At 39.0% G+C, this 72,089-nt stretch overlaps 4 protein-coding genes across 6 annotated transcripts in view; 1 reads left to right on the plus strand and 3 right to left on the minus strand.

The window, feature by feature from the left end:
• Positions 1 to 15,010: 15,010 nt before the first annotated feature.
• apip (APAF1 interacting protein) lies at positions 15,011 to 28,904 on the minus strand. 3 transcript variants are annotated; one of them, XM_084359220.1, is made up of 8 exons: positions 28,798 to 28,904; positions 23,038 to 23,106; positions 21,672 to 21,772; positions 19,403 to 19,451; positions 19,172 to 19,289; positions 18,419 to 18,554; positions 15,662 to 15,829; positions 15,011 to 15,502 (listed from the first exon to the last, which is right to left on the minus strand). In XM_084359220.1, the coding sequence occupies exons 2-8, from the start codon at positions 23,101 to 23,103 to the stop codon at positions 15,403 to 15,405; spliced, it is 738 nt and encodes a 245-aa protein (XP_084215346.1). In that variant the 5' UTR covers positions 23,104 to 23,106; positions 28,798 to 28,904; the 3' UTR covers positions 15,011 to 15,402. The 3 variants fall into 3 exon arrangements, with proteins under 3 accessions (XP_084215346.1, XP_084215347.1, XP_084215348.1); XM_084359221.1 differs by having other exon boundaries at positions 23,038 to 23,120; positions 28,798 to 28,896; XM_084359222.1 differs by lacking the exon at positions 23,038 to 23,106 and having other exon boundaries at positions 28,798 to 28,898.
• A 9,319-nt stretch (positions 28,905 to 38,223) lies between these two features.
• On the plus strand, positions 38,224 to 42,626 carry cd44a (CD44 molecule (IN blood group) a). The gene is made up of 5 exons (XM_084347794.1): positions 38,224 to 38,395; positions 40,163 to 40,882; positions 40,982 to 41,026; positions 41,128 to 41,206; positions 41,292 to 42,626. Exons 1-5 carry the CDS (start codon positions 38,329 to 38,331, stop codon positions 41,467 to 41,469), a joined length of 1,089 nt encoding a protein of 362 aa, XP_084203920.1. The 5' UTR covers positions 38,224 to 38,328; the 3' UTR covers positions 41,470 to 42,626.
• A 1,900-nt stretch (positions 42,627 to 44,526) lies between these two features.
• Positions 44,527 to 52,922, minus strand: slc1a2a (solute carrier family 1 member 2a; the record flags this gene model as incomplete). Its single annotated transcript, XM_084352662.1, has 9 exons — positions 44,527 to 44,598; positions 45,711 to 45,921; positions 46,943 to 47,077; positions 47,582 to 47,776; positions 48,513 to 48,746; positions 48,914 to 49,040; positions 49,712 to 50,167; positions 51,734 to 51,886; positions 52,793 to 52,922. 9 exons carry the CDS (start codon positions 52,920 to 52,922, stop codon positions 44,527 to 44,529), a joined length of 1,713 nt encoding a protein of 570 aa, XP_084208788.1.
• A 14,598-nt stretch (positions 52,923 to 67,520) lies between these two features.
• pamr1a (peptidase domain containing associated with muscle regeneration 1a) overlaps positions 67,521 to 72,089 on the minus strand; it is an 11,353-nt gene continuing 6,784 nt past the window's right edge. The window contains exons 7-11 of the mRNA XM_084352631.1: positions 72,014 to 72,089; positions 71,515 to 71,581; positions 71,143 to 71,399; positions 69,022 to 69,362; positions 67,521 to 68,398 (exon numbers count right to left, since the gene is read on the minus strand). The exon at positions 72,014 to 72,089 is cut by the window's right edge and continues 119 nt beyond it. Coding sequence (XP_084208757.1) covers positions 67,826 to 68,398; positions 69,022 to 69,362; positions 71,143 to 71,399; positions 71,515 to 71,581; positions 72,014 to 72,089 — 1,314 coding nt within the window. The 3' untranslated portion in view covers positions 67,521 to 67,825. The remainder of the gene's footprint in view (positions 68,399 to 69,021; positions 69,363 to 71,142; positions 71,400 to 71,514; positions 71,582 to 72,013) is intronic.

Below are 72,089 nucleotides of genomic sequence, written 5' to 3' on the forward strand. Positions count from 1 at the left end.
GACATTTTCTTTTGAGCAGAAATTACACAAATACAATGTGTCGACAAGATTTGCATATATTTGCAAATAGAATAGCACCAAGGAGTCATTGTTATAGCAAGTGCAGCTTCCCTGCAGTCCCTTGGCACATTTGTGGTTTTGCAAGCTACAAACAATCTCAAAACACATTTGCAAAACTGCAAATGTCAGCCATAATCTGTGGGTGACAGTGTTTTGATTGTGGATGTCGAACCTTTAAGTAAGTGAGTCATTTCTAATACTGGACATAAACAGGTTGTTTCACACGAAGAGACGGAGAAGATGTGAAAAAATTATATATTCTAAGAGACCTGTGAATCTGTGAAAACTTCAATGTGTAAGAAATAGAGCCTTCACTTTTACTGTTTTATTAAAGGTGTAATGGAGAGATGTCCATCGCCCCCGCACTATTTTGCACTGGACCTATGCTCTGCCTGGCTGTCTTAGTCATCCCTATTGTGGAAATCTAATGTGTTTTCATTAATTACCCACAAACAGGTCCAGACGAGATAATGAAGATACAGCACTGAAAATGTCTCTGTTGTTGCACAGCTTTTGTCCGCAAGCCAGATTTTTCCCCCCAACAATTATCACCCCATTTGCCAAAATAAATGTAAGCCAAGTACAAAATGTATGTTTCTTTTTGTTTGTTTAGGTTCAATTTTCAGTTTCTTTCTTGTCATAACTCTGTGCTTATGTTTGCTTAGGTTTAGGCACAAACACCACTTGGTTAGGGTTAGGGAAACGTCATGGGTCGTCCTAAAATACCTGGTTTGGTCGCCACAAAAATGTCGGGAGATGGTCCAATGTCCCATGAAAAATAGCCAGCTTGGTCGCCACTAAAACCACTTTAAATGTCCCCACAGACTCGAGTTGCGGTCGCCCGTTTGGCAGACTCGCTGGCTTGTAACAACACCACCTCCTTCCCCACCAAGTCTGCTGATAAGCATATAATGCAAACGCTACATGCCACGTCTGGTACAAATGTCAACCTCGGATGGATCTGGTTTCCAGAAACGTTAACTGCCAACATTATATCCCGGTGACTGGGCTGTAATTACTAAAGGGACCCTCCGTCATTTATTTTCAGAATTCCACTTTGTGATTCAAATCAGTCTAACACACACATTCCTCCATCCCTTTGAACTCTGGGATGTTTCACAAAATGCACTTGTCTCTTTTCCCAAACCAAATAATCTCAATGAGCCATTCATTACAAATAGTTGTTACACTCGGACCTGAAGAAGATCCATAGTGAGACTGCAATGAACCACTGCTTCAACCAGTCAGCAAATTGTGTAAAATGCCCATCACGTTCTCTTTGCGCCCAATGTAACATCTTTAAATCGTTTATTTTGTCCTACAAACAGTTAAAAGCCTAAAACTGTTCAATTTAAAATAGTACTAGTAGAAAAGCAGTAAATCCTCACATCTGAGAGGCCGCAACTAGCAGAAGTTTTGTTTACAAATGATTAAAAGCAGCATCAGTTAACTGTAAACACACTGACAACTAATAAGGTTGGTGAATGTGTTTGCAAGCAGTTGCCTGGTCACACATCCAGCAGGCATGAAGAAAAACACATTTCTGCCTCTTTAGCAGCTGAATGATCCACGGTGTTCTCCGGTTAGCTTCTACCTTTGAATGTTTTTGTTTGGTGCTCGGCAGGAAGCTTACAATTACTTTGTCAGAGCTTTTTCCACTGACAGTAGCTGCCTGCTGCTGGTGGAAATGGGGTTTATAAAAGTGGTGAAACAAAACATTAAAGCAAAACAACAAGTTTACTACAGCTTTGAACAACAGTGATCGGGAAAACCATTGGCAAATCTGTCGACCAATTGGCTGATCAACTACTCTGTTCAGCACTTCAACTGGGTATCAATGAAAAGCTGTGGGATGTGCTTAACAGTGTCCACCATAAACAAAAAACATCTGTTACCATGGTTACTGGTGTATGTCTCGTTTGCCCAGCTGTTGTGTCATATTGTGTACAGCGTCTCTGTAAATGCATAACATCAACAAACCGAAAGGGATGTCACGTTCTGTTCCAGTCCCCACTTACAGGTTTGATAAATCCTCATTGCAAAACAAACGCTGAACAGCAGCGCTCACTTCCAAAAAACAGAGGATCGTCAGAATAAATACTCAAACCTCAATATATTTGGGATTTTCTGGATTCTGATGAAGACAGAAAAGAAAACAGAGTTTTATCTCTGACAATTTATGTAAATCAAGTATAAAATGATTCTCTGATAATGATGAGGTTTGATAATACCAAAGGATTGAAGGCTCACTTTTGCCTAATTTGCCTCACGATGCCTCTCTGCTGAGGCAGCAGCTCTATGGCAACCGCACTGTGGAGTTTAGTTCCAGCTTAGTTATGAGTGCTCAAAAAAACAGAAAAGATTCATTATAAAAGAACCTAAAAACATTTTTTTTCTTCTATTTATCACTGAAATGTTGTGATAATATTCTTATGTCTCTTTTAGGGCTGTTTTCCCAGTTTTCCAGTGTATTTACATTTGCTCATGAAAACAAGCAACCAGTTTTAATAGACATATCCATTATGATTGAAAGATGAGGATATCTCTGATTTAAAGACTTCCACTTATGTTCTCCATTATTTTTTAAAATCCAATTTAATCGCTTGACTGAGTGGAAAGACTAAGTGTCATAGTAAATCAGTATTAATAACACTTCAGAAGCATCAATTAGCAACAACAAGGCACCAGCAGAGGGCATCAAAAAGTCATCATGTTCCCAGCCAACTATTTATAGGGCACCTCCAACAGCTACATTTAACAAGAATACAAAGGATGCAGTGGAGACTATCAGAAAAAAGTGGCGAGCTGTGGGGCAGCCACATGCTCATGGGCTCTAAATGTGACAGCTAAGCTGGACTAACATATTGCTGTCATGTTGTGCTGCAGAACAGTAGTAAAGCTGTCGGCTTGCTCAAACCTAGAAGTATACCAGCTGGACAGTGCTGGCTGTCTCGAAAGGTCTGACTTCAGACGCAATTACAGTCTGCTTTCCATAAACTGAGATGAGGAGTACTGAGCTCTAGGATTGCATCCAGGATGAGCCATTTTACCTTTGAGGTTTAAAGTAAGGTATAATGTAATAATGTAGTCATCCAGTCATTTCACCAGAGAAAAAAACAACCTCTGTTTCTCAGAGGTTTGATAAACATGGTTCTGCTTCGCTAATAAAATATCTGTAAAACAATGTATCAGCCGACATCTACTTGGCACTCAGTTCATTTAATCCAGATGTGGAAGTAACTAGATTAGAGACGAGTGTGCCAGATCTCCACTGGATGTATCCAATCATGTTATGTATGAAATGCACCGAAGGAATAAGAAATATTTCAAGTATGATAGCAGAGACGTTCAGCGGCAGCTGTACAGGCACTCTGTCTTGTGGCTCTTCTTGAAGCAGGGACGTGTGCCAAGAAGGAACTAAGTCCCTTGCAAATCCATTCACTGGGAATGGTTGTCATCCCTCCAATCCATTCAAATTTGATTTGGCAAAAAGTAGTTTGCATGACAGAACCTTGTGCTCCAATTGGGGGAGGTGATGAGGGGGAGGTGAATGACGCACATGCCCGGGAAGCTAAATGAGTCAGGGGGAGGAATCCCAGGGCTCATACAATACACTCGGTTAATAAATCTAATACCTCATTTTGAAATGGCAGTTTATGCAGCTAAGATATATCCAAATAGATTTACTCTACAGTAGATGCATCGCTGGTGCCTCAAAGAAAGACAGCTCAGGGCTCAAACTCTTCAGTTTGTATATTTTCCCAGTAGTGAAATTTATTTAATTACTCGTTTATATGCCTATTATTTTACCAATAAATTGATTTTGTCACAATGAATGTCACCATTTTCAAGGTGAAGTCTTCAAATTGTTGTTTGCTTTCCAACAAAGAGTCTAAAAGTCCAAAATATATTTAATTTACAATGACAAAATGAGAAAAGCAGCTGATTTGTACAATTAACAACATGGAACAAGCAAAGTTCGGATTTCTTTCTGAATAAATCACTTCATTTTCTATCCACCAACTACTCAACTAAACACTTTACAGCACTTTAAAGCTGCTTTCATCAAAATTCTTTTTAAATATGGACCAAATGACTGTGTTTGTGACAAACCCACACAGGATTATCACCAACCTCTCCTCTGCTCAACAGACTTTCATTCCTTTTATTTTAGCTTTCAAGTTCAACACATCCTCATACCTAAACGACTGAATAGTTTGATTGCCAGTGTCTCCCAAAACGGCATATATCACCATTCCCAAAACAACGTGACCAGCAACAAGCAAAGCGGACCATCGTCTTATGCTCGCAGTTTGGTTAGGTTTAGGAAAACATTGTGGTCTGGCTTAAATAAGTCGTTCATATGTAACTTAATTAGTAAGTTCAAACAACTCACTGCTGGCTTTGGGTTTCACACTGTACACAAACAGCAGCCTCGTAGGCAAAAGTCCTGTGCATGTTTGACCCAACCATCCATTCCCGAACCTCCTCCCTGTTTGCACATTCTCACTCTTTATACTGCTTTGCCTGACTTCCTCCTTTGCAGCCGTAATAAGTACTACAACCACTAGAGGTCACAACCTAACCAGAAACACAAATATGGGTCTTAACAAGCTGCTCTCAAAGTCGACCTATATAGTTTGTCTGATGAGGACAGGCTGGTAAATCTTCTGTTTCGGTTCTTTCTCACTAGGGCTGTCACTTTTTCAAAAAATCAAGTTCGAACAAATTTAAAATGACACGCAATTTATTCGAATGTATTCGAATACCTACCACCTCCCGACAACACCACACGGCATTATTTTCATTATTTTATTCAGTCAGACGAGGTTGTACACTTGACGTCGCTCCGGCAGCTCCGCTCGTCTGGGGTGCCTCGGTCTCCGCTGGCGCAAGCTAGCAGGTAGCAGATTTGTTGTTGTTGTAGAGAACGACAGCTGCTTTGTACAAAGTCGACAGACAGCTTTATCTTTGTTAGTTACTTTTCCATCTACGGTGTACAACCCAAAATACTCCCATACACTACTTCTCAGATGCTTTGGTGTTGCTTGCTAGTATCGTAGCAAACAACATAATATTACTAGCTGAATTGATTGGTCGAGGGTCAATAGGGCGTGCAATATGTCAAGCTGATAGCCCATATTCCTCACTGCTCTCATCAGTGTCAATTTCAGATGCAACAGGCAGCTGCTGTCAGTTAAATAGCTGCAAAAAAGTTTACACTTCCTGCCCCATAACATGGACTCCACCAACGGCCGTCCGCCTTCATCACCACAGGATCACAACAAACAACACAGAGAGGCTGATAAGAGGCCAGGTGGATAATTGATGTGGTAACTAAATGGCTAATTTGCATTGGAAATGAACTGCACTAGAGGGCAAAGTTATTGACTCGATGGTGAACATAGTGGAGCACTTAGCAGATGATGAGCCAGATATCTTTCTCTGGAGTTGGTGGACACCAAAACAGAGTTAAAAAGAGTCTCAATATTGGACTTACATTCATTTTTTGGCCACGAAACATGACTCCAAATGGTTGATAATGTTCTGTATCTGCTTTATGTGCAGAAAAGCAACTGCTACCTAACAAGTTCATCAAATAATCTTCTCAGTTATATGTCAGCGTTTAGTTTCAGTTTGTTTCTGCTGCTCCCAAATGCCTAAAACTCAGAAAATGCCAGTTTAAATGAAGTATGCTTTATTGCTTGGTGGATCAGAACCTTTTATCTTACCTTTTCTTTGTATTTTTGTAGCTGTGCATACTCAGTCATAGATACTGCAGTTGAATCTCGGGGCAACACTTGTAAATTGGTCAGAATTTATTGCTTTTTGATGCTAACAAGGACAGCAGAGAGGAACACTGTGATTGCGTTACTTGAAACCCCAAGTGCCTGCCATCCATATAATGTGATTATATGTACAAACATACTGTAACACACACACCCCCACACACACATATACAAAGTGACTCTTGAGTGTACTGAAGCCATATTACATAATATTCCAGTCTGGAGGCTCTAACATACTTTCTCTTTCAAATCAATACCAATTAATCAACACCGACCACAACATTCTCTTTTTGTTTTCCAACGAAACATAAAAAAGGCTCAGAAAAATCAAAGTATTTGGTCTCTTGTTTGACTTGGAAAACAAGACAGGAGTCGAAAGGAGTATTTGAATAATGCATCACTTGTCTTTTACTGTGCAATGCAATGTGTATTTACTGAGCATGCTGATGAGCACATCAGTAGTGAGATAGGCTATCTACAGTCAGGCTCCCATGTGGTTTTAAATGTGAATGAAGCCAGGAATACAAATTAGTGTTTTAATTTCAAGTTTAATGTAGAATGTCTTAGTTAAAGTTTGATAAAAGAAATCTCATGTTTTATGTATCGTTGGATAAATTATAGTGGCTGGTTATTATGGGGTGTTAGCAGTGGTTACATAGGACATACCGCAATGTTGAAGACTACTGATCTCCCGTACTTCACTCTTAAACAAATAAAATTAATTGAACAATCATTGGTAGATTACTACATGATCAATATGTAATTACTGCCGCTAGGAGTGTCTTAGTCAAAACAAAACAAAACAAAACGAAACAAAACACACAAGGAGCATGGGATCATGGGCGTTGTTGTCTTCATTGTCAATCAACCATCACCTCTGATGAAAATCAAATGTGACACACGCAGAACTGTTCATGAATGTTAAATTAAAAACTTGTTTTAATGTTATGCTTAGTTATGTGCGCCAACTTCCTTCCTCACCTGCTGACTCTCTGTTGGAAGTTATGGCATACCTTGTGCAATATTACAGTACATTACAGTACATATTCTTCTGGGTTTGAACACTGTTGGAAATGTTCAGGATAATAACAAAGGTTTAATTCTCTTTGGACATTTTAATGCAGAAATGTTACAAAGTACTGTATCTTTAAATGAACATATAAGGAAATGATACACGATTAAAGTTTTATTTGCATTTAATGTCATGGCCATTAGCATACATGGTCAGGGGGGAGGAAGCGATGTTTTACATGGCTTTTGATTGATAAGTATACCTCATAATCCTTAATTTGCAGAATCTATCAACAGTTTGGGATGATTAAGGTTAACTACTATCGAAAACATCTCCCACCTTGAATTGTATTGTTTGGTTTCAAATTGGTTTGCCACAGTTTATTGAAATAGACCTATTTCAGGACTAAAAAGATTTTGCATGTACCATAATTCAACCTAATACCATCTAAATGTCAGAAGGGTTACAGACGTTATTAGCACATTTATGACTGCAGTCCTGACTGCACTTACATGGAACATGAAGGATGTGAGTGGATGCATTACATGAATTTATGATCATAATCCATTTAATCTTTGTCAGGTTTGGCGTATTTTTCACTGTGTCTCAGCGCTTTCAAGGACAATTCAACATCATAACTTTGCCTATAGGACTCTTGATAAAGTGACTGAAACAGGCCTACACAATATATGGGCCTGTCAGATTATATTCAGCACCAGCTAATTTAATCCAGGCTTTTACCTAACATCAACATTTTATGAGATAAACACATTTCTTCACTGACATGCTTCTGGAGAACAGTGTCTGGCAGCATCATTATTTAGTGGCGATGAGTATTGCAAACTTGTCTTTCAGCCTGCAGATTGGAGATTCAGCATGAAAATCATTTCCTGTTCTGAAGTCTGCAGGATCAACATAATTTATGACTTTGGGTCATCTAGGGCCTGGTTGTCACTTGGAACTTAGACTTTGGAGGAATTATTATCAATCAATGATAAGTCTGGCTCATAATCTGTGTCACATGTCCTCTCTCCTGTATGTTGTGAGTTCTGATTTTGCTCTTAAATAAAGAAGAGATATCTTACATGTAATTAAAATTAAAAGAGGCATGTATGGCTATACATTTGCACATAAAAGTTAATATAAAATGGGGATTTTTATTGATGATCTTTCTTGTCCAATCCATCCGTTTGAGGATCTCTTCAGAGCCCTGGGGAAAAAGGCCTCTGCTGAGAAGAAAACCAAAGCTAGCGTCAAAGCTGTGTTCTCAAAGCCAAAGTTATAATGAACTCCACATGTTTGAAGTCAGTCACATCTCCTCAAAGATAACTAAACTCAAATATAAAACGCTACTGTATAAATGCAACCAATGAAGTATTCATAAATAGGTTATGTATTGTTCATTGATCATCACACCGATTTTACTGAAGCTTTATTTTTGAGCTTCTCTCCAAGTATACTGTATGAAAAATTCATGGGACTCCACTAATGCTAGATTTATGACAGGACATCTTATATCCACTCAGACTCTACTACCTGATGCATTGCAGACTTGCTGAAATTCTGGAAGTGTATCATACCTTCTTCTCCCGCATGACTAAATATCCCAAAACAACTGAATTTCCATTAAATTGTTGTGGATAATGATGAACCCCAGAGGAGAAATCTCAACATTTTTGATGCATTTTCCTTGCAAATACATCAAGTGTGCATGCAAGGTTCCCTTCTAACCTAATTGTAGATTTCATGGCAGGTTGCCATAGAATTTGCTGCAAACATTTATTATGTCAAGAGGATAAATGCTTTTCATAATAATGATACATGCTCTTTCATCTAAATAATACTAAGTGCATCATTGGCCGACTCTCTTTTGAGCAAAAACACTCCATTGTGTAAAATAGATGTAGCAGGACTCAAGGACTCAATCATTATTTTGTTTATGAAACACTTGTTTAAAAAATTATGATACATTCTCCTTGTACCTTGTAAAACCAAGTCGCCAGAATAAATGTTTGCTAGTACGTTTCCTCACAGATAACACTGCGTTCTGTTATAACTTTCTGTTTATTTAGGTACAATTTTCTATTTCTGTCTTGTCACAACACTGTGCTTATGCTCTGCTTACAACACAACTTGGTTAGGTTTAGGAAAACTTCACGGGTTTGGCTTAAAATACCCGTTTTGGTCGCCACACACTCAAGTTTCTTGAAGACGTTAGAACTGAACAAGCCTCTTGGATGAGAGGTGAAACGTCTTCAAGAAACTGAAACAAGTCCAGCTGCCTACGATACAGCACTTAAAACAATTAGTTATTATGGAATGAAACCTACCTGGACGGTTGATTCAGCAGGAAAAATGCACTGGAATGTATTTGATTTACTGTTAACTGTGCATTTCAATTAACATATTTATTAATTTATTTATTGGCCATGCTTGTGGCATAGCTCTAGGGATGGCAGTATCAGCTAGTCGGTGAGTGAAAAATCTTGGAAAACTCTTTAAATCTGCAATTTAATTTGGTACATTTACTAATTAATGAAACATACCATAAAATCCAGTTTATAAAGTGTCCACAAAAATGAAAACCGAGGACTTAAGCTTGATATTCTGCACAATTGTACAATAAAAGACTTACAACTTTGAGAGAAAAATACTTTTTGTTTGATATTGATGCAGTTTAAAACTTCGAGTCGTTTTTGACCGCTGACTTGAAACTGCATACTATATCTACAGTTTACACAGAAAAAAAATGTATTTGTTGGTGCAGACAGAGGTTTTCTAGAGAAGTGGATTGAGGTCCTTTTACATCTCTATCAGCAAAGTCAGAGCAGGCAAGAAAACAAAGTGGGGCCTGGGTGAAAGGATTAAGGGAAGAAGAGGGCCCAGAGCAAAGAGCTGCTGCTGGTCTGATAAGTTTGCTGAGGAGGCTGATTCATATTGGAATTTGGCAGACCTCAAACCATTATTGCTTGCAGAGGACATGAGAAAAAGTAAGTAGATGATCCTTTTTTAAAACTGTGGCTAGAAACCTGTAGAAGCTGTGGTAAGAACCCTTTAGTTTGTGTAACTCACATCAGCTGCAGCCATTTGATTAATATGTCTTACTAAGCTTATTTAGCCAGCTATCTACATTAGATTACGTGGCATGCAGCTCAGTTAATTAAACCTGAGAGAGAGGCTAAAGTCAACTTCGATCAGCATCAGCTCTTTAACTAAGGGCCTCATTTTGTTTTGATTTGTTACCTGGTGGCATAATCCACCTTAAGTCCCTCCACAGAAAACATTTCTTTGTCAGTAGTACAATTGGAAATTAATAAGTGCTTGATGTGTGCTAAATTACAATGAATGTTTCTTAGACCGCACAACCATGATGATTAATTAATATCTGCTGTGCAAATTGTTATGTTTGATCAATATTTACAGGTAAATGAAGTGGGTTTTATCAATGTCATGTCAAAGTTAATTCATAACGTGGACTGGACGTGTTTCCATGCTCCTCCAAGAGAACTGTTCAGTTAAAAAACATGCAGAAAATTCTCAGAATTTGGCGTGGCTATCGGATAACATATACAAATTCACTGAATCACTTTAAAGGTTTCAGCTCTGTGATGAACTGGTGACTTAGCCAGGCTGTACCCCGCTGTCGCCCTGAAAAGAATGAGCGGTTTCAGAAAATGGATGGATGGACTTTAAAGTTGCAATATGTAAGAATTGGCCACCTTTCGAATTTTTAATACAAAATAAATAGGGGACAACATATGAAGAGAGTAACTGCTAAATGTAGCTGCTTGTTAGTTAGTTAGCTCAGCTAGCCATGCAAGTAGCGATCCAAAATGTAAGCTGGGCGCAACTGGGCTGGGCGCTAACACCGCTAGCATGGTAGCTTTGGACCTGGACAGATTGGGACAAGCTGGTTAGCATGCTAACTTCAATAGTCTCAGTAGTCTCTTCGATATAATACTTAGACCCCATAACTTCATTACTGTTATTTCTTCTCATTCTGTAGATAATTTTAATTAATTTTTGGATGTTTTCAACTAAAATTCTTATATATGGCATCTTTTAATAGAGCTGCAACAATTAATCGATTAGTTGATTGAAAAAAATGAATTGCAGACTATTTAATGATTGATCATTTCAGACTCAATCACTCAAACTGCATCCAGCTTCTTAATGTAAGCAATTGCTGCTTTTCTTTGTCATTATAACAGTAAATGACAAGTTAAAGAGGTCGCTTTGGGCTCTGGGAAATTGTGATGAAGCCCTACACTCTAAAACAAAGTTAAATCTAGATTGCTCTGAAGAGTAACCTGTGTTCTTAACATATTTATCTTAACTACCTACCTATACTCTATCTAGTGCTTTCAACACGTGGGGGAACGACAGACGTCAACACAAACTAAAAAAAAACATATTGTATCTCTAAGGGAATCACACTGAAGTCATGTTTTTAGTTACCCTACAAATGTATTTCCAATACAATACTACAACAAGTTTTGGTTCACTAGGTGATAGTTTCCCGTTTGCTGCTTTCAGTTAAGCACTAAGTGAGAACTTGGCTTGTCAGAGCATGCCTGATCGAAACTCAATGCTCGTGGTTTAATAAGAGGGGTTATGATGGTTTAAATGGTGAAAGAAAAGCCATGGTGTGAAAGTGGTTCCTTCCAGTGTACTGGCTCTATTTTTCAACAGGCATGAAGACAACTGAACTGACAACTTGCATGTAATTAAACTGATGAGTGAAAACCCATTTCCTCTCTTTTTTCGACCAGATCAGAGGTGACTGTGGAAAGACAAAACCAAGTCTGTTTGGGTGAGTTTAATTTCTTTTCTGTCCATTTTGAATTAAGTGTTTTTTGTTTTTTTAATGATGAGTTAACGAGGCAGTTAAGCCCTGTGCTTTGTTAGTTTATTTTGTTTACTTATAAGACCAAGTTGGGAACACGCTACTCTGTCATGTCCCAGCTGAAACAACTGTCACCTCTTGTGGAACGAAGTGGTACTAGGAGACAGGATGGGCCAGGGCTAGCGGGTTAGCAATGCTAACCTCAGTACATAGAAGTCTTTGACATATTGCAAATACTGTTGTTTCTTCACACTCATTTTAATGTATACATTATCTAAATGTATGTACATATCTAAAAGATTGGCCCTTTAAAGTGACTATTTCAAGGGGCCAACAATGAAATCGTACGTCCCCTGGTGACTCAGTGAGTTAAAGAACATGTAACTATGTTCTGGTTTCAATTCCACCACCTTTATCAAGCTGGCTCCTCTCTTTCCATATTTTCTGTCACTCTCTTGCTGGATCTATCTAATGAAGGCAAAATGCCAAAAAAGAACACAATGTCAGAAAGGAGAGGTATAAGAATGTCAAAATGTAAAAGTGGTCTTTTAAATGTCAACCCTGAGATACACAAGTGAGCCTCAAGGCTTTTTTTGGTTGGATGTGTGACTGTGAGCTGAGTGGCTGACACACATAAACTTGCACTACTTCAGTCTGAATGTCAATAATATTAATATATATCACCATTTGGCCTGTCACAGGGCTTTTACTGAAGCTAAAAATCATAAACACATTTACACTTTAATCAATATCATAAAAAATATGGCACAGCAATGAGTGTTCCCTTTCTCCTGAGACATGGGTGCCAAACACATTAATACAACTTGAAGATAATTTATGGGTTGAGGGGCGCCACTACAGCATTTGAACGGTTATACATCCCTCAACTGACTGAAAAGGCTGGGGAAAATAAAATTTTCTGCAATGCTTATAATGAGATGCCCTGCACAGCAACTGATAATGTGTTCCAAAAACACTGCTAATGGCTGCAGTGATGAAGGAAAAGAGGATCAAAAACAGTGATGTGATTTCTTGTCTTATCCAGGCAACATGCTGCGAGTACCATTTAAAGTTTTATGAACAAACACATTAAAATAAGCTTTTTGACGGAGTTCAAACAGAAATGCAAAAAGAGCAGAAGATGAGGAGAGGTATCCCAGAGCTTCTGTCACGGAAGCAAGGGTTTGCACTTACATTTATAACAAGGGATTATGTGCATGGGTTCTACAACCACTACAGATAGAAGAGCATGAGGAAATAAGTGCTAGTTTAACTTTTTGGGCTAGGTGCTTGATACTGATATGGTTTTAAACATGATTCCTTTTCCACTGACTTAGGTATAATACAGGAGTATTGGCTTAACCACACATTATTTTACTTTACAGGAGGCCTTCTGTTGTCTACCCCAGAAATTCTTAGTCTTCATCAAGACCTCCAGAAAAAGGTTGGTGTTCACCAGTGGTGAAAATAAAGAGGGCACCACGTGTATGTGGAAGGGGCATCAGCGCACAGAAAGTCATTATATATCTATAGTGAAAAAAGGGCACGACACCATGTTTTCTCCCCTGGAAGGGCACCCTAGAGGGCACTTTCACTGTGTTTATTCCAACATGGGGGCACATCACCGTCCCCCCTAACCTCTGGGGCTTTTAACTTAGAAAATACTGAAAGGGCTAAAATGAAAAAAAGATGCCTTTTTTTGGTGTGTGTACATTCAGAACTCAAGTGCACACACACTTTCTCACTCCCTTACAAACACACGCAATAAAAATAAATTATATCACCAGTACAGGCAATGTTGTGTAAAAACTATTCCCCAGTCTAAAATATGTTGTTTTATTTTTTTCTCCGCAATCTGGCAACCCCTGGAAATTAATTTGTAATTCTTGGGCGTCTCGACCCTTAGCCAATGGTCTGCATGGCCTTCAGTGGAGGATAAGGCTTTATATAAATGTGTCACCCCTAGCTGCACTGCAATGCGATGCTAACGAGCTAATGACAGCTACAGATAGCGGTGCCTTTAGCAACAAGTAGAGCTATCAACAAGGACATTTTGTAAATCAGGAGCTGTAGCTGTCATATTTCACAGGACTCCTTTGAACTTTCCTGTGTTTTTTCAAAGTGACCAACTGTACATTGTACTTTTGAGCTCTTTCATTCAGCCACTATGTATTTTTTTGGAAAGGTGTCTGTGCTCCTATTCCAGTGTGGACGATCCACTACAGCGCCCCCGAGCCCTCATATCATGCGAGCCTTCTTTGTCTTCATATTCCATTCTTAATGTGTCTGTCGCTGAACTTTGCTGGCTGACAGCCTATAAATATTAATATAAATCCATAATGGCATGAATATTGGAATATATAATATACATAATATTTGGTTTCAGCTGCCAGGGCATAATCTGACTTAGACAATGCTGAATACTTTAGGAATGGTTTTTCTTTTTTCGTCATTTTGCAGCTTTTTACGCATCATTGCTCAGACAAACACTGAAAGGCATCACTTCAATAACAACTAGACAAAGATCCAAGATGCCTTTGTGGACAATGAGACTCTGGCATTGTGAGCATCACAGTGTCATTTTTATGTTATGGTGGTGCTGCTGTTCAATTTCTTTTGCAAAAGAGTTTATGAGTATTCCTCATTAATCATAAGTTGGGGAAACTTGGCAGTGTTAGCACAGTACAAAAGAATATTTCTTTGTTGTTGTTTGTTTTGGTTTTTTTATTATTTCTTGCATCTTTTTTTTCTTTTTCAAATAAGCCTGCAGCATATTTGACAGTGCTCTGTTTTGAGCAAGTACAGTGGTGGAAGCAATGGGATGGTGGCAGCAGAGGGAGCTTGTTAAAAGAACAACAACTCTGGCTTTCATGAGAAATGAGTATGCAGAGAAGTCATGCTGTGCAAGGATCTACGAGCTTTGTGCAATGCCCGCACCAAATGCACTCGTCTGGTGCTGGAGTGGGGGGATTGAGATGGAAGATGTCCACGGACACAGCGAGGGTTCCTTTTACGCAACACAGGGTTATTTTCACTGACAGGTGTTTGACAAGATGACCACAGTCATTTATGTGTGTGCCATTTCACATGTGTATAATATTTGTAGTCTGAGGCCAAAATATGGCTCCAAAAGTTCAGAAATGATTTGTCACTTACACAGAACATCTGACATCAGTCTCTGTGCCTCGTATTAAAAAAAAAAGAGCATAAGAAAGAAATCGTTTTCAAAATGGAGACTGGTTTACATCTCGAAACTTTGTTTTTAGTTATGGAAAAAAAATCATTTCAAACCATTTCTGTGACTCACGGTTTATATTCCATCCATTTTATTGACCAAAGTAAAGGCAGTTAGTCACCGATTACAGACCAATTTAAACGCATAGCATGATCTGGTGTACAATAAAACCTTGATTCCAGTGCAGTCCAGCTTGAATAGGAAAGCTTTTGAACCTGTGGACTATGATCTGAAAGCTGCTCATTCATGAGCTGTCCCACAGTGCTTTGCAGCGTACCTCCGGGTGCTTCCGGATCACAGGCATTCAATCTCCTTCAACCCTGAATCTGCCCTCACCATCAAATTTCATCAAATTTGAAGCAGGCCAGCGTGAAAGGCAAATGATTACAATCTGCTCTCCTGATTGAACTCCACTGACCTCTCTGCAACAAATGGCTCTTTTAAAAAGCACCAGTGAATGTCAAACTATTCCTTTTTCTTCCATTGGGAGGGCTGAAGGGTCCAGTCCACTCTGCTTCATCTGGACAGCGATGTCGAACAGGTAGTCATAGCATTCACACCTACAAAATGCAGCAGGATTTTAAGTGTTGGAGGAGTAAAACAAAGTATAAATAATCTAAATCCTTTTTTCCATATGCCTGCAATACAAATATACGAATATATTCTTGGTCATAAACAAGATCAAAGAGGTTAATAATGCCAGGAGGTAAATAACTCACATGGTCTTTGCCTTTTCCCAGGTCTCCCCCCAGACGTAGACACCATGTCGGCGGACGAGGACCGCACACGAATCAGGGTATTCCTCCATTGCCCTCGCCATCCGGTCTTTCAAGTCCTTCTCCTCTGGTGTGTTTTCAATAATAGGCACAACCAGCGTGTCATCATACCTGGGTATATGCAGGGAACAATACAACAGATTACACCCAGGCTATTAAAGGCTGAATATGTGACACTTTGTACATTAATATAGCAGCAAACAACTATTTGCCTTGTAAAGCATCTATGTTATTGTGCCAACTGGGCCACGCTAGTGCATGTGAGCAATTTGGGGAAAGACAGTTGGGTTGATGCCCAAACCATCGATATTTGACCACCCACTCAACAATCAACTGTCTTTTTCAGAAATCGCTTACTGCAGGTTTAACTATTTGGGGCTTGTACTTTTGCCATCAGACCTCTGTCAGATGGAGGCTGGGTAGACAGAAACATGCCTGTTCCCAAAACTTGACACCACCGTTTGCAGTACAGTCACTCTGATTGTGAGGCAATCAAATCAAAGCAACACAATGACTGAATGAGGCATGTGGCTCAGGAGGTAGCTCAGGTCGGTCACTGATCGCAGGGCTGGTGGTTTGATCTTCATCTTCTCCAGAAAACCCAAAATTGCTCCTGATGGTCAGGCCAGCACCCTTCCTGGTAGCTCGCTGCCATCAGTGAGTCTGTGCTCGAATGAATGTGTGACTAAAATGTGTTAGTCACTCTGGATAAAATCACTAAAAGAATCTCAAATGCGAGGATTTGCTCTTTTTCTCGGTTGTATATCATTACAAGTTGAATGTCTTGAGGTTTTGAACAGTTTGAAAGCAATTTGAAGCTGTCACCTCAGAGCCTTTTCGACATTTTTTGGACATTTACAGAGTGAATGATCAATCAAAAACATGAATAATGAAAATAACCATTTTGTACTGCCGTAATCTAACAGACTCCTGACTGCCTCCTTCCAATTCTAACCAGAGAGAAAGGACCTAGACCTCTGCCAACATTTTCTCCTTTTTTCTGCTGCCTGTATGGGTAATGACTAACGAGCACACTGTCAAATCTTTGAACTGTTAAAGTGTTACTCCCATCTGGCTTTCCCATCAATGCTAGAATGTGAAGTGGATCCTCTAAAAGAAATGAGGCAATTTTAAATGACTTAATGTATTATTTTACACAGTACCTGATTTTATGTAGTAAAACGTGATGAAATTAAGTAAAACCTATCGAAAGTCTTTTTAGACAATCGGGAGTAGTAACAAAAAAAAAAAAAAGAGCCTATGACTGTGTTGTACGGAGGAATTTCTTGATAATGACTAACATGTTTCAGCCTGTGATTTGCATCCGGCTTATTGGGAATATTGGGACATGACAGAGCACATTCATGTAGGAAGAGAGCATGGCCAAGAGAGAGCAGTACATATTGTCATGTGGTTTATGTACAAATGGCTGCAGACTAAGATGAAACTGTACTCTTCATGTGGTTGATTTGATGCTTTTCTTAACCCTGGTGAAGACAATGAGCCTAACATGTTTGTTTCCACAGCCAAGTTGGCGCCTGCAATGGACGATGCTGGAAATTTCAACTGTTGGATTGAGTGTGATGAACTTGTGACAATCTCCACCTTGATTAATGATCCTTGATAGGCAAGTTTCCTTCATTTTAACAGTCCGTGGAAGATGAGCAACACGTTGGCATGAATCAGCATTTTTGCATGAGATTCATGGCGATGTGATTTGTTGGTGTCTGTAGCAGAATCCTGTTTTCTCTCATCTGGAGAACACGATTTGTCGGCACTACAGCACTACAGTTCTTTATTATCACAGTGTTTTCTCACATTTTGCTTTATCAAAAAATTGCAGCTTCTGCGATTTGAATATTACACTTGGACATATTGCAATTTCAATAAAATTGAGTTACTGGCCAGCCCTACTGGTGAGTGAAATATACTGAAATATTCGGAACATTTCTAACGTGTGTGTCATCCTGTACTATTGTACTCAGGTGTTTATTCTTAGGGTTGCTAACTCCAGTGAGATGAAAAAGGTAAGGATTCTGACAGTAAGGTCAAACTTCGATTTGCGATGCACTGCTGTCAGCGCGTTGCTGCTGCAGCTGAGTCACACAAAACTGAAGTAGTTATAGAAGAACTACACACTATATTTTTGTTTCACTGTACACAGATTCTTGTTGGTACATGATGTTGATCGAGGTGAAAAGTAACTGCCTTTTCTGCTCAAAATTAACTTGTACTGTATGCGTTTGGATTTGAAGATTAGGTTCAGCCAGATAATTGCCTGTGCCATTACCCTGCCGGAAAGGGCAAGACTCTGAGGTCTATTACACATGTCGTGGGTTTGCATTTTTTTTAAGCATTCAGGAAGAGGGGTTCTAGCAGACTTTGAGAGTGTAGTTACTCTTTACTGTAGCTCTGTTAAACTGCAATATTTCAAGTTACAGCAACCGAAACCAGTTTTATTTCAAACACGAGGTCGAGCAGGGTTGAGCCTTTTCTGAAGTGAGTCTGCCCGGGTGGAGGCGTACACCTTTTGGATCTTCCATATTTGTCATTCGAGTCAGTGAGTTTGCAGCTTCAGTCTCTACTATGACTGGCAAGACACTTTTATAACCAAGACTTTACAAACCTCGACTTGACTGAGAAATGCAAATGCTTGGAAACTCTTTGGACCTCACTAATCCTTGCTGCTTGATTACATACCGATAGTTGGTGCCTGAGGTGCCCTTACGAATCCCCTTGATCATCTCCTGATGTGTTATCCTGAACTCTTTGCCAGGATACAGCAGTGTTGCCATGACAGCAGCCTTGGAGTGGGTGTGTATAACTGCCTGTGCCCCTGTATTTTAGCAAAGGAAGAGCAGATTATGATTTTTGAGAGTCATCTACTGGTATTGTGTTTCTCAAGCTATAATTTTTTTTAAAAAGCAAGAAAACGTTTGCCACCTCCCCACAGGTGATGATCACACATCAAGGTTGACTAGGTTGTGAAATTCTTTTGTAAAATTTTAGTTTTGTTTGTAATGGTTTTGAGTTTCAGAGGCAAACTGAAAACTTTCAAGTGGCTTTCCAGGATGGAGGGGATGAGTATTTGATACACAAACTTTTGAAGAGAGGTATTTCATTAAAATGTTACCTTTAATTTGACCTTTAATGCTTTTATTCAATAAAAAAATTGGATTTAGGAAAGTCTAGAAGAGCCACACAATTAAATTATTTTATCTCAATTCAAGTTAGCCGGGCACTAAACTGGAAGTTAGCTGGCTCGGCAGAAGTGCACACGCTCTATTTCACTCGCTTCAAAAACAAATGCACACGCTATCAAGATCTAGATCTTTAGAAACACTAAATACATGACTGCATTTGCCCACAGGGGCCAAGTTCTTTTTGGCTGCTTAAAATAAAAAAATAAAAAATTGTTGGTGCGTGTATGAACTATGGATACATGTATCTCACCTCTCATAGTATAGGCATTCATAAAAAGGGGTGTACACTGGCTCTTCTTCAACTTCTTCCAGGCAGGTGGACAGCTGATGTCTCTCTCCTCCACGTCACACACGAACATGTCTTCTGGCTGAGTAACACAGACAATAAAAACACTGATACTTATCTGAATACTGCTCCATCACAACTCTGATTATTTAGACCATAGAACGATATTTCACACCGTGGTAAGAACCTGCTCACCTGTATTCTCTCTTTCTGGACACCTGATGGTGCGATGTAGATCTGCTCTCTATGAATCACACAACACACAAGTATGTATGTATTAACATCAGGGAGAAGAATGAGGACAGTAATGTAGTTCCTGAAGTAGCGATTCACAGAGTTTGTTTTTCATATCATAATAGGGCATCATGGCTTTGTGCAGCATACAAATAGATGGCCTTATTTTTTCTTAATTTGTCATTAATTTATTAATGTACTAAGTTCAAGTGTTTTTGCTAAAACAAAATCTTAAAGAACCACTCACTACAGCTTTTTTTAGCTATCCATGAAGGACCCAATCTCCAAGGCAGTTATTCAAAGTAATTCTTTATACTTATGCAACAGTTTTCTACAGACTTTTCTGCAGTTATTATGAAAGACCAACTCAACCAGTTTTACACAATAAAGTATGTTTACCAGTCTAGTGCTACTGCATTTATGGATAAAAGTAGTATAAAGCCTTTTTGTGGGTCCAGAGGAAGCTGCATGCAGTAGCTAAGTTGCATTGTGGGTAATGTAAGCACCAGGTTTTGAGAAGAAGAAAGAATGTGTGGATTGAAGAGGGCGATATCTCTGGTTCTGCTGTGTCTATTTTTATCACTTGTTTTTGAATTGTATATAATGAGTCCAACAGTGTTATAGGAGTGCAATGCTAGACCAGTTGACTGCTTTTGCATCTTAGCCCCAAATGAGTGACAGGCAAGTTATCAGATTATGTGCAGCTTCCTCTCGAGCCACAAAAGACTTCAAAACTACTTTTTTCATAAATGTTAATCATTTTTTAATCTAAAACTTTTTGTGTCTTAATCTTCATTGTTCCATGTACTTGCAGTTCACTTTGAACTGCAGACATGCATTGTAAATAATGTTGCTATGACACTCTGTTTCATTTCCCTAACCAAAGAAATTAGTCACTGTTTTTGAAAACTTGACTAAACTTGATTAAAAGATCTAATAATAAAAAAAAGGCCTGAGATTAAAATCAACCGGTTTTTAGTGTTATACACACAGCGTCTCCTTAAAGTCTTTGCAGTGATCACAATTTTGCGTACATTTTCGGAGCCTTGCTTCCCGATAGAACGTACAGGATGAAGCCATTGTAAGCTTCTTTATCGAACAACAAACACAGGAGATAAAGGAGTAGCCTATTGATTTTTTTTGTGCAATGTTTGTCGAGACCGCCTCAGGCTCTGAGTCATTTCTGAGTCAAACCACAGCTACGATGAAAGAAATAAAAAAACAGGCCTCAAAACTTAAAATGCAGACCTGCACTCCTGGAAAGTAAAAATACACTCATTAGGATTTTGGTGTGGAGCTGTGTAGTGTCTGACAACACTACTGTCTATTCAGATTGCTGTATGTGTTACATAAAAACCTGCTCTCTTTTATCTGGAGTTTTAGAGTAGTAAGTCTTGGAGGCTGAGCTGAACAATTTAAGCAGCAATTTATAACCAGCTACAATATGGAAAAATCTGAATGGCTCTCATTTAGGAGACTATGTAGAGGATGATTGGGGCTTCAAATATCTTGTGATTTTAAACATATTTTTAACTACAAAATAGTCATTACTCCATCAAAAACGCAGTCGTTTTGAGGAGTAATACTCTGAAAAGCTGAGATATTGCAGCGGAGCTTGGAACTACTTATTTTCTATCTGAATCTAAAGTATAATAATTTAACAAGATGAAAGCAAATTCTCCTGTGAATCATTTGAAAAGTTACAATTTCTTTCCATCTGAATCAAATACCAACACACACGGAGCGGCTGTCAGTAAATCTTACTTGGTTTCATCTGAGGTTTCATCAACTTACCCTGTTCGCTTAAATAAATGTCTGCCATTCCCCATTTGAAAAACGGATTTGCTAATGGGTGGTGCTTTTTCTGTAGCTGTCCTCCAAAACAACACAGTTCAAAGATGTTAGTAATAACCTGTCAAAGCCTTCAGTTTGAATTCTGTTTTATTTTGGCAAAACTGTGGCCTTCTGTCTTCACCCCAGATTTGCACACATTGCCAAAACTGATATAACTGACCTCACGTCAGTCTCCCTGCTTTTGTCAGCATACAAATGCTCAAAACAATCTTCACAACAGAAATACATTTTTGGCATGACTGTCGAAGATCAAGGTGAATTTGTGAATTCAGTTATAGTAGCCCTTAAGCTGTAGTAGTCACGGTTAAGCAATCATTTGAAAATAACCATTTCTGTTCCTTCACAATATTCCGCAAAAATTCATCGACATACGAACCCTCGTCTCAGACTGATTCCTCCGCCTGTCCCTGTCACCCATCCCAGCTGGTAGAAGAGTCGGCATAGCTCAGGGATGAGTACACGAGGATGCTCCTTCTCCTGTACGAACACAAAATTGTTAACCGATTAACATCAAGTTTAATACTCTTTACATAAATAGTTGTGGAGTAAAGTCATTAAGCTTTAATCGCACATGCTTAAAAGTAGGTGTTGGGTAGTGCTGCACCAGTAGTCACTGTAATAAAAACAGCAAAATATTCAAGATAAGAAATGCAGCATTTTCAATGCTTTGGAGGCAAAACTGTGAGTCAAAGGAAAAGTTTTGTTTTGTATCATGTTTGTTTCTTATTGCAACAAATGGACATGAACAGATCACAACCAACAATAAACCGATCCTACACACAGGTACAGCGTGTAAAGCTAAATTCAGATTATTCCTCTGTGTCAAAGAGCGCCATTGTGTCCCAAAACTATTAAAACACATCAGTTTTGACTTGTTCCTTAATTACTATAAACACCCACTGGCTCGATACCACACCAATCAGCCACAAGATTAGTACCACTGACAGATGAAAAGAAAAACAGTGATCATTTCATTAACATGCAATGCGCTTCTTGGAAACCATGGGTCTGGCATTCGTGTGGATGCCGATTGATGCAAATCACCCATCGAAGAACCCTTACAGGCAAGGTCCACCCCCTCATGGCAACTGAGAAGTTAAAAAAGTAAATTCCGGCACACACTTTTCAATCGATTTTTTTTTAAAAAAGGCTGACGTCTTTCTCGAGACTTCTTGAGAAGGGTTTCCCAGGACAAAATTTGATGGAAATCAACATGATCAATTTTATTCACTTCACCTGTTATTTGTTTTAAAGTTGTGTACACCAGTGTGCACCACCCTTCTGCTTTAAACACTCACAAAAGCAACAATGTGCATCAGTCCAAATCTGAAAATGCCTCCTAACAAAACCCGTTATTACATTTGCCAAAAGAAATGACTGAGCCTTTAAAAAAACAAAAAAAAAGTCAATATTCATTTAGTTTTGAGAGATGAACTAACACTGTTGGTTTTGGTCTTTTCATGGGATTTGTTGGCAATAATTAAATTGTGTGCATTCACTTATCTTTCCCCAGTTATGTTTTGAGTTATGCTGCACCATGACAGTGTCACAGCAAACATATTAATATACCATGTCACAAATTCATAGATCATAACTGCTTTGAAGAAGGAGTTAATGCTTCCGTAAAGACCATAAAATATCCATTCTCACTTTGGCAGTAACCCGTCAAGCTCAGGTGTTGTTCTATCGTGTCATTTCATAAAAATGCAGTTCAAAGTGTTTATCGGTCATGTCATGCTTGCCTGTTTGTCTGTGGCCTCTTGACCTGCATCTTGAAAGCCGTTGCTGGTGCCACACACAGATGACATATCCTGTGAGAAAACCACTGACAACATTTAGAGACGACACAATGCCAAGAGAAGATGTCTGGGAGAAGGTTGCAATAACATTGATTTTCATGTCATATGAGACGTGCTTAGTGCTCTTATGTCACTTCATTCAACTGAATGAAACTGCATACTGTCATCATTTTAGTTCCTTATTTTGATTTATTCCCTGTTGAAACTGGATATTGTTGAGATAACCCTCGGGGAAGAATAACAAAGAACTTATCAACCGTTCCCATAAAATTCCTCTTCTTCCTTCTCCTCCTACGTGCCAGAGAGGAAGAAAACATGGTTTCCTAAGAAAGAAAGGCAGATATGCAGCGCTACTCAAGAATCTCTGATGTCACTATCGGCTTAAATTCCTATTTATTCCAATGGTTACATAATGGAAAAAACATTAAAGATATGAATTTTTAAGGAAGTGAATGTAAGTAAAAATGGTGCACCTATTTGGAATTGATTGTTAAAAAGATAGTTAAAAGTGGAAAAAGAGGTGGAGTTGTTTTTCATTTGTCATAGGATTGGACAAATGAATCTGTATAAGATTGAAAATGGCTACACGAAAACAAATCAAACAAAGACGTTAAGTGGAAAACAATATACATCGTTATATGTATATTCTATATTTGTAAGAGGTGTCACAATTCTCTGCATCCACGATTGGATTTGACTATTGATTTTAAGGTCACGATTCAATTTGATTTAAGCTGCAGGTTACTGGTAAGTTAGCTGTGATGTGTCGTCTTTAAGGTTGTTTTCAGGACATGCACTGAACACACGCATGAAGGCATGGGTGGAGTGGGAAAAAAAAATACAGGGGGAATCGCTGATCCTGCTTTTGATGTCAATGATCAAAATTAAATCTCATTTGGATCAATTATAAAAAAGAATATTAAAATTGTGCCACCCCAATTATTTATTTAGTGCTCTCATTTTCCTCTACAATCCAATTTGTTTTTAATATTCAAATTATGTTTGAATTTTTAATACTCAATTTTTGTCCTTTTTTTATATTAACTATGAGCATTTTGAATAAGTAACGTGTGATAGCTAAGGCTAATTAAGCTTTGGCACTGGTAAACTCTGTGATGAGGAGGTGGGCATTGCTTTTAGATTTTGTCAGGTTAGAGGTTAACATTAGCACATTGAATGTGACATTTTGAAAACTCATTTTGAAACTGTCAGAACCCTAACAGAGACAGAAAAGCCCATTTGTGGCAGCTGATAGGCAAGATACTGAATATTGCTAGCGAGTGGTGTGACTTTATCACCCTATGCTTTTGTAAGCTGTTTGTGGGGCTAGCTGTGTAGTCAACCCCATCTTAAAACAGTGTTAAGTATGTCACCTAGCTAATGTCAATCAAAACCCATGTCCAGCATATTTTTCTCTTACACTACCAGTGCTTTACCCCAGTGCTCTCCAGCACCCTGCTAACACGTTTCTGCCACAAAAAAAAAAAAAAACTATATGGAGATGCGGCTCAAGGTGAGAAGGGCGAGATTAGTTCATGTTAGCCAACATATTTACAAACAAAAACAAAACGCACATTAAAGTTGTATTATTTGTAGCATTTGAATTATATTCAATTCCAGAAATTAACCGTTATGCAAAGCACTGTCAATAGTTTTCATGAGGACACGTAGGGTAGCTTTTTCTTTTTTGAAATGGAGACACATTGTCAATGCCAGAAAGAAAAACAATCAACTTTCACAGCTGATAATCAACCATATGATTATCACCGCTGACACGAGCTGATGGCAGCCATGACAGATAGCCATTTCCATCAAAAAGTTTTCTGAGGGCTAAATGGCTGCAAGGACACTTGCAGTAATTCACATTAATAATAATAATAATAATAATAATAATACATAGGTGTTCTACAGCACTTTTCAGGGTACCCAAAGACGCTTTACAAATACAAACAAACAGACAATACATACATACACATACAGGGACTAAAACTAAACTACATGTGTGACTTATTGTCTGCGAGAGAAGGATTGTGCTGCAGGACACTGTACAACCAAACACTTAGAGGGATCATCTTGGCATATTTCTCAGTAAGTGTTGACAGCTAATTAGTGTCCGTTAGCTTGTGTTAGCTTACAGTGAACACTTAGTGTTTTAATGGTGGGGGATAAGCTAATGTTGATAGATGTTTCAAGTTAGACAGCTAGAATTACCAGGAGGGCTAAATGTGACGCAACAGGGTGGACAAAATTTGCAAATATTACTACAACTGATAGTCAACTGTCAATTTTGTTCAAAACAAAGAGCAATTGTAAATCTCAGTGCTCCATGGTAAAGTGTGCGTAGGCAATGTGACAATGCATGCATGTTTAACATTACAGTAGTCCAGTACAGACATAAAGGTGGCAGCAACAAGTCTCCTTATGGTCTCCAAGGAAAATCAAGACCTGTTACTTAAATAAAAAACTCAAATATTTTAATATGAATACTGTGTTCACCTGAATATATGCCAAAAAGTATTTGCATTTCTTTGCAGCTGCTGTGATTTTTTTGCCATTGGAGGTTGTACTGTACATGTCGACACACACACTCTGTAACTGATCACAAGATGCCGCATTCAGTTCACTCAACAGGTGGCATTGCCGAAACTTTATTGTTTGTTGACTTTATTCCTTTGCAACATGCTACACAGGGCAAAAAAAACAGCGGCAATGAGCAAAACTGTTTTAGATTTACACGAACAAAGCTAAACTTACAGATGTGTATCTTGCAACCAATGAAACTCAGGCCGCACAATTGATCAACATATTATTGGAATCGCAGTATGGCCAAGTGCAATATCCTAACTGCAGAAGCTGCAATTGTTTGTTTTAGATATATTGTGTGACAAAACAGCATTATAATGATGTACTGCTGCAGAGATGCCCTGGCCTACAAATCTTGTTCTCTAGATGCAAGTAGGGCCGCACGATATGGTTGAAATGTTGGATATTGCTCTTGGTCATGTAATACTTTCAATAATATTTCAATTAATTGTGCAGCCTTTATCATAATAAAGTACTGTAGTGCTGCAGAAATGCCCTAGCCTATAAATCTTGTTCTCTACTTAGATTTAAAAACTTGTTTGTATGGTACAGACCCCAACAAATGTCACATCACCATGATTTAAATTGGATATTTTTCAGTGAAAGTGAAAAATTATGATTCAAGAATAACCATAACCAGTCATGTTAATCGTGAACCATATCGCAATGTGTCAAAATAGTCGCAATATGATTTATCTTAACCATCAAATCAAGACCTGTTACTTAAATAGAAACTCAAATATTTTAATATGAATACTGTGTTCACTTGAATATATGCCAAAAAGTATTTGCATTTCTTTGCAGCTGCTGTGATTTTTTGGCATTGGAGGTTGTACTGTACATGTCGACACACACACTTATATGAGCCACTCTGTGTCACTGAAACTTTGGCATGCAAATTTTTTTCAACGAAAGATTATTTAAGTTCATGTCATTTAATTGAGCGGCTCCCTGTTTAAAATTGCGTGCTTATCAGTTGAGTCATCTGGACCAGCCTTTTAGATGGGTTGGAATGAAAACAATAAAAAAATGTGTTCTACATACAATGGCATCTGTAACTGATCACAAGATGCCGCATTCAGTTCACTCAACAGGTTGCTTACCGCAAGTTTGCTACCTGAAACTTTTAAAACCATAACATTGTCATTTGTAGATTTTTTCCTTATGGTACCTGTACCAAACACAGAGCTATTCACAATGACGGCACTGTTTTAAGGTTTAACTTAATGTTTAAGCAAGTGGATTTTAAGACCGACAAGCAAACAAACAAATGGACACCGCTGAAATATGACCTGTGTACAGTAGCTTGTATCATTTGATCGAAGGAGAACATGTGGCTACATGTGTAAATGAAAGTAAAGTTCCAATGCTTAAATCACACTCTAGCCCCAGTTTGTGGTTCATATATTCAAAACAAGTTGCCACTCACCACAAAAAATATCTTTAAATTTCACAGAGCAGTCACCCCAATCACATTAATTGTAACAGATATTTTCTACTTTTTCCGATACTTGATTCATCAAACGATTAATCAAGACATAATTGTTGGTTGCAGCACTCAAAATGAAATAAAAAAGTATATTCAATCACTTTTATCATTCATTTCTGGAGGGCAAAGTTTTGCATTCCACGTGCGTTTCACGAAGACATACAATCAACAAATTCAAATCATGGCTTTGAGGAGAACTGCTCTAATGAAAGGCTTCTTTTGGCTTTTCAGTTTTGTCTTGTCGGGTACCACGTATTGATTTATACAAGTGAACTCTTTTGTAGCTGTTCTAGAAATACAGTACATGTTAGTGCACATACTAATTTGGAAGACTATGCAAATTAAAATTTATTGCACAGAAAGTTTATATCAGGTCCTTTCATCTGATCAAAAGAATCTCTGCCCCAGTCCTGGAGCTGAGTTGGAATGAAATCATAACCTTACATAACAGTCCTGCATGGGGAAACTGGTATATCTGATGAGAGGTAAGACATTCCATTCAGTTCACAAAACAGGCACATTGTGCAAACATTGCCACTTTACATTTTTTGGCCAAAACTTTATTGTTTGTTGACTTTATTCCTTTGCAACATGCTACATGGGAAAAAAAACAATAGTGGCAATGAGTTAAAGTGCTTTAGATTTACACGAACAAAGCTAAACTTACAGATGTGTATCTTGCAACCAATGGAACTAAGGCAGCACAATTGATCAACATATTATCGAAATAGCAGTATGGCCAAGTGCAATATCCTAACTGCAGAAGCTGCAATTGTTTGTTTTAGATATATTGTGTGACAAAACAGCATTATAATGATGTACTGCTGCAGAGATGCCCTGGCCTACAAATCTTGTTCTCTAGCTGCAAGTAGAGATGCACAATATGGTTGAAATGTTGGATATTGCACTTGGTCATGCAGTAATTTAAACAATATTTCAATTAATTATGCAGTCTTTATCATAATAAAGTACTGTAGTGCTGTAGAAATGCCCTAGCCTATAAATCTTGTTCTCTACTTAGGTTTAAAAACTCGTTTGTTTGGTACAGACTCCAACAAATGTCACATCACCATGATTTAAATCGGATATTTTTCAGTGAAAGTGAACAATTATACTTCAAGAATAACCGCAACCAGTCACGTTAATCATGAACTATATCGTAATGTGTCAAAATAGTCGCAATATGATTTATTTTAACCATACCGTGCAGCCCCTAATAAAAGCTACAGCTTGTGTTGTTAACTGAGGGAGAACATATGGCTTGATCTTAGTTAAGCTAGCTGAGTTACAGTACTCACGTTACGTCAAGTTTGAAAAGTTACGCTCCTCAAAATAGTGTTTAAAATCTGCCTCATCAAACGAGAAGTAAACGCTCATTAATATAAAGCTTGTCTCAGTTCAGCAGCAAGCGTTATGTTGTTTAATGATTAGCTAAAGATTATAACAGTTATGCTAAAAGTTCTGTGCAGTCGGTGCTAACCTGACGGCTATGGCTAATCAACATAAGTTAGCCTAACTTTGAAAGCAGGTACGTTTAGCTTGCAAACTCATTGTGCTGCAACAAGACAACAATAGTTTGACCCGTTACTCGTCAGACAGGTAAAACACACATGCAAAACATGACTACTTACCTTATGTTGTAAAAGCAGTAATATAATATTCGATGTCCAAGACGGCTAACGTCGCTGCACACATTACGTCATCAGTGTGCGACATCTAAACAGGATGTCGCATGATGTGAAAGCTGTCCACCAAACCTGTCGTTCTCCCTCTCTCCTTGATATATCCACTGCATTTTCTCAAAATACGGACACATCATCTGTGTCAGAAGAAGTATTGAAATCATTTAGCCAAGTTAAGTGAAAAAAAAACAATGATAAAAACACTCCATTACAAATAAAAGTCCTGTACTCCAAAATGTGCAAAAGCAAGTGACCACAAGCTGTATTAAAAGCAGGCTTATGAATTAAAAGTGAATACCTATTCTGCTGAATGGACCAGGTCAGTGTTATTATAGTATTGGTTGTGAAGCACAACATTTTTCCGTCACGTTTTTTTGTCTGCTAACTCCTTCCACATTTTTCAACATTTCAACTCCATTCAAACATGAAAATATTCATCTCAATCAGGACATTACTGCTAACATTCAGAATTTTCATATTTTTAAATAATTTCCTAGATATTTCACATTTTCTGGTCTGTTTTACCCATTCAAGTAAATGCACGGAATGTTCTTAAATCCCACATTTTCACACTTTTATTTTAAATTATAGGTGCTGTATCGTAGGCAACTGGACTTGTTTCAGTTTCGTGAAGATGTTTCACCTTCAGTTCTAACTAACTAGAGGGGAGTTGGCTGAGTTTTAAACTTTGTGTGGGTGTGACCTTACAGAGTCGTTAAGATAAGATAAGATGTTCCTTTATTAATCCCCCTTGGGAGAAATTTGCAGGTAACACAGCAGTACAGAGGGAAATAGGTAGCAGCACAAGAGTAAGTCTCAAATATAGAGACAATAATAAAGAGATATTGGAAGAATAAAATAACAATTTGAATAAAAAATATAATAAAAACTATTAGAATAAGGATACACATATTATACACAGCAACTGTCCTTCAGGACACATGTGAGCTTAGTCTTAGCTTAGGTATAATATAAGTCAATTAGAAATCACTTCAAATCAAAGCTAATTTTCAAACTCTTCCCAGTCCTTCATACTGTACGTTCACAAAAACTCCATTCAAACCTTGAAAAGTTCACAAAGATTAGGATTTTTCCTATCAATTCAACTTTTTCATATCGTTCATACTTTTTACACAGTCACAGTTCAAAAAATCATAATTTTACATTGGTGTGTAGGGGCAGAGGAGTGGAGAGGAGCTCTAAAAAAGAGTCTGAAAACCTTCAACTGTCTTCAACTCACTCTCATTCGCACAATGTTCACTCCACCTACATAATTACACTAGCTATAGTGTAATACTATTACATTAGCTTGCAGGGAAGTTCATGCTGGTCGCACACATGTGGCTCTGACAGCAATCGGACAGACACTTTTAAATGACAGGAGCGCTGACCAACTGACGCATTGGCTCCCACTTAACCCCCATATCTGGAGGCACTCAAGCGCATCCACTCTTCTTAACTGATCCACGAGCCACATCTTTTACTATACCCACACAAAGATTTCTACAGCAGGCTCTCATAGTTCCTACCATAACGACATTTAAGTGATAGCAGTCTTTCAGGGAGAAGCATCATGATGTGAAGTGAACCTCAGCTAAAATCTCTATAAATCAACTGTCTCAGTCAGTTACCACTACCAACTTAATAACCATCGCCATGGCACCCATTGATTCCAGCTCAGGAGCTGAGACAGAGTTATCAATGAGTGTAGTGTAACACACACAGTGGCAACACACGTGCAAAGATACAGTCAAAAATGCATGCATGGCCACACACATACTGTATACACACACACAGAAACAAAGCCACAAATGCGTGCAACCACAGGCACACACGCACAAAGTGCTTTTTCAAAGACATACAAACAAGAGAATTTACCAGATAAATAATACATAAAGGAGGAATTGAATTGAATTACAGAATATATTAATATATATTCATATAATAATGAAAGGCAAGGTATGAATGAGAAAGAAAGAGTCAAAAGTAAAAATGGAAAAACTGAATATTTTGAGAACAATGCCCAATTTAAGAGAAAGTAACTGAAAACGTTTTTAAGAGAGATTCAAAAGACGAAACGATCTAATACCAATCTAATGACATCCAATAAATCAATTTTAATTTGTCCTCCAGCACCATATATGCCATTTAATATGTTCCATAGTTACTCTTTGCATATCAGAAGTAGCTTTTGGATACCTTCCATGGTATGTTCAGTGCTTGACATTTAAGCTCTGTTCATTCCTTTGATATCACCTGTTGAGCCCCCTGGCTCTGTTTGATAGCCTGCGGTTTTGGTGGTTCTCACATCACTGCTGCCAGCTGTTTACCTGAAATCTAGGTTTAATTGCTGTAACAGTAACGGCATCATATCTGTCATGATTATGAATTCCCATATCACAAACAACATCTTGTCTGAACATGCTCCCTGTTGCTTAGAGGGATCTCTATCGAGAATTGGCTGCAGTTGCATACGGCCACTCCTCCTCAAAGTTCTTTGTTTCCTGTTGAATAGGCTCCCAGCCCTACTGCATATGGGAAAGGGTAACTGAAAAACACCCTTTCAATGCTCTCTAGAAGTCGTCCTTTTGGTCAAACTCTAGTCTGGCAGATGACAGCGAGTGTCTGCCTCTTGTCATAGTACTCTCAGTCTAAGAGTCAAGTGTCATCAAATTTTCCAACTGCACCGTTGGCACAAACTCAGACTAAATAGGGTCGTAGAATGAAGTCCAAATAGGCCCGCATTTTTCATGGGCTGATTTGAATGCTTTCTGAAATGCAGTTCAACTCAACTTGTATAGCTCTTTTCCAACCTACTCATGGTTCCCAGAAAACAAAACTATTGACTTTGGTGATTACCTTACATCGAGGGCAATCATTAGATGGAAATCTTTTTTTTTCTTAGTGCCACAACTATTGGGAAGCGTGGCGTTTACCAGTTTCTCTGGGCTGTAGGCCATAAGCAAGCTACAAATTGTCTTTGCCTAATTTTCTTTGATCGATACCAACAAGGCATGGCAGTGTACAGCCAACCTCACTCTAATCCTTGTTGTACCTGTCACTCTACCTCTCTTGCGCACAAACCTGTCTCTCTTAATACAATGGCATTCGGTATAAATGATTAGTCTCAGGACATTAAATGCAACTTAAATGTTAGACCTAAATAAATATGCAAAGAAATGTATAGTTATAGTGCTATAAATCATAATGAAATAATTGTTGCATTCAATGGTGATTCAATTCTGCAAGTAAAAAACAGTGCAGAGGAATCTTAACTACTGAAATATGTATAATTTACCACAATACACTGCTCAGCTTAATATGCAACACAATCAGTTACCAAACAAATCTCATGTGTGCAGTACAGTAACCGCAATCATAAAAGAGAACACAGATAATGTAAACAGAATTTTACACAAGATGGTCTACAGAAAACTGTCGGACAAACTGATGAGCCTTTTAGAACAACAAACATGAACATGACCTCTAATAATGATGTGTGTGAAGAGCTCGGGACCCTGACATCACAACCAGGAAAAGAAATTCAAAATGAATCAACCAGGAAACGAAAGATGGACCGGGAATTTCCCTTATTTAAAGGTGGTAAGAGGAAGGCATGGTGCCTGCTAAAGTTCCCTGTGGAGTAAAAAAAAATATTTTTCAGACTTCTTTTTTTACTGAGAGAAATGATGTGCAAACATTACAGGCCAAAAAACAGACACTTTTTTAAATTAAAGTGGCAACAGACTTTTCTCGGGGAGCATTTCGAAGTGGTATTATGGTTGGCAAAGTTGTTGCAAAGAAAACTGGATCGTTTCCGTTTTCCTCAGAGTCGCAAATAGCATTTGGTCGATGATATAAATGGATCGCCAGCTAACCTTCCTTTTCCTGGGTGACTACGTGCCAGGTGGCTGACAAAATTGTATTGTGATAGCAAGGTTTATAGGGAACCAATGTAAACGCAGGTAGCATCATTATTCTATAGCAATTACATTGTGCAAAGGTGAAACGATTTGCCAAATGTACCACATGCATGGTACCATTTTTTATTTTATCTGTAAAAACCTGTTAGTGCTCATTTGACACCAGTTTTTTTTCTTTTTTTTACAGTAGGTCTATTTGCAACAAACTTGTAATGTTACATCATTTTAAATTTGCCCATTCAAGGTATCATCCTGTCGTCAACCTGTGAGGCATTATTAACCTACACATGAAAAGGAGCGGCACTGTTTAAACTAAAGTTGCCTGCCAAGTTCTGTTTCATGTCTTGCCATGTCAGGTTTTGTCAGTGATGTTATAATCTGAAGAAGTCCAGCCTGTTATAACTATGGAGACACGCACACAACATTGGGCGTGGTTCAGATCAGGTGGTGAGTTGCTCAGGAATTCAGCCATAGTGTATTTTCCTGGGTGTGACAAACACTCAGTGACATCAGTAGTCTATTTAAATTCAGCACACTAAACAACAACATGGTAAACAATGGTAAATCATACAAGTGGTTCACATGAGTGACCATAAATGAACAGATAATGACTTCGGCAGTCTTGTAAGATTCATTTATGATAAATCTTGGTCTTTATGGTGTAAAACAGCGACTTAACATATCACACTGCCTAATGCTGTTTGATTACCATCTACATTATTTGAAATAAAACCTGCCACCTTCACTGAAGTTACTGTTTGTCCTCACCTTGCTGCGATGTAAAATACGATGCAAGCTGGTAGGTTCAAATAAGGGGAAGTTCAAATGCCATCCTGTGTCACAGCAAAGTAAACACGGGTGCAGCCTATACAATAATTAATAGTTAACTTTGATATATTGGTGACAGTTTTTCAAGGTATGACAATAACGTTATATTCAATGCTAGCTCACTACAAATCAAAGAATGTTGTTGTTTGCAGCTGTCAGGTCCATTCAACAACTCCTTGAAAAGCTCAGCGGAGAGCAAAATGTAGGCCAAGTAGTTTCACCGCTACGGTACTTATTACCAGTTTACTCATTACCTTTCACGATTTAGTGGGAACTCTTTGCTTTGTCATGCAACATCATTAAAATGTCATCGTGTGCTTCCTTGAAGTTGTTTCGCAGCAGTGACTCACCAGCGTCTCACTGTTAGTTTAATATGCAACATAAACAGCACAGCGATTCACCACTTACTAAACTGGGAACTGATTTCAGACAAAAAGAGTTGGCAGGAGAGAGGAGAAGCTTGTTACCCTTATTAAGGGTTGGATGTGACTCATTACAGCTACTCGAATTATTGTAATTTAGTCTTTTCTGTACTTTCTCATGTCTAATTTTACTCATACCTAAGTATACATTACACCACCTAATTGACTCACTAAAATCAGAATTGAGTACTGAGTACAATTTGAATTAATATCTAATAATTGAATTAATATTCAGTGAATAAAAACCTCTCATCTGCATTTGTAGCCAATAAGGCTATCTGATCAGTGAAAACCCTGACATACAGCATGAAGATTTGGAGAAATAGAAACCCCTTTTATTGAATGCCTGCTGTTCATAATGTATTAAACATCAACAATTAAAAAGTAATACTAAACAATAATAATTAAGGAATACCAGTAGTTTTACTTGTAATTGTGTAATATTTCAGTAATGTAACTGTAATTATATGCAAGTGTAGATGTTCAGTAGTGTTCCCACCACTGCCTTTACTACAGCTTTGGAAAGCCTCTCTGTTTGTGACTCATATAAACAATGCACACTCATGTCACAGGGTTCTAACTCTGAATGTTGTCTGATGTTTATGATTGAACTGATTTTTAGGGGGTTGCATATGCTCTCTGATATTTTCTTTGTATTCTAACTCTCCTCTTCTGAACATATCCATTGAGCTCTATCTTTGAATGTTTATTGATTATGTGAACAAATGAAGGGTTAGCAGTTACTTAAATGAAAATATGCAATTATGTATTTAATTCAGATTACATTAGAAGCATACGGTAAGAGTTTGATACCTCTAAAACTGTAGAATACTTAAGATGAACAATGATGCAGCAACTCTCCCAACCTTCCAGGAAATGTTTTATTTCCATTTCAGTTGAACATTACGTTATCTTCCAATCTCTATGTTGTTATTTTCACGTCTCACTGATATGGTCAAAATTGGATCATCATCAGGCAAACAATACTGTTTTTCCTCACCCAAAGCACATTGAGCACAGCTATTATGTGTTGTTATGAATCAGATGCAGAAATGTGTCGGCTTAAGAGTATATTTGTCCATGTGGAATAGAGGAGATAAAGGTTAGGATTAGTTTCTTTAGATTATTCATGTTGCTAATAGATGTTTGAGCTGCGGTGCACAGGTCGCCGGACTCGGCTGCTTTGGGATCTTGGAGTCGGGAACAATGGTAAGTTTCATGAAACATGAGATAACAGCGGGTTGGATGGAGGCAGTCTTTTACAGCGGCTGCTAATTGGCCTGCACATGCCCAGTGGAGTTGCCCTTGAAAGACCCTGTGTTCTGCTCCCTTGCAAGTGTTTATCCATTCATACATTTGATTGTAGATGAACATAGAGAAAATCTTGTGCTATGGAACAGAAATGGATGTGTTTTTCAGCTACTCGAGAAAGAATTATGACCACTGCAATTTTCCTCAAATGTAAGACGTTTGGCCTGTAGCGCTTGTGTTCAGTCAATGTTTTTTTTAAATTCAGACTCTTCCACTTTTTAAGACTTAAATGCACTTGGATTTTTGAAGAAAAACCTCACAGCAACAGGGGCCAAATGTTCACGGTTTTGTATTGAGGGCTCTCTTTTGAAAAATGAAAAATGTTCAACCAAAGTGAAATATTGCTCCCAGTCCAGATATCTTAAAATGCAAAGTAAAATCTCACCCCAAATTGAGAACTTCATGAGTCATGATTGATTAAGCTGAGAAGCCGCTGAAGTTTGCAGGGTGATGAAACACACTGCCAGTGAGCTTTCATCGTTACATCTCAGCCTTTCCTCAAACTACTGATGTTATTTTACTGCTCCAAAATCATCATCACATTTCAGCAAAAAATGCATGTTTAGCTCTTACCCAAGTATTCTATCAGGACTTATAATGTTCGACCTGTTGAACCTACATTGAGATAACTTGACTAAAAAACTCTGACATACTTTTCCATCACTTTCCCACAATGTAATGTGTCGACCCACATCTGTTACCTATAGTGACTAAACAATCACGCCATGCGAATAATTTGAATAATGAATCATTAGTGTCTAGCCAGGGAAAGCTTACTTTTACATGTGAATGCACCACTTGTGCTTGAGCCTTAAGGGTTATTCCTGTTCAGCATCATTGCTAATGTATTGCAAAATTCCAGCAGTTACAGAAATTAACTTTTGTCTGGGTGTGGAGTGCAAGACTGGACAAGTGTGCACCCACACATGCTGAGTAATTCATGACGACTGTCGCGGATTGAGGATCGTGCCAGATCGCCTGAGGCTCGGTAGTGACGCATCAGTTTCCGTCACATACCAACGAATCACAACAGTCATTGCAAACAGTACGCACTGCCTACAGGGATGTGATGCTGAGCTGATTTTGTGGCAAAATCCGTCTGGTCAGGTCTAAAATTCAGTGCGAAAATTTTGAAACTAGCCCAAAAAGTAAAGATTCTTGTTGTGTTGAGACGCGTCTCCTGTGACGTGTGACTGGTGGAAAATAGAATGAGAGAGAGTAGTGATAAGAAAGGGAGTGTTGTTTCATGTGTATCCAGAAACCACACATATTTTATCCTGTCTCTTAAAGAAATGTTGAGCTGCTTCCAACAATGTTCCCAACTGTCAGGTTGGTTACTCACAATGATCCACAGAACTTGTTGTGAGCCGTTTCATGTAGAGACTTCTTTCTTTCTATCTAAATGACGAGCATCCTTGTACTGACTGTCATTTTCATTTTTATTTTTATTTTTTTTACATATTTATATTTTCTTTCTCTTATCTATATCCTTTTTAGTATTTTTAAGTCTACTTGTTTAATGTCCCTTGTACTTATTGTATGTCTGTCTACCTGCTACTGTCACAAGTGAATTTCCCCGATGTGGGATGAATAAAAGTCTAAAGTCTAGGTCAGGTGTATCTATGTATGTATGTATATTCTTTCCAATATACACGAGCTTATTGCCTATACAAAGATGAATATTACATGTATACACATTTTTCATTTGTTATTGTCACCAATTGCCACCAGTTATGGCCATTCTTGACCTCAAAAATAGGGAGGATTTTGAAACCAAAGCAGGGCTCTGGGGGTCATACACATGAAAAATGTGAGATTCATGGACTGTTTCCTGTTTTCTGGTGGCATCATAAGTAAAATGCAAGTTTTCATGTCAAATAATTTTAACTCTTAATTTTCAGAAAACAATGCCCTCTACCGTATACTCGCATAAATCGGTGGCGTCAAGTAATTTTTACTTTTCATTAATTTATTATTTGTTTCCCCTGCTCCTCTGCCCTATTTATCGGCAGAAAGAAAAATCTGATTTTACAGCCACTCTCTTTAAACTTTCCACAACAGTGGGAAATCTTCTCTGCAGGGTGTCTGAAGTTTGTTTAAATACTCCTTGTCCTCTCCATTTCTCAGTCCATCTCTCACTCATTGAGGAGGACGAGGCGCAACAGTACAGCAGACAACATTACTACATAGACTACATGACCAAAAGGGGAAAAAGTGTAAAAAAATTGACCCTGGGAAGAAACCAGGACAGGGCACTCGCTGGAAAATCAGCAGTGTTGACAAGTATGGTTTTGCCTACTAGATGTTAACCAGTCGGTCACTGCTGTATCACGAATGTATTACAGGGTGTTCGTTGCTCAGGAGGTAGAGTGTGTTGTTCAATAATCAGCGTGTCTGTGGTTGATGCATGTCTAGGGCTGCATCTCACAGTATCCTTGGGCAAATTAAACCCCAGATCGCTCCCACTAGCTGTCCCACTGATGTGAAATATATCCAAGGAAAATGGATAAAGTGGCTTTTCTGATGCTTATTCGTATATTTTTTTGCCCCATGACTGCTGTTTATGTTTCATTTAATGTTGAATTACATGGAAGTGAAGGGGCTGATGACATCTTTCAGCCACATTTCGTAAGAAACTGATGCTATCTTCTTCCACCAAAAAGTCTGAAAACCACTCAACTTCCTGCAAAACCTGATTTTTCATTTTTTTTCCACTAGTGGCGTGTGTGCTGTGTCTGAGGAAGAGGGGGAGAGGGACCGTGAGAAAGTGTGTGAGAAGAGGAAGAGGGTGTGTTTACAGGTGTGCCAGCCCTCTTGTGTGTGTTTGTGTGTCACCAGCCATTGTTATACTAATGCAACACCTACCTGCTGTGAATAAAAGGCGACGACATGATTCATTTGCTTCAAATTATTGGTCCAGCGCGCCAAATAGTTCCGGCTCCCCAGCACTTAACTACTTCAAGTCTTTGGTTACTTCACAAGTTTCCAGTACAAAGATGAGGAATCTTCTTTTTGGGGTTATTCTTGGACTTTTCGCTGTTGTCCACTCAACACCTCTAACTAGTAAGTGAAAGTCTTTTTACTTATTTTATCTGTTTTCCAGTTTTTTCCTTCTTAACCAACACTTTCAATTTGCTCTGAGTATCTGTATGACGGTATTAGCCATGTGATGTCTTTATTAAACTGCCAAAATCCTGTTAGATTTTTTCTACTTTTACCCTTATGTAAGATATTCACTGGTGGTCAATTCAATTCTTCATCAAAATGATATTCTTCCACCTCAGGACTCACAAGGCCATAGTCATTGTTTTTTGCAGTCCGACAAATACAGTAATTCTTCTACTCAGACCTCTGAAATTTCAATAATTCCCATGGTGTCCCTTTTCTTACCCTGTGAGTCAGCACTTCCCTCACCGCCACCTAAGATGCTCTTTATGTTTCAGGTCTAACTCTTTCTGTCGGAATGCCAGAGTAGTATTTCATTGCCGGTGTGCATGGTTTCACTGGCGTCTCCAGATTACACACAGAGATCATTGTAAAATGTCCCGAGCTGCTCCAGGAGGTGCATTAATGCGTATGTCTAGAGTAAGGTGAAACCGAAGACCAGCTAAGAGCTGTTTCACAAGTTTGGGCAACCGGTAACTTCATAGGGAACAGCGGAGCTGAACATGACTGGGCAGAAAAGGAAAGTGGAGATGTGTGATTTGATTCTTAGGCCTTTCTAATTATTTTTCATTTAGCTTTTTTAACCCTTTTCTGACATTTTTGTTTGTTTGGTCATCCTATTCACAGAGGTTAAAGTACTTGTACTGCTGAAAAATGGGGATTTTATTTTATTGAGGATTAGCCTGTTTAAAAACTTTGTATAGAGTCAGCTTAGGTCAGTGGTTTCCAATCTAAGGCCCAGGTCCCTCCAAAAGGTCACAAGATAAATCTGAGGAGTCATGAGGTGATTAATTGGATATGAAGAACTCATTTTTACTCATGTTTTGACTATCCTTTAATCTTTGCTTCTTTAAAAATGAAATATTCATATTTTCTTTTCTCTTCGGACACCGAACACTGATTCTAATGAGACCGTCTGAGAAGTTTAAAAATGATTCGCTCTTTGGTGGAACTGTCAACAACTTATATACATCTGAAATCATAGACTGCACTTTTTGTAGGTTGGAAAAAACTTGTTTATCAATTATTTTTCAAATGTAAAATACATTATATTTTGAAAAGTAAGCAGTTGCTTCAACTGTCAGGTTAATACAATTGAGGAAATGACATGATGAAGTACAAGGACCTCGAAACTGTACTTAATTACAGTACTTGAGCACATGCCAAAGAAGAATCAACACTATCAAGCTAGTAATATATGATGATGCAGGGACTGGGAGAAGAATACTTTCCAATGAGCAAAAAACAATGAATACTTATATTGCATTGATGCATTAATTCTAGTGTGAAGCACATTGCCTATTTTGTCCTTCCTCCTGATAAGGGCTTCCTTCCAACTAAAACAGTCATGGTTTACTCTGTTGCACTGGGCGAGTCAAAAGTGTGGTATGCTCTTGTTTGAACTGATACTTTGATGAGGCTGCCTCTCTTTTGTTGACCCACTCATAGATGATTAGTCACCCCTGTTAATCATTACTGTTTCTCACCACGCCTCATCAACCGCAACGCAAGTTTATACAAGAATTTGGGGGAAAGCACATAAGCCCTCTGTGATATTTAGTAATACAGCATCAAAGCTTGGTAACTTTCCTTTCTGCTCATGTCAGGGCTGGTTGGTAAACACTTAAGGTGACCTGTGGATTTTTCCATCTCTCTTTGTCCTAGCTGCGATCCAGGATGATGTTTACCGAGAGGCCGTGACAGACGGATACCTCGTCGATCATGCTTTTGAAGCTTCCCTCACAACTGAGTCACCCAAAAGTAACGCAACCGTTCCAGCATCCCAGCAGCCGTCCTCTGAGTCTAAAGACGGTGGCTTGATGGAGGGCAGTGGGGACACCGATGACAACTCCATGTTCCCCCGGGATGAAGGTGACTCCAACTCAGAATCCTCTACCACTGAAAGCCCTCAGTCTGGCTTTACCTCCTCGTCAGAGCCAAATGAAGCCATGACCAAAGAGAGTGGCCTGATGGAGGGCAGTGGGGACACCGATGACAACTCCATGTTCCCCTGGTCTGAAGGTGACTCCAACTCAGAATCTTCTACCACTGAAAGCCTTCAGTCTGGGTTCACCTCTTCATCAGTGCCAAATGAAGCCATGCCTACAGAGAGTAACCAGATGGAGGGCAGTACTGATGAAGACGAGTCCTTAACCTCCACAGTGTCCCCTCAGTCTGAAGACCAGTTAAGCGTCACCCCAGACAACATCTCTGTCGCTCAAACTACTGACCCCGCTGTCTCCACCACTGACATCCTGGATTCTGGTTCTGGTTTTGGTTCTGTTGACACCAGTACTGCAGCATCAACCACCACAGTTACTACTGAAAATGCTCCACGAGACATTATAGAAGGAGAAATCATTCAATCAAAAGCAATAATGGACGGTGAGGGTTCAATCCAAACTGCTGAATAATGGTTAATATCCTATACCTGCCCTTATGATTATTACATTGTCTATAATATGTATTGCTATTTTCTGGCAGGAGCTGCCCAGCCTCTCTCACCCAACAAGCCAGAAGGAACACCAGGTGAGCCTAGAAAAAAAATGCATGTAATACATCAGATGTTTGCATGATTGAACTCTGGCTTAAGACAGTTCATCTTATTAACTACCCCCTCATATCTCCAGGCTGGATCATCATCGTTGGCTTTATTGTCGGTCTTGCAGCACTGGTAATGCTCTTTGTTGCCATCGCCACCAGAGACAAGTGAGTATCAGAAATACAGAGCCATATTTTTGACTACAACTATTATGATTATTGGATTTAATTCTCATTGTTCCTCATTTCGCAGGTGGAATGCACCAAGGCAGGCATACCAGGTGGAGCCCCAGACTAACTCCTCAAACCAGCAGAGGGGGCTAGAGATGGAGACATTCCTGCACAAAGAAAAGCCCAGGGAGAATGGAAAGGCTGCAGAGTACACAGTCATTCCCCTGGATGAGCTTCCAGGCGATTATTCATCACACTGAAATTCAGAGACTGACCATGTGGAGGCTTGAGACTCATCACTGAACCACAAGAGTGCATTTGAAGCGGATGAATTTGATCAGTGGAACAAAAGTGTCGGTTCTGGTGAGCGTTTCTGTGGACTTTCACAGTGCTGGGCCCGGTCTGAATCAGAATCATGGTCGGGTTTTTCCCTATGACTTTCAAAAACTCTTTTCATAGCTTAAATTTGAAACTACAGCACTATTTTGGTTGTTGTATTTATTGCAATATCAACTCTGTTAAACACAACTGTGGTCGGGTGAAAAAAATGCCATTTATTTCAAGCAAAGCTGAAAAGTCTTTACAGTGTTTTTATTTCCTGTTTTCCATTGTAAATAATGTATTGGTGAAAATATCTCTTAAGTGTTTTGTTATAATGTTATTTGAAATCTCTTAATATTATTGAGGACTGTGTTGTGGATTGTAACTTATATTAAGATGCTCTGGTTCCCCTGTATTTACTGTGGAAGCTCTATACTAAAAAGCCCACTAAACTCATTATCTTCTCTCGACAACCTACACGGCACTTCAGCTGTTGCAACAAGCACTTATGGAGCGTTAATATGCTGTATCACACCCACCCTCCTCTGAGAAATAAACACAACGGCAGCTCATCAATAAACATTTATTTGTTTCAGTTCATATTTACACACAAGTATTAAAACATTTACACACTTTCAGTCCATTTGCCTGACAAATATTATATTTGTGCACTGTTCTACTTTATTTAGTACGAGTGCATTCAATCCTGCTTGGGTTTAGTCAAGTCAAAGTCAAAAGAAGTTTTGCATTGCAATGAAAGTCAGACACGAGGAAACTGTTGAACACATTCTTGGACCAAGATGTGCACAGAATCAAAAAGATAGATAGAAAATATACATTTTAGTACCTAAAGATTGTACAATTTTACATGTTCATAGAAAACACTTGCTACACTCGGCCAGTTGACTAAGACATAAACTTTTATACATCAAGGCCCAATAACAAATGGAATAGATGGAGAATGGATGTAATGGATTAACAGATAATGGATTTTTGAAATAAATCAGGGTGTGCTGATGATTACTGAGGAAGACTCTCTTCCATTTTTGGAGGAAGGCAGTGCTTGCGCCAAAAAACTTGATGGCTTGTCAAGGTCTCAAAACATGCAGACATACTGTAGCTGCCAACACCAGTATTCCACACACACACTCGCAAAGTTGCCTTAGCGTGCACATAACCCTTAATAATATTTTCACTCTTTATAAAAGTGAAAAATATTAGGCTTTCTCGCCAGACGACCATTTGGAGCTCAGTAGTGTCTCTTAAAAACGGATAAATTGATTGCATTGTTTGCAAATAAACAAGCTTACTGTAAGTTCACAACCTATTGTAACAACTACAGTCGTGGCCCATAACAGGAATATCAACATTGTACTAGCATTGTTACATAAATATAGTTATAGTCTTTATAGAAACCTTTAGCATAGCAAAAACCCTTCTGATAGATTACATAAAATGTCTATACATTTGATTTATACACTTTATCTAAAGAGAGTATATACACAAAGTGCAAGGAGGCACTTTAAACATGAATATATAAGCTGTTGCTTATATGAAAAGAGAAATAAATCATCTAGGTTTGAAAAGAGTTGCTACACAGAGTTAAACTCAAAGACATACACATTCAGCCAACATCCAATGACCTTGTTGTTACGGCTTCAGATTTATGCGAGTGCTGGAGGCAGAATTTAGTGTGCACTTGCTAAACAGACATGACCATAGCTAATTAACTCTATTTGCAATTATCATAAGCTTATTATTTATATTCAGAATCTGCTGTGTAAAAACTGTAAAATGTAAGTATTGGTGAGGAAGGCCCAGCCGTCCTTTGCTCTGAGTGTAGTAAAGCTGGAAGGTGGAGAAACTTCACTTCTTCTACTAAAATGTCAGTCTTTTATCCAAAAAATGTGTTTAGTCATCACACTGACTGCACTCTGCAGTTGACATCGTCAAGGCAAGGTTGCAATATAGCAAAGAAATAAACAAATAAAACACAGAGCAGTGCGCTGTCCTGCTGAGAGAGACACCACCTCCTATATCTCTGGTTGAACCTCAGAGCAGAAACTCAGTGCTTCACTCATAAAGAACATACACAAACATAGAAAAATAAATAAATAATTAACGGGAGAGCACCCTTCACGTACTCTATGTTCTGCTTTACGGCTCTCTGCAACACATCCTGTACTGTTTGTTGCCACATTTAGAGGGCACATGCTCCCCTCTTATGGTCTATAAGTCCTAAGCTTTGCTTCTTAGGCTTGACCATGTGTGCGACATCAGGGTGTAATCCCTTAAGTCAAACAGTCAAAGGTAATGCAGTGTTTAAGTATCCTGCAGTTACGTCATAATGCCACATGAAGTACTGTTTCAATCAGTTAATTTCCTCCTTTTAAGAACCCAGTTTGTTTGTTTTTTGTAACCTTTGGTGCGTTTAAAAGAAAGACAGAGCGTGTCAGAAAGCACAAATACACAAAATCCATAGTGATAGTGACTACCATTCAATAATATCTTAATTGTTTCACACCAACTTTTACATTATATCTCACTTGGTCCCTGTATTAAATTTAACTGGCAAGGCCATCATCCAAACCATCATCTCTCTGCTCTTTAAACTACAAAGAAAATGCGTCAGTACAAAAGAAGAATGAGATGTTGCACAAGGTCGAAGAATTCATTCATTGACAGAACAGGAAGCTTGCGGCAGCACCGAGTAAGGCCCTGAGTGTTGTCAACCACGTGATTATTTCTTCTGTACAAAGTGCCGGAAACGCACCAGTTCATTAGTGCAAATGCAAGATCATACATGTTGGTGAGTCATCTGTCGTTTGCACCGACTGGCCGACTGTTTGTTGTTGCGGTATGGTTGAGTCTGCTAACTTTTTTTTTCTTTGTGAATGTGATTTTTTTTTTTTTTTTGTTGTGTTTGCATAGTCGTGTCTGCAGAAAGTAAAAGCTGTCGGAACTCAGGATAAGGCGCAGCAGCATCTGGATCTGCTTTACTCGCATTTCCATGGTCCCTCCTCAACAAAAGAGAACTCTGCAGTCTTGCCATTTTTGCCCATGGTGACCTGTAAGCAATTACCAAGAACATCTGACTATGGGGCCAAGGCACCATCATTTTACACACCATCAACAGTTGGGAGCAGAGAAGCCACTGATTGATTACTATCAGGCCTTTGACCATGGGGTGGAGGTAATGTGTGAATCCCCAACATTGAAACACTTCATCTCATACACTGATACAATAACACAGTGATGTTGTTTACACCTCAGTGTGGCTTGTCAGTTACAAGAGGATATGAAAACAAGGAGAGTAATACTTTTTCAGTGTGTTGGCCATGTATTTTATGGATTCTCTGCCCAACCGAATTACAATGCTGAAATAATCAGAATGCAACTTTGTCATCAGACACAAAGTTGCATCATACAGACAATAAAATACCAACAAAATGACTCTACTGATAACAACAGTTTTGCTCCCTGTTTGTTTGGAAAGCTAGCTACTATTGCTAGCTACTACTATAACATTGATAGGAAAGGATCTTTGTTAGGCATTTCATGAATGTATGCGTAACTTTGGATGAAACATGGTGAAACAGCAGTCTTTATGTATACCACTGGCTATGAAAACAAAAGATGGCCAATGATTAGAAACTGTAATTTGGTCTGGGCTGCCACAAATACATGTCCAATTAAGTAGACAAAAGAAAAAGAAAACAGTTTCTTAATGTAATCAATAGATATCACAACAGAATACAACTCAAATATAATTGTGTACAAGACAGTGCATTAGAGGTGGTTGATGCTTAAAAAGAAACACTTTCATTTAGATTTTATGAGAGTAAGACAGAGTTTTTGAGAATGATAAAAAAAAAAAGTTATAATGTAAAAAAGAACAAACTTTGCTTTTGATGAAACTGGTATCACAAAAACTGCTTTTTCATACGCTTAACAGGTGAAAAAAATAAATATAGAAATATTTATTCAGCTTTTTCACCCCTTTAAAAAAAAACACATTTTCTTCAATGAAATGTGACAATTACTATTCACATAGACACAAATACACCGACATGAGAAGCCACATGGAAAAGAAACACGAGCACAGAAAGACGAACACAGACACAGAGCTGGGGAGGAGTCTCTACATACAAGTCTCTATGTCCGTTAACGTGAAATGTACCTTGCAGTCGTCTATCAAGATTGAGTTGTGGTGAGCGTATACATTCTGGTTGGTGTTATTTTCAAAGAAGGACTGATTCCTTGCCACCTCAAAGTCCTCCATGCGGGTCTGCTGAGAGTCGAAGGAGTCGAGCTCATGTTTGGAAAGGTGGTACACGATACCTGCTCCATAGGAGTCCCCGACCACGTTAACTGATGTGCGGAAACGATCCCTGCATGTTGAAGAGGAGAGTGGCAGGAAAGATACAGGAAAAATAATTAGAGAAAAACAAAAGGCAAGGAAAAGTGTGTTGGATAGAATTTTACTGCTATTCAGCCAAGAAGATGTAGCTCAGGGCACAAAAAGAGGATTACTATGCTATGTTATGTTAATATAAAGGTTAATTAATTTCAGATGGATAAAAGCATTTCCACCTTTCATATGTACCATTTAGCCCAAGGGTTAACACGACCACAAGCAGCGTATGTCCTGGCTGAGTAATATCAGCATTGTCGCCGACAGAGAAGGAAAGTCTCAACCCCTTTTTGTCTTTTTGCAAATGGATTATGTTCTATAGTTATGTTAATTCTGTTCCTGAATTAACACAGAGATGTCAGTGAGTCAGCGAGTGGGAACATGGAGTAGAACTCTCCATTTATAGAAGAATTATCGAAAAAGCCTGACTGCCAGAGATGTTTACACCCGCAAAACATATGCTAGCGAACTCCTTGTATAATGAGACACACTGGTAAACACCTGTACATTCTGCACAAGTCAAGCATCTGTTTTGATGATATTTTGACCAGTATAATTTGGTGTAGCTCCACAGTGTAATTGTGTACGAAAAAAAACCTACTGAAAGTTGTCAGACCATGGAAAAACAGGCAATTAAATACATATATGTTTCTTTAAAATGTCAAAGGATGTTAACATGTAAAAGAAAACAGGCTTTTGGGTTGACTTTTAATCCCACAGAAATCATTAAGATCTTAAAGTAAAAGAAAGCTGTTACTGTTCAACCAGGCAGTTAAGTTGTGTGCAGCTATAAGGTGAAAAGAGTGCGATTGGCTGGTCCCGTGGATTATTGTTATTAAATTAAAAAAACACAGTGAGCATGTCATGTTTTGTTGAGATGATCGTACAGTCTAAAGGAGGAAAATACGGGTTTTGTCAGACAAAAACCAGAGCAATATAAAAGCCCTTGCACGGTGCTGGAATGTAACTAACAGTATTTGTATCTATGTTGAACTTACAGCAGCCAGTCGACAGCGACCAGGAGGCTGATGTCCTGAGTGGGCAGCCCCACCGCCGTGAGGATCAGAAGCATGGTCACAAGTCCAGCACTGGGGATACTGGCTGCTCCCACACTGGCAAGGGTGGCTGTCATACTAAACAGGAGACAAGTTTCACAAACAAAAGGCCTTGAGGCTACAAAAAACCACTGACCTGTACACTTTCAACATTCAGTCACTGTATCTCTGATAAAAATGGAATGACGACAGTTTAAGTATTTGAAATCACTGATCGATCAAACTACAAGATGTGTGAGGCTACAGTCCCTCACTGCAATCAAACTGATAGTGTGAGAAAATGTTTGAAGAAGAAAAAGAACATGATTTAATGTGACATGTTTCCACGTGTGAAAAAAACAATCACTTTTGTAAATGTCCAGCTTACTTGCGACATTGTTTTCTTATCACATTTAGAAAAATGAGTTCACATGTGAAATAGACATCACTTGTGAAATGTATATGCGCATGTTAAATTGTGATTTTCACATGTAAAAATATCACATATGACATTTTCACAAGGGAGCAGAATGAGGCTCATTTATTACCAAAATGTTACCTTTTCAAATGTGTTGTCATATCTTTCTGTCACCACACTCTTACCTGACAGTAATAATCTGGCCCCAGTCGAGCGCGATCCCGTTCATCTGAGCAATGAAAATGGCGGCAACAGCCTCGTAAAGCGCCGTGCCGTCCATGTTGATGGTGGCACCGACTGGGAGGACGAAACGCGTTACTCTCTTGTCGATGCCCAGGTTCTCCTCCAAGCATCGGAAGGTGACGGGCAAGGTACCAGCACTGCGGAGAAAAAAGAAAGAAAACAGGAAGAAATACGTTATTATCCATGTCACATAAAGCATGCAGAAAGGTTTAGTTTCTATTCACCCAGTTTTTTACTAAAAACTTACAGAAACAAATAACTCGACAACAAATTATAGACTGTCTGCGGAGAATTAATTTGACTGAGTGACACTTGATGTTGCAACAGTTTTCAAACTTAATTGCATGATTTTTCTTTGCATATTAAAATAAATCCACTCTCAACTATGGTGATTTATTAACTGTTAATTTGTTACATAAAACAGACTCACGTAGGCGAAGACTTTCATGACTTTAACTTCACAAAAGAAAGTTATACTAGTTTGAATTCACTTGGTGGGTGAATCGTGGAGAAAACAAAAGTTGCATCTCAGCAGTAGTTTGTATGTTTTGTTTGATTATTAATAAGCATTCTTCCTCAAGTTCAGGCCAGAACATTTGAGGTCACCTTAGGAGGGAAGAGCGCATCTACATCATTAATAAAACATCAAGTATAGGAGAGATATCCCACGCCGATTCAAAGTGAGAAACCATACTAACTGGCAAAGACTTCTTCATAAAGGATGAAAAAGGGGATTCGGAGTATTCACAAAAACATGCAGCACGTTGGGGAGGAAACCTAATTTAGAGACAGTCCTACTGTGCTCACCGGGGTCAGAGAGTCTGAACCTTAAATTATGAAACAGGAAGGACGGCGGGCAGAAATCCCTCATACCTGGATGCTGTTCCAAGAGCCGTGACCCAAGCTTGGAAGATTCCCATGAAGAACTTGAATGGGTTTTCTTTAACTATCACAAAATATATCAGCGGAAGGAAGATGCCTCCGTGGATGATGAGACCCACTATCACAGTGACCATATACATCCCCAGCTGCCTCGCCACCACCTCCAAGTCATTAATGGAGATGATCTTTCCACAGATGAGGCAGGCAATACCAACAGGGGAGTACCTGAAGATAGACACAGGATATGTTCGTGATCAGGTTACAGTAAGTGTTTGACATGTTGCTGCAGGTGTATTGTTAATAAGTTAGCTGTTGAGCTCAGCTGGCAAAAACCAGGTGGTTTGGCAGTGTCACTGAATGTGAAGTGATGCCTGTAGTGGAGAAGCACTTACCACATAATTGCGCCAACGAGCTTCATGATTATCTCATTCAGGACGTTGAAAAACTCCAACATCAGTTTGGCCTTTTCTCCCATTTTCCCCATAATGACTCCAAAAGCGACAAAGAATCCAATCAAACCTGTATGACACAGAATATGTTCATGTTAATCAGTCTTGGACAAGACCCGGAAAACCACTATTGTCCTTTCTTTCTTTCTTTTTTTCTTTTTTTTTTAACAGATATATCTATATTGCCTTACATGATGTCCAATATGTGCCAATATAATTCTTTAAAGATAATATTGCAGATAAAGATGCTTGAGGTAAACTATCATTAAGTTCCAAGTGAAGTATTTTGACGATATTGATGATAAAATGGGACTTTTAAATTCAGTGTTATCTCCGCTGAGGAGGTTCGGCCTTTAATTCTGTTCTTTTGTTTTTATATCAGCAGAATATCTCAATAAATGAGAATCAGCTTTGGTGGGCGGTTCAACCATCGAGGAATAAGTGATTCATTTTGGTGCAGAATTAAAAAAACAAAAACATTTTCCAAGGAAATACTGAGCTTTCTTGACTTTAAAACAGTTGGCACATGCATCCCATGAGTGTCTGTCACTACATATATACTGATGCCAAAGCAGAGATTTTCTTTTATTAAATCTGTTTGCTCAGCATAGCGGGCGGTATGTGTCATCGGAGTGTTTTCTATTCATTATGTAACAGAATATAAGAAAATAACTCTTGTTTCTTTTACTGATACTTCTTCTTGGTTTTGCAGTGGGTGTGTTTCCAAACTTCTTCACCTACCCAGGACATTCATCCCACTCTTGAACTGAAGCGACCTTTTGACTGTGAACTGCGGAGGTGCCTTGGTTCTATTAGTGGGCACTTGTACTTTGGTGATGACTGTCTGGATCTGGACAAGAAGCAAAGAAAAGAACAAACAGTTGGGGCGACTGACATATGAATCAGATATCTTGTGGTGGGTGAAAACCATCTGTGGGACTCCTACCTGCTGAAAGCACGCCTGCACCAAGTTCTCTGGGAAGAGGTTTCGGATGAGATCGAAGAAAGCATCCACGCTGGACACCTCGTCGTTCTTCTTTCCCTGTCCGAGATTGGCCTTCAGCTTTGGGTTGCCGGGATGGATGAGCAGCACCAGGACCACCCCCAGGATGGCTGCGATCACCGTCGTTGACATGTAGTACACCATGGCCCTGGTGCCTAAGCGGCCACTGGATTTGGCATCCAAACCGGCAAGTCCTGTTGGCATAGTATGTTTGACAGGAAACTAAAGTAAGTGTCCATTAATAAGAAGATAGTTTGAAATACTTATTACAGTATTGCATGTATCCGACTGTAGGAACTCATCAGCCTCATCTTTCAGATAATGTCAAAATTGGATTTGAGATTTTGTATGCATACAGTAGTCTGACCTCTTCTCCAGGCGGTTATGAAAGAACTCTGAATAAAACATCACATTTAAGTTGAAATGTCCCTCCAGTCACACCAGCTTGCAGCGTTTGAACTGTAAAGCCTCCACACATTAGGCTATTTAGACAAGAAGTGCTGGTGTTGTGATTGGGACTGTTTTGTCTGTGTATGTTTGGGAAAACAAATTCTGTGCCCCGGAAATTTCATATGAGTTGCTTCCAAAGTGAGATGACTCACTTAATTACACATTATACTTAGCTAGACAATGGGACTTTTTGAATTCAGTTTTTAATTATCCAGTCTGACAGCAAGTGGATGTAACTCTGCTTATCTGTTGTGGAGGGACTAGATGTCTTGAATTCCAGAATAGCACATGATGAATAACAGCGGTCTTCAACACGTGGATTGGTTACCGTGGGTAACGGAGTTGCTGGAAGTATTTGTGCAACTTTTTTATTTGTACTACTTACTTCTTTACTTGTGGAGAGGCAATATTGTAAATGTGTCTGTACACTGTGCTATAGACAGTACATCCAATATCACATATGTAGGTGATTATTATGATCACATTAACTGGAAAACTGGACTTTTGAGCATGATTTAGTATTATCTCAGGTTATTATGTTGTTATGTTATGTTGTTGTTATTGCAAAGTTGCAACTGATCAAATCCAATTGTTAATTAATACTGCATAGTTAATCTATTGGCATGATTTGGATGGCCAATATAAAGTTGCAACTGATGGGAATAAACAATATTTGGGAGGGGGGCCTCTTTAAGGCCCTCCTCCCAAATACACAGTCTCCTCTGACTGGTCAGCTCACACACGCCTGAGCCAGCACCGCTACCAACAACGGAGCAGCTTTGCTAAATCAAGTCTTACATGCCAAACTAGCAGTGAGGCATAAATTCTGCAAATGTATTTACCTTTAACATTATACAGATGAGACCGAGACTGATATTTGCACCCATAATTGTAATACGCACAGGTGGCATGCAGTAATTAAATAAAAGAATATAAAAATATATAAATAGAATTGCACCAAGACCTGGATTTTACAGGATTACAGGCAACTTTGCATAACTATGCTTATGTACTGAATATCAGTAGATTTTGCAGTCCCAATTTTATTTTCTGAGGTTTGTGTTCTCGCGAAAAAAGTGTGAAAAAACAATAAAATGTGTTTACTGGTGCCTGTGTGCTTCCCGTCCTCCACACAGGTCTTGTTTATACACAAATAGCCTGAAAAAAAAAAAAAACCCGCCCACTCTCTTGTCTCTTCTGTTGCAGCTCAACTCCCAGAGAGCAACAAGTCGCACCATGCGACCTCATTTCAGGACAGTTGTCAGCAAATTGAGCAGAACATTTTGCAGCAGCCACTGTACCTTACCCACCTGTGACCAGACTGGAAACAACAAGAGGCAGAATGAGCATCTTCAGCATCCTCATTAGGATCTCCCCAGGGAAGGCGATGATCATAATAACATCAGGAGGGAGAGGAGATATGTGCCGCAGCAGCATTCCAGCAATGGAGCCCAGAAACACACCTGAGCCGGCGAGAGGAAAACACCAATCAAACACAAAGCCAGGTGACTCAGTCATGAGATACTAACTGTGAACAAAGTTTCTGAAAAAGAACACAACATCGGCTTTAAATAAACTCAACTTTTGCCTTTTGAGTCTAAATTAACATGATACCTCAGTCATGTTGCCATGTAGGTGTTACCTATAGATACTGTGATAATTGCGTTCATGTGTGACAGGTAAAACCTTCAACTTCACAAGGACACTTGTGTTTGTCATCTTACAGCAGCGAATAAAATAATGACACTCAGATAATCTTAATGTCTTCGCATCCAGAAAACTAGAGTAATAAATCTAGTTTACTGTCAGGTTAACAGTGAAAAGAAATAATGAAGACAAGACTTTTTCCTTGTTTAGTTTGCCTTTGGTACATTCAGATGAAATTCTAAAGTAGCATTTCACACACAGTTTTACTTTGTAATTTAAATGCAATATGACGTCAGAAACAGAACACCATGAAACTACTTCTCTTTGCTAAAATACCTGCTATTTTTACATCAAGAAAGAAGCTGTGAACCATTTTCCTATTTAAATGGTGTGTAGTGAAATGTTTTGGCTTCACGTCGGGCGGCACCAGTGACTCAGTGGTAGGCGCTGTTTGCCTCTCAGCAAGAAGTTACTGTATTTGAAAGACTGAAGTTTTCTTGTGTGGGTGGATTTTCTCCTGAAGTTCCATGTTCTTTCCACACTCGGAAGACATGCAGGTAAGGTTAATTGCCCTTACTGTAGGTATAAATGTGTTTGTCTTCTTCACTGATGGACTGACTAGCTATCCAGAGCATACTCTGCTTTTTGTCAATTGCATGCTGGGAAAGCAGAAGAAGTAAATCGATGAATTGTGGATGGAAGTAGCGGGAGCTAAAACTCACCAAGGATTGTAAGAGTAAGAACCATGTTATTCATGATTTTGTTACACAGACCACCACATGGATTCTCAGGAGTGTCCACTTTGGGCTCCAGGTGGCTCTCGGCCATCCTGACCTCCACTTGCTTCTGCATTTTGTTGGCACTGAAAGAAATAAAGAAGGAAGGATAGATGTTATTTATTATGTACTTTACTTACTTACATTTTTAGACAAGATGTTAAGCTAAGAAAAGCAGTTGAAATAAGTAAGCTGTTGCCAAAACAGCCTTTATAATTCACATTGATTAGCGGCACATCCATCTTTGTTGTGCATTGCAGCGTACATAAATGGTAATGTTTACCAATGGGAAGCCAGAGACAGATAATGTGCTTGTGATTGCAATTTCATCTCCTCCTGAGTCTTCACAGGTATGCATACGATTTCAGCAAAGCTCCCAAGCAATATATCATGGCAACAACTCTCATTTTCTGTAAATCTATACTGCTATACCAGGCTTCAAGCACTTTTCTCTGAACCACAGGGGTTCAGATCAATCAGTGTCCTATGAGGAACTAAGGATGTGGTTCAGATGTGACGACCAGCGAGAGAAGTAACTGTTGATTTGAACACGACAAAGGCAGCTCCAAAGAGGTTAGCGTAACTGCTACAGCATCATTTATATATCTGTACTGGAGAGTACTTTTTATTGAAAGAAGAGCCAAGAACATCACTGAAGGTTTTTCTCAATGGGGAGATCTTTCACTCTTTTCTCGGCTGGCTTTGCAAAGACTTGGATTTACCAACTGGCTCGGCTGGTGGTGGCGCTCTCCTACTGTTGATCTGATTGATTGAAGTTAGCTAGTGATAGACAGATGGTTCTTCTAATCACCTGCCACGTTTTTCTTGAAAGTGCCGGCCCTTTTCCCAATGTTGTAAAAATGTACCCAAAAGTCATACTTGACTAAAAGTAAAGATATTGTGTTATATAGAGTAAAGTATCACTTTACTAAATGTGAAAGCAACCCATATGAATGTTAGTTGGGTAAAAGTCTTAAAGTATCAGATAGTAAATGTACTTAAATATCAAAAGTACAAGTAAAATTAAATTATACACATATTTACATGTATGTAAATACTGTAGACTATGGGTCAGTTGATTATCGGCTTATTATATTGGATCTGATATTCATTTTTTTGTTTGTGAGAATCAAATTTATTTAAAAATGTGCTTCTTTTACTCTCATGCTGAAAAGTAACTAGTAACTGAAGATTTCAAATAAATGTGGTGGAGTAAAAAGTACAATATATGCCTCCAAACTGTAGTGAAGTGGAACTATAAAGAAGCAGCAAACGGAAATACTTAAAGCAAAGTACAAGTACCTCAAAATTGTAATTAAGTGCAGTTTTTGAATAAACAGTTTCTAATGACGACATCCAGCTGGTTCTATGTAACAAACTAGCACGTCAGCTTAATCTATACTACGCAATAAGAAAAATTCTCAATAGTGATTGAATTCACAATATTGCATGCAAGATTACCATTTTGAAAAAGCGTTCACTGTGTCATTAAGTAATTAGCAGGGCACATGCTCACATGATTCAACTCAATTAATTCTGCCTACTCTGCATTCTTAATGCGTGCAAATTGGTAAAAAAAAAAAAAGTTTGCAGATGGCCTTTCAAAATAAGCGACTGACATTTCCAAACAATTAGCACAGAATCAATTAAGAGCCTGTTTATAATCTGCATTTTAAACAATTTATTCCAGTTTCACTCGATTCATCTGAATAAACACATCACCAGCTGCTCCTAACGTTCTCCCCTCTGCCGCTGCTGCAGTTACTTCTGTTGGATGTCTAAGCACAGTAATTTATGATAATGTGAGACATTTTACTTCTGTGTTGAATGGAACCTGAATGTAAAGTTTAGTAAGGATACAGGTAATGGAGATTTATTTAATTAGTTATTGTTATTTATTTATTTTACAAGCAAAAACTTTATAGGTACACATTTGTGTTTTTGTTATGTGGTCAGTGATTTGGCATCATGTTATCTGGCAGTTTCCCACACCTTCCAAATAATTTCACTGCTTAAAGATGTCAATTTGAATTGATGATCCATCTCACGAACCCACTCCTTCGCCTACCTGCTTCATCATATCTGTGAAGCAACACGTATCTCAGGTTTGTTTTGGTCTGGTGCAAAGCCTCTTTGACTTAAAGATCAGCTCTCCCCCGTGTAGCCTTTAAATCCTCTGTAGAGCACAGACGTGCACAGTTATGTAACAGCGAAAGTCGCTTGGACACTTTCGACCTTCATGACTTGAACACCTGGAATATTAATGCTGGCTGCAAATGCAGCATAAAGTCACTGATGATTCTCTCAGTGAAGGTTGTGGATTAAGTGAAAAGTTCCCTCCTCATTTACGATGCAGAGTGGAAACCAAGATTTAATTATAGACAGTATTGAAACATAATGGACTCTTCTTCACTTATTCAATGTTGATGTTTGATAATTTAATATTTGAATTGCTTTCTGCAGAAGACATGAAAGGGAACATACAAGGTGAGGACAGAACAGCTGCCAAGTCAATCACGACTGTCTGATACACTGTGCTCTAGCATTAATGAGACTTAAGCCTTTTAAAGAGGATAAAATTAGCACCTGCAGAACACAAGTGATTGTGTTATGCAACAGAAAAGGGGCTTCCCAGGAAAAGTCAAGGTGTCACTGCGACCTGCCTGATGACTGTTATGCAGGAGATTAGTAATTTGAACACCAAACTTAAGTGTTAAGACCCGAGTTATCCTTGTTTTCGTGACAGACGACCACTCCAGCGTCAGTTATGGTAGAAAACTCCTCATGAATTAGCAAAGTTATACAGTTTGGTGCCAAACAGAGAACGCGTTTGAAAAGGTGAGGGATTTCTTTTTCAGTGCAAGCTGGCAATTTTATACTCTTACTATAAAAAGTCACATGCAATGCACTCTATGCAAAAGGAATCGAAGGGCAGGACAGCACGGAGCATATGCACTGCTTTTAAAGAGCAATAACCAAATAATCTGAAGAAAATCACACTTACTCTTCAAATGCATCACCAACAGGATTACCACAGATATTACTCTGACATAAGTTAAGTACCTTCAGAGCAGTTCTTTCTTGATAACAGACAGCAGATCACAGCTATTACGCATCATTGATGCATCAGTCAGCTTTCAAGGGGAATCCTCACAGGAGCTGCTGAACATTATTCTGATGGCACCTCTTCAATGTCAATGTTTTGATGACTCATCTCATAAACTACCACCACATCACTTCTACGTGCTACTAATAATTCTTACCAGTTGTTTTTTTTATGTTGCTTGAGATTGAAAGTGAATTTGTGGAGAGATACTACACAGGCATCGGCGTGAGCGAGAAAAATATCAAAGTCATGGCTTATGCATTAGTAAATCCAGTCAGAAGCTCCAAAAAAGTCTTTTATCCCGTCAGAGAGGTCTCTTCGGTCCTTAAAAAAGTGCAGATCACTTCTTGCTCAGCATTCGGTGTATATCCACAATCACAGATGCCTTCTCATTCAGCTGCTGGGTGGTGTGTAAAGGTAGACTGACTAACCTGGAGGTCTGACAGGAGTCTCCCAGACATGAAGGGTGGAGTCAACCTGCTAGGATTAGCGAAGGAGTGAAAATCCTCGTTGCAGCCTTTCCCTTTTTTCTTTTTTGCTTACTTTTATTTGTTTACGTCTCCTTCCAGAGGGAATGATTTACATTGCTTTGGATATACGAAGAGATTGAGTCTCAAAAGGTCCTGACCAAGTTAAAAAATGGTTGTAAAAAAGTGCTGAGAGTTATATTTTAACTGTTAAATTATTTGACTGCACTGAAAACACAAACGTGTTGGGATATAAAGCTAATTCGATTTGTATAAATGATGAATCAATGCACATTTATCTGAGCCAGCCTTCAACCATGCTGCACTGACAGATCTTATGTATGGAAGCTTGGTTTTATTTTGTACAGCTTTTACAAGAAATACTTGAAAGACTAAAAAAAAACACCTCGGCTAAACGTGATCACCGAGAATCGTGTACCATAGACAGGCCTCATGATGGGATAAGTGTGACTTTGTGCACCCAAGAGTGTTCACAGCTCATTGACTCTACTGACCAATTCCCTTCATTTATTACATTTAATGGGAGGAAATGGAGACTTTTATATAGGTTTCTTGTTATAAATCTGAGTCACACTTCATAATGGCTGATCTAAATGTTTAATGTTCATGTGTGCCTCTGTGAAGGCCTAATCTTATAGCAATCTAAGTCAGTCATTTGTAATGTTGAATGGGTTGCACTTAGTTTAGTCACATGCTTTGCCAGTTACGAGAAAGGCACAAATTCAAGGTTTAATGTCAGGTTCTCAATTATTGTTCACAGTAAACAATAGCTTGCGAATTAAGCAGCAAAAGGCTTCAAGGAGAACTCATTTGGCAGAATGAAAGTTAATTATGAGCCATACAGAAAAGGAAAAAAAAAGTGATTGCAGCTGTTCCCTCCGTACATTTTTGAATATTTAATCATACATCGATTATGGCTTATATTTGTGTAAGATTTCTTATTTCTTACTGATTTTAATGAACGTTTTGCAATACAAGCTGCTTCTGTCAGTTCTGTTCCTCAGTTTGGACCAATATTAGATCGCTTGAGATGACTTAATAATTTGGACGAAGGCAAATAAAATGCAAATCAAGGCAAATATAAACTTTTCGTAATTGAAGAAAATGTATGTTTATTGTTTTCCAATGAACCCTGAATGTTTCAGAGCAGCACTATATCTTCTTCCTGTTTCCAAGTCATGCAGCAGAAACTTTGCACAGCAACAACAGCAGCGAGTTAGGTTATGTTTAGTGTTGCTATAGTCACTGACTGTGGGGCCATTGGTTCTTGAGTTTTCATAGAAAGTGACGTGGCTATTGAACATGTAGTCACTGTGATAGTGCATGCTCTTTAGCAGTAATGCAATGTAGTAATTACTCAAGTATGTACTTAAGTACAATTTGAAGTACTTGTTCTTGTGTTTCCAATTTTTCATTTCCATTTATACTTCCACTTCACTACATTTTGGAGGCCAATGTTGTACTTTTACTCCACTACATTTGTTTGATAATTTTAGTTTCTAGTTACTTTGCAGATCTGCACGCAGTGTCAAAGACGAGGAAACACAGTTTTAAATTTATTTTATAAACAATGGCGGAAAAAAACTGATTCAGATTACAAAAAACTGCTGAATATCGATGCACAATTTACTTTTACTTGTACTTTTTGACACTTACATTGACATTTATTGCCAGAAAATTACTTTCCATACTTGAGTGCATTTAATATCAGATAAGACTTTTACTCAAGTACTATTACGACGCTGCTCTTTAATGATCTGTTAGGCTGACTTGCTTTTTATGTGGACAAGATAATTACTGAGGTGATGTCAATGGAGCCATTTTAACATTTCGACAGTCGTCATGCAACATTTGATACCTCTGATACATTTGAGCCTCATTCATTCTCATACAGGATCATTTAGTTGTTTCAAACAGGGCTTTGATAGTTCGACCATGTAGTTACTTTAAACCTTCACACGGGAATCAAAGAACTGCTCGGTCAGAATCAAAGGAGAACTCCAGCTGTCTGATTGCATCGTGATAGACCATTAAAACACCATATAGCTGCTGTGGGAAATAAGTGGATTATCCCTGCATAGTTTCTGTGTGCAAGTGTATTGAGTAGGTGGCACTTAATATCCGTGAAGTGTGTGTGTGAAGATTCCCATTACTGAGCCGCTCACAGAGCTTGGACAGGGAGACGAGAGACAATCTAAGAGCACATGGCAAAGCATTCGTCCATGCAATTCCACACCTGGCTCCACCTTTTCTCCCCTCAGCACCAAGCCGACCTCATGCTGCAACACCTGACAACACACACCACACTTAGACAGCAGGTGTCTATAATTAACTAATCTGTTCTGAGCCATCCTAATCCAGCACACATACACACTGAGATGGATCAGACGCACTCAGAGCAAGTCTACAGCTGTGAAATCCTCGAACATATTTCCACAAATCATAAAACAAAGGTGGATCCTGATAATGGATCACTTTGTAGCAATCAGATACAGTATATAGAAGTCAAGGAGGAAAGCCGCTTGGTTGTTTTAAACCCATACCAAATCAACAACATGCAACACAGATATGTGTTTCTTATCTGTCCTGTTTTCGCCTAAACGCAAGACACAAGGTGGGCAGGAAGATGTAACATAAAGCAGGCTTTATTAATGTAAAGCACCAAGAAAAACTAAAGAGGAATACAAAACTAAAAGAAGTACCTTCATGAGTAAGTAAATAGTAACTAGATGGAGCTCAAGGAACACAGGCAGGATTGCAAAACAAAAAAAACCAAGGGCCAAAATAAAGAGGGCAGAAAACACAGCGACAACAGGAAAACAGCAGATGACCTGACAAAGAGTGAAAGCACTGACTTAAATAAACAGGGACTAACGAAGCACAGGTCTACACAGAGAAAGGGCGGGAAAAAGACAAAAACAGGAAGTGGAAAGTAAAATAAGACACATGAGGAGAAAATCTTCAAAATAAAACTTCAAAATAACTGAACTAAAGCCGAGGACGGTCACAATGTAATGTTCTGTCCCGCATGAACACAACGATCATGTGGTTTTCTGCCTCTGCACACCAGTCAAGTTTACATATGTGTCTGTCTGGACTCATGTAATATACATAGTGGAGACTTCTCAGAGACGTTGCATTGACGTTCTGAAGAACATTAATAAATGGTATTCAGTGTATTTTATGTGGAAATGTATGACACCAGATAATAATTTCCAGTGAGATAAATGCTGCCTTCACTTCAGAAACTGAAAACCTGTCAATTCAGTCTGGATTTTTTTGTAGTGTTTTATTATTTTATGGTTTTAGTTATTTTATTTATTTTCTATCATTATCATTTATTCTATTATATTTTATCAACATTTAACTGTTTATTTTTAAAAATTATATTATCAATTAAGCTGATTCTGATGAAAACACTAACTAAAAACTTTAAAGCATGGATGCTTCACACACATGGCAGCACAGACGATTTATACAATCAGCTCCTTTTTTCAAGGTGGACACTCAACAATAGTGTCACTAATTCAGTACCTGACCAAATGTGAAATATGGGCACAATCGCTCCTTCTCTTCCTGAGTCATGGTGTAGCCAGAGAAGTGTTTTTGCAGAACATTTTGCTGTCAGAGTGAAGATGACCTTTTACCCTTTGGATGTTAAATGTCATCACTTTATCCTATTAGACATTTCCGTGAAATCTTTGGTGCAGATCCAGATAAAGGGACGGATCTAGGATTTCCATAACATTGAGAGATTTTTTTTTTTTTTTTGGTGAGCTTAAATTATGGGTTAGCAGTAATGTTTGGTTAAGATTTAGAGTGATACAGGGCTATCAAGTTTGATATTGGATTAGGGTTGACTGAATAAAAGGGGACTGTTGGGCCTTGGCAGAGGTATGGACTTCACTGAGTGCCATTGTTGTTTACTGGAATCACACGGACAATATAGTGATAACTTCCATTTCAACAAAAATACACTTTGTAGCTTTTATTAGATTCATTTAAAGTCATCACTGCATATATAATATGGGTCTGGACAGACACGGAGGCTTACGGCCACTGACACACCAGCAATTCAGGTGATCTGAAACATTTTAAATCTGAAGAGTTCTGACGGATTTTTCAGGGAGAGACAAGACAACTCCCAGATGTACAAAGATGCCCAATATTCTGTCTATCTTAGGTACTCAAGGTACTGTACATGACAACCTACCCCAAACTATTTATTATTTATGGAATCAGTCGGGACATCCTAATTCTTCACAATTTCTAGCCAGAGGCTGATTATCAGTGGTCATTGACGAATAAAATGAGCAGAAACTACCCGATCGATCAGACGCTAGGGGAGTAAATACACTATTCCTAAATTTCAGACCAGATGACATAAAAAGGGAGAGTATATAAAGTGTTATAAAATGTATACTCTATATATACTCGTCACAAAAACAACGGCATCCAAATGATAAGAGCAATTACTCTACTCTACTCTACTCGCCTTCATCAAAAACATCAAGTAATAAAACCAATCTCAGTATGTTATAATAGCCCCCTTCAGTACAGCAACAAGAAACCCAGCTCTCACATGCACAGATCATCTAATTAAAGTCAAATTTAGTCAAAAGATATCACAACCTAGGGGTCAGTCAGTCGGTAAAATAGTGATAATTCAATGGGCCAGAAAGAATGAGGATAAATGAGTTTTTCTGATGGTTCCATGCGCCAAAGTGTCAACGCTTTTAGGGATTTCATGCTTTGTGATCAGTCAAATTTCATCTGCTTCACTGCAGTTTTAAAAATCTCCATCTGCTGTAGAGGATTATGAAACTAGATAAATATTATCTCTGGAGACTGAGAATGAAAACCACACTTTGCTCACGGTTCAGGCGCAGGAAAAAGTTATGTTTAACTTTATATGATAACTTTAATGAAGGGATTTATATCCAAATGACAGGTTTTGATGTACTGCAGTTCAGGGTAATCGGACATTTTTAGTGGGAGGCAACCAGTGCGAAACACACGCAGACATGTTAGTTCTAAAGGTCATGACATTATGAAGACATCTTAACATTTTTTTTACCAAACAGGTGATGGTTGATGTTAGACGATTTCATGTTGTGAAGAGATTCTATGATGCTCCAGCCGTGTCACCTTAATACAACGATAGCTCCAACTGAGTTTGGGTGCAGCCTTGCACCTGCCCTGTTGGCGCAGGGCAGGTGCAAGGCAAAAGAAAATCACCAGAGAACAAAGCTTCTGTTATCAATTATCACATCCATTTGGTAACATTCACGGTGGTTGGTGCTGTGTACCTGGAGAGCCTGATTCTGTGATTGCAGATGTTACCTCTTCAGATCCACTGCGCTGAAGTGAAAGTTGGATTTCGGCTGTTATCTTCTTTAGCCAGGCTTATACTGTAGCTGGTAACTACTTTTCACAGTCTGGACCAACTCTACTGTGAAGAACGCAGGAAGACACCTAGTAACGTTGCATGACCAGAAACTTTTTCTTTTCCTCTTGTGCGTCACAAGCGAACACAACACACAGCCTTTCAATAACTATCGTGCTGCAACCTGAGCGTATCCAGACAATTCACGGATGAGTAAAGTAACTTAACTACCCATGACAAAACTTTACTGTGGCTGCGGCGGCGTGCTGGTACTTCTTTCTCACACTCACTTGCTCATTTCCCACAACAAACCCGAAGACTTTTTGCACATACAAGGATCGCCCAGTAACACAAAGATTCTGAACAACAAATGCTTCAATAAATTAGCCTATAATAGGGTAAGCTCTAACTTGACCACTGCAAAATGGCAAGATTTCACCACAGTGTTTCAGCATTGAGCGGGTTGTTGCCCCCCTAGCTTTAACTTTGGGGGCATATAACTCAAGACCTCACGAAAGCATCTCAAATAATCTGGATTTGTATTTTCAGATAAATGCATTGTTTTGTTTTGGGTTTTTTTTTTTAAGGAAAGGGCTGTCACTTTTTCTAGTGTGTGATATATTTATTGTTTATCTTAGTTTGTTTTTTTAATACTGGATATGACAGGGGGTACAGCAGAACTTCTTGTTTCCCATGAACACAGCAGCCACAACATGTCTAAAAATCACAGATGCTAATCTTCAAACCCTCCAAACTGATTCTCAGGAAAACAACAGTGCATGTCTAAACATTTACCATGGGCTACAACTGCTGAAGAAGTGTCAGCCAAAATTTAAGCTTCACTGAGCAGGGAACCACATGAGAAGTAAATTCAACAGTGCATCAGATAATGACGTGATGTTCCACCTGTGTCGAATAGAACTCAACTATAGTTTCACCAAAGCCTCAAAGATGTGTGGAGAAGGATTTCCAACAGGGCAGGTAACACACATCAAAAATACAAGTAAAGGTAACATTTCTACTTATATTTACAGTTAATTTACTGCACATTATGGGTCTACCGATCAGCAGCCTGGCCGAGTATTGGATCTGATTTTCAGCATTTTTCTGATTATAGGGATCAGCTTTTTTTAATTCAAATCGAAATGAAAGTGTAAATAAGAATGAATAATAACAGGGTTATAAGGTCTTTGAATAAATATCTAAGTGTGCATGTAAAATGCAACACAGTGGATGCACATATCAGGCTAAATACAGTTAGTGTGTTTTACATCATGCACGGCTGATGATCCTGTTTCAATGATGATTTTAATTACATCTTCTCGTGTTGTAAGAGCAGGGTTGGATCTGAGCCAGAGCTCAGCACCAGCTCCTGATTACGAGGGTTAACTGCTCTTACTTATGCAGGAGAAGTACAATTAAAACATTTCAGATCTGATGAGCACCTCTTGACTTGCTCTGCCATCATGCCCTCCGCTTGAGAGGGAAGTTGGGAAGGAAACGCCAAGGCTCATTTTTACAAAATCTTCTTGTCCTTTCTCACACAGAGTCAGGCAAAATTAAAGCTAAATTATTCAGCTGTAGGATTATGTGCTTCTTTGCTGTCTTAGTGGGAGTGGGGCAAGAACATTGATATCAATTTCCATCTCTGTGCATTACAAAAAGGTTGTTCCAGTGTTAGCCTAGCTTATCTCTTAAGAGCTCCAGCGTCTTGGTAGCTTGTCAACTAGACATCCAAGTTTTACCTTAGGTTTTGAGTTTGGAGTGTACTGTTCAATTAGATTTTACAAGTGAATGTTTAATTGTTAATACTTCCATGAAAACATGCATTTTCAAGTGTGGAATCATGTAACATTGTGGACAAGGGACCACGTAAAAACGGGTATTTTAAGCCAATCGTGATGATTTCCTAACCCTAACAAAGTGGTTTTTGTTCTTAAATCTAACCAGGACATAAGCAAATTGAAAATGTAACCTAAAGAAACAAAGTTGCCACAAAGTTTCATCATATCAGTGGTTTGCAGTGTTGTTTTTTTGGTGATTGGGTTGGGTTAGGGTTAGAAATAGTCATATCATTGTCTTGCTTAAAATAAATGGTTTTGTTGTCACAAACACGGCTGGAAATTATCTCGAGGTCTCCTTAAAAATTACCAGTGTCGTCACGCTTAAAAATGTTGAAACGGCATCTTCCAACCTGCAGTCATTGGCTTGGCAGACTTCTCGTCAAGCTGTAACTCCACCACCATCCCTTCCACCTCCCGACAATGTAGCCAAATACAAATTTGAACATATCAGTGGTTTGCAGAAACATTACCTGCCAACATTTTATTCTGGCGAATGGGCTGAAGGTTCAGTCTGCAATTCTGGAGACAGTTGATTATTGTGTGTCATTCACTGGTTGTCAAGTAAAGACACATTGGGTTGGTGGTATTTGATGAGCTGCCAACCAAAGCGTTGCTACTGGATGACGTGTGAATGAGACTCAATGATCAGCTCTATTCGTTCTTCAGAATTGCCGGTGCAGAAGAGAGTTTTTCATTTATTTTTGATCAACAAGGCAATAACACAGAATGACCATCTACAAATATTGTATAGGAAAGACTTAAATGAGTTCCTGTATTTGTTAAAATAACTTTTGATATATATATAACATATGGACATCATGCTGAACAGGGACAACATGTCATTTTAGTGAAGGAGCATTGATATTTTTCATCTCAGGGCCTCCAGCGAGCCCTCAGGGCCTCTCACTGACGAGATGCTTCAAAGTTTCTTTGATGTACAAGTGAGTAGCAGGGGCCCTTCTTCAAATACAATATTTTACAGGACTGCCTTCTGATTTTATGAAAGTATAGTATATATATTTTTTCCTGGACTAAGAATAAGAGACTGTGAGGGTGCTCTTTGCAAAATAATAATTATTATTTGAAGAGTTGAAGAGCAGATGCTACAGTAGGTGTCCATGTATGGTATGGAGAGACTGTGACCCTCTGCAGTCAGAGCAGTTAAACCCTTCCCCAAAGTACACTGAGGACAGTGTCACAAGGTGACATATGCAAAATGCATTGTTGCATTTATATATTGTCAAAAGAAGATGTGATTATGTCTGTAGTCAAGTTCCCAACAGGATGCATAAAAAAGAAGAAACCGTCTGATGTGCAACCCATCTAGTTAATTTTACTCAGAATTTACAGTGTAACCCCTCGGGCTATTCTTTTGAACTTCATCCTCATGCAGCCTTGTCTCCAATTGAGGATTGTGGTGGGAGTGAATCTCACAGAACAGCATATCTCTAATGATGCACATGTGGCCCAAGGCCAGCAGTTTTGCATTGCTTTAAGAAACTGTCACTTCCATAAAATGCACAAGTTGACTTGTTCCTGTCCTGAGATGAAGTCATTAATCTTTTAATTTGCTTACAGTCTCTGTGTTTGTAGCATTTTAGGTGGATAAAGCCCAACACAGCTCATTTAAAGACTCTGTTCACTGATGGTTTTACTGGTGGGCATTTTGCCAGTATCCTGAATTGACCTACAATGAGTCATTCACTCAGGAGCAGGAGAGGGAATACAACAAAACACTGCATCAACCATTATATTCAGGTTAGAATTGGGCCCTAATAGCTAAATAGCAACCATCTTCAGCGTGCTGAATGCTACGAGAGAAGATAAACCCTGGGTCACCTTGAAGGAAATAATTTGCATCACATGCAGAACTTATCTCCTTTACATTTTTAATTAATTAATTTAATTTAAACAGATGTTCTCTTAAGGAAAGGAGACTAATTATCCACCTGTGGTACCCTTAAATGAAAAGTGCTCACCTGTGGAAGTCTTGCATTCTTCAACTTTATGGGCGTTCCCGATAAACGTTAATTGCGTAGAATCAAAGCAGCATTAAGATTTGCAGAGTTTTTGGAGAGCAATCTTACAGGTATTGTGGCAGCTTCCTCCTCCTCTCCTACACTAAGGTATAGAAATCCTCACACCTCCCCCTTGAAACCTAAACAAGCACCCTGCACATGCACAGTGTGCACACTGATGCACAGACAGGGGTGGGGGGGTGGGGATTTGAGATGACAGGTCAGTACCTCCTCCCAGGTGTGTCTGTGGGGTGTTCTCTCAGTTAAAGAGTAATAGATTAGCAGACTTTCACGCCATTTTTAGCATCATGACATCATAGAGTAAGATGGAGACCTCTGCTCGAGCATAACATGGAGGCCCAGGTCCATAATGGCAACTCAAATGCAAAAATTCGAAAAGGTTGTGAATACATTTGAATGTACAATGGGTTGCTAACATTTGCATGTGTTTACTCATGTGCTTCTATGATTTTTAGATGTCCAGTGGAGTTGCTAATTAGCTCACAGTTGCAGTGTAATGCATTTTCTAGTCATTTTTTTTTTTTAATTGTAGAAATAAAATCATCCGTTGCTTTTTTTCTGGCAATTCAGTCTGCAAGTTGCAGAGACAGACTACTGAGCCACTCATTGTTTAATTGGTCGGGCTTAAAAGGTGTCCTGCACAAAGCCGCGGAGAGCACAGCGGGTGTCTGCGTCTCAGGAGTAAGAGCTAAGTTTAGCAAATCCTCTCAGTGTGTTCCTCAATGACAGCACATGTTGGAGAGTCTGCAGAGAAACTCACGAATGCATAACCTCACATGCGAAGACACCACAGACACACAGGTAGCGTGCATATTTACTGAGACGCATGAACAAGGTGTGCCGACACGCACATGCACACATGCAATTCTTGGAAATGCACGCAAATAAGGGAAATTGTATTTTAAGTGACAGGCTGTTTGAAAAGTGTTGCTTCTTAATAGACAAATAAAATGTGCACATTTTTTATTTGGAATTGAAACTGTGCCCACAAACAGAATATTAAATGTCCTTATCTCAATTTAACAGAAAATAAACTTATCCAAATCCATATTAGCACACATGAGTGTCTTGCTTTTCAGATAATCACTTATCCTTGGAGAATGTTTATCTCCAGGATAGTCAGAGGTCAGAGACTTGGAGCTGGCAGGGAGTCAGTGACTTGCTCAAGGACACTTAAGCAGGATAGAGAGCTGGAGCTGTAGGATGGGGACAGGGAATCGGCTATAAAGCACCTTTTAGATTTGAAACTGGCTCTTGGGTGTAAAAGTTTAAGCCTTTAGCACATTATATTATAGTATATTATATTATATCATATTACATCATATTATATTATTAGATTCCAAATTGATTTGAAAAGATGTTATTTACACCCTTTTTTAAAGCTGAAATCTTTTGTCTTTTGAAATCAATTTGGGATCTTTGGGCTTCTGGAGACTTGAATTACGCTGAACGAGGTGTATGGAGCCATTTTGTATTCTTTATCCACTGTTTTTCACCGTTTTGAAACAAGTCCCCATCTACTTAAGTTGATTAGCAGCGCTGTTTTGTTGTGAAGGTTCAGAAACATTTCATAGACAACAAAATGTCATCCTACTTTCCATTGGCATGAGGGTGAGTATGACTGACTTTTCATTTTTGGGTGAACTCATCAGTAAAGAACACTTACAGACTTCATTCTTGTTAGTAATGTTATATTCCTCCAGTTGGGCGAAGACACTGATGCATTTGGCATTAAAGACTCCAAATGGCAACTAAAGTTTTTATTTTTTAAAGAGCAATCGTTATCGCCAAAATTTTATTCTGAAAAACACAGCTCACAAACACAAGGTAACATTCAAACATCATGAGTATGATGATGTGGGTGTGTATCTTATCGTTGTTTGAAGTGGAGGTGGCTCAAATACAGAACAACATAAGCACACATACGAGTTCCAGGGAAACAGCTCTCGCCTCACATGATATTGACACAGATAGGAGGACAAAATAATCACAGCGAATGGTGTGTTCGCACTGTCTGTTCCACCTCCACCATTTCGACCAACTTTGAGGTTTACAAAACAGGAAATAAACTACCATTTAAGATCTAAGTTGCTGATATTGGATAAAAATAAAAAATCTACTTCATGCTTTTCTCTATCCAGTCTCGAAAGTTGCCGATTCGTGTCTGAACTGTGTGAGTCGGCTGTTGGCAGTTATTTTCCTCAGAGCTGAAACTCTCTAAACCAAGAAGCTGCCAGCCTGTGATGGAGGCTTCCGGAGCCTCTCCGTGACCCGACAAGACACCACTCGTGGATGAAAACACAGCTGGCACAGCTGTGATGCCTGGAACAACACTGGGGCAAGGGCTTTGAAGACTGGTCGGCTTCCTGATGACACACAGTGTATTGTCACTGATCATTGTGGTATGTGCTCCTCCTTGAGCAAATTCTCTTTCACATTGCGAAACATCACCCAACTCAACAAGTTTCGTCCGGCTCAAGGGAGTGTAATGACTCAGACGCCTGTAATCGTTTGGTAAGATCCACCTCGCAGTGTAAGCCTCCTGCGCTGTCACTTCTCCTCCCTGCACTTTGGGTAGACACACTGGCAACACACGCTCACTAATCTTGGCCTTGTCTGTTAGCTTGAGCACAGCCACATCTGAGTCCGGTGCAGAGTGAAAATTTGGATGGACTATAACGTCTGAAACCTGCAGAAAGAGAGAAGGGATAACATATAAATGGATGAAAATTGGAAGTTAAGAGTACCTGAGAAAGCCTGATTCCACCAAGAAGCTGCCAAGATTTGTTGTTTTGAGAATATCTGTCCCGATCAGATAGTATGCGTCAAGATGTGCAAGTAATTCAGATCCAAATCAAATACAGTTGTATCCTTTAAGCTTTAAGTGCACATCTAACTGCCAAAGGATTTCTTTCTTTACCATTTACAAACAAAAACCTATCCAGAGGATTATATCTATTTAATGAAGATTCCTTGCTTGTTTAATACGATAACACTGCATCTGTCGTTTGCAGTCGTGGCAAACTTGGCACACTGTCTGACCCGAAAATAAAATGATCTACAACTATGGCAAAGGCTATGATGAGCAAGGTTTTTGGTAATATGCCACCTTCTTAACCATGGCATGAACATATGTCTAAATATCAGTTCCAAAGATCCATGCTTGCTGTGAAATGACATGATTATTATATTTTATGATGAGGAATCTTCAAACATCTCCATGGGAAAATATTTGAGCTTTCTACGAACCCATAAAGGCCAAAACATAAAAAAATCAGATGGCTTTTCTCTGACAAGCAGACTGTGTTTTACCCTGAGGTGGTGCAGGCTTTTCAGCCGATCCTTGGATGTCTGGTACTGCGCGCCTATGACAACCTTCACTTGTGCTGGGTGAAGGGTCTGCTGCGTGTCCTTGTCTACGACACACTGAGCTGTCACCAGGACGCTACGCTGTGTGAGCAGAGCCCCGCTGCAGGCCAGGTACCAGAATGTGGACTCCTCTGAGGCCCCCTGCTGGATAGACACACTCATTCCACGTGGCCTGTGGGTGCTGGCAGTACGATCAGGAGGTGAGCGGATAAAGATGGCTGCATGCCACGGCCACTGACTGTCTGTGAGGTTGTGCAGACTGAAAGTGTCGAATTTGCCACAAACTGTGGGATGGTTGGAACAGAGAGGTGGAAAGAGTGTGTTAAAAATGACAAACTGGCACCAAAAATGCATGCACAATATTGGTTTAAAACTCAAGGTAATTCTCGGGTAAACATAATTCTTCTGCCTTTTTCTTTTCATGGAAGAAGATCTGAGATACTTAAAGGCCCTGCACACACAGACGCAGGTGTTTCTACTGAGGCCGGTTAATCGGACTTCTGCTCAGGTTGAGGTTGGTTGGAGCTATGCTGCAATTTCAGGAGTTCATCAAACTTGAATTGTGAATCTCGAAATATGAATTGTAGGCATACATTGTCCCAAAGAGGTGCACCACAACTAATAGGAAGATCAAAGATATGTCAATCTGCACACAACCTCATGGTCCTGAAACTAATCATGAAGAATAGGTGAAAACTGGGGTTCTAATGGGGCTTTTAAAGGAATAGTTTGAACTTTTGTTAAAGAGTTAAGGTGCGTTCACACCGGACCTTTTATTTTTGTCGCTGGCGACAAGTTTACATATTAAGTCAGTGCAAACCAGCGACTGAGCGATTAATTGCTGAGGCGAAATATCGCTGGGGCTCCGAGCAACAGCGTCTGAGCTGCGGAGCGAAAAATCTCTCAGTCGCTCTGTCGCTCGAGATGAGAAACCCCAAGTCTCTGGCCATCAGTCGCTTGTCGCTCAGCGCTGACTGGCTGACGTAATCTATGTGTAACTATGACAACTACTGAAACCATGGAAACGTAATACAACTCCACCGGTCCGGAAGAGCAAAGCCGGCTTTACGTTCACACACACACACACACACACACACACACACACACACACACACACACACACACACACACACACACTCAGCCATGCTGGACCAATACAAACGGGAAGAAATGAGCGCCTCCGAGCGATGTGAAATTCACTGGAATCGATTGAATGGCGTCACCAGAGCGATCTGTTGAATTGTGCCGACGAGCGACTGCAGCTGAGCGACAAAAAGCGATAAAAAGTGCGGTGTGAACGCACCTTAAGATGAGAACTTTAGGTTTGGACACAGTAAGGTTAGCTGTTTCTCCCTGTTTCCAGTCTTAATGCTAAATTAAGCTGGGCTAATTGGCTGCTGGCTCTATACATTTATAGTTATCATGCGGACATAAAGGTCCAATTTTTAAGAAAGTTGATTTTGAATCTCATCCTCAACTCGTCAAATACTGACGCTTCAGGATTGTGGATCAGGTCGGCTGCCATTCCAAAGACTCAACAAAAAATCTTTTTTTTTTTTACAAATTGGACCTTTAAGAGCTGTATCCATATTTTTATGTAACTCTGTTACAAAGACAATGAGTCCAAAATTTTCCGTAATGTTGAAAATGTACTTCAGAGTGAACTATGTAACTTTTGCTCAACAGCGACCGCTGTGGCTACAAGGGGGAATTGCAGGATGGTGGTTAATTTTAATGATAAAAAAATAACTAGGTATTTTGGTCTACTACTCAAGCTACCATATCCATGGTCACGACTTAACTTTCACACTTCTAATCTGAAATTTTATGTTAGTTAACGTTTCTTTCCAAAGTATACAAGCGTTTGCTATCATTAGCCACCATAAGTTATTGGTCAAACCAGACTGAGACATGCTTTTAAGCAGCAAATCACACGTGTGTTGAATTGAGTAATGATGTGAGTAAATTCAGCAATTATTACAGGAACAATATTTATTAATCTTACATAGCGTCCCTTTAACCATACATTTCTGTTGGCTAAATCTTTACAGCTGCTGCTCTCACCTGGTGAGCAGGAAACATGGCGTCCGCTCCACCTGCCAGTCTTCAGACAGGTGCGTCGGGAGCTTCCCGCGTGGTGGTAGAACGGCGAGGCACACTTGTACTCGATGCTCGTGTAGACTGGGTGAAAGCCACGAGGAAGCTCCACGAGAACAGGGTTGTCTTTTTTTGACTGTTTATCCATCGTAAGTGGAATAAAACCAGCTGACAACAAATCGTGCATGTTGTACCTGGATGAGAGCCTTTGGTCTGGACTCTCTCTGTGGAAAAGAAAGAAGGTTTGGCTTTATAGGCCCCTATTGGCACTTAACTTGATATGGGAATACTGTTTTTCATTCCAGACATTATGAATGGATACAGTGTCTTAGTGCCTACCTGGATATCAGATGTGGCTTCACAACACTTTGTCGCACAAGTTCAGACACTTTGGGCTCTCGACATGCTGTAAAGGCAAATCAAGCAGGTGACTATTAGTGCAGGAGAATCAATTTTTTTCAGCCTCAATTGCAGAAAAAGATTTCAGCAACATGAATTATAGTGAGGGTAAGTTATTCAGTGCAAATCGGAACAATATGCAGAAACTATAAGGGACAAACATTAATTATAAAGAAAAATTCCAAACCATTACTGATACAAATGACCTTGTTTACTACACTCATCACAGAGCTCCAAATCCTAAACTGTTCCATTTTCACATGTCAGGATTTGTACATTTCCACATAAATTTGGGTGTCAGATAAACAAATAGTAAGATTTACTCTATGTCGGAAACATTTTGTGCCTACCTCACATAGTAATACGGTAGAAAAATAGGTTACTTTGTAAGTCTAACAGTGTGTTCCCAACCCTAATGTATTTTTTAAAAAACAGCTACCTCTCACACACTTTGGCGCTCTGCTACTCCAGGATCCATTAGAGAGGCAGGTAATCTGGTGGTTTCCACTCAGAAT

The sequence above is a fragment of the Pagrus pagrus genome, assembly GCF_965226575.1.
Source record: "Pagrus pagrus genome assembly, chromosome: 1".
Lineage (NCBI taxonomy): Eukaryota > Metazoa > Chordata > Actinopteri > Spariformes > Sparidae > Pagrus > Pagrus pagrus.

Excerpts from the sequence above, each read along its gene's own strand:
- apip (XM_084359220.1), bottom strand. The coding sequence starts at position 23,103 with ATGTCATCTGTGTGTGGCACCAGCAACGGCTTTCAAGATGCAGGTCAA. Across the intron at positions 15,830-18,418 it reads ACCTCAGGCACCAACTATCG|GTATGATGACACGCTGGTTG; the intron begins GTATGTAATCAA and ends GCATATACCCAG. Across the intron at positions 15,503-15,661 it reads TGGGAAAAGGCAAAGACCAT|GTGTGAATGCTATGACTACC; the intron begins GTGAGTTATTTA and ends TGCATTTTGTAG.
- cd44a (XM_084347794.1), top strand. The coding sequence starts at position 38,329 with ATGAGGAATCTTCTTTTTGGGGTTATTCTTGGACTTTTCGCTGTTGTC. Across the intron at positions 40,883-40,981 it reads ATCAAAAGCAATAATGGACG|GAGCTGCCCAGCCTCTCTCA; the intron begins GTGAGGGTTCAA and ends ATTTTCTGGCAG. Across the intron at positions 41,027-41,127 it reads CAAGCCAGAAGGAACACCAG|GCTGGATCATCATCGTTGGC; the intron begins GTGAGCCTAGAA and ends TCATATCTCCAG.